This window comes from Ixodes scapularis, unplaced genomic scaffold (assembly GCF_016920785.2).
Source record: "Ixodes scapularis isolate PalLabHiFi unplaced genomic scaffold, ASM1692078v2 PGA_scaffold13__105_contigs__length_92229423, whole genome shotgun sequence".
Classification (NCBI taxonomy): Eukaryota; Metazoa; Arthropoda; class Arachnida; order Ixodida; family Ixodidae; genus Ixodes; species Ixodes scapularis.
In genome coordinates this window covers 19387316-19457619 of record NW_024609839.1, presented here as the reverse complement: position 1 = coordinate 19457619, position 70304 = coordinate 19387316, and the positions used below count along the sequence as shown (strand labels likewise).

At 47.2% G+C, this 70304-nt stretch overlaps 1 long non-coding RNA gene across 1 annotated transcript; it reads left to right on the top strand.

Moving 5' to 3' along the window:
- Window positions 1-19340: 19340 nt before the first annotated feature.
- Window positions 19341-27972, top strand: LOC121835522. Its single transcript, XR_006077628.1, has 3 exons — window positions 19341-19395; window positions 22794-22864; window positions 27853-27972. It is a non-coding gene; the product is annotated as an uncharacterized LOC121835522 (long non-coding RNA).
- Window positions 27973-70304: the final 42332 nt, after the last annotated feature.

The following is a 70304-nucleotide window of genomic DNA, read 5'->3' as shown; positions in this document are numbered from 1 at the left end:
TGCCATTTCCAGCGCACAGGAACCGGAACGCGTAGCCGGTTGCCTACGGGCCGCGTCCCAGCGAGTCGCGGGCTGCGTGCTTGAGACCCCTGTCCTATAGGAATGCAATGTCGTCCTGCGTTGTAGATCGCAGCTGAGATGATGTGGTGAGGGTCTAGGACAAATTGTCGACGGTCAACTCGTCGGCAATTCATTCGTCAAATAGGCCGATTCGTCATAGGGCAATTCGCTGCACGAAAAATCGTTGCAGATGTTAACTGGATGCATCTTTTTAAAAGCCAAAATATACTTTTTTCCCTGACATTTTAAAGCAAATACTGCACCATAGAAATCCCTAAAATTGCAGCAAGGTAATTTGCCCCCATGTGCCCTTCCTTGTCGAAGAAAATAACTTGCCACTTTCACGGTGCCATGCGTAGATTTTTTTAGGAGGGAGGGAGGGGGGGGGCTGGCTGAGGAGGCTGGGATCTTTATCACCAGGGGAGGGAGGGCTGAAGCCCCATAAGCCTCCTCCTGTCCACACCACTGCAGTGGGGGACGACCACTATGTCGCACACGTAACACTAAGGCGCGTGTTAAAGGGATACTGAACAGAGATTTCGAGCTAACTAAACAAGGCCAGGCGGATAGGTGGGAAGTTGCAAAACCAAAAAATACCACACATACGGCGATATATCTAACGGATCGCCGTATTTTTTTGGGAAAGAAGTGCGTGATTGAACCCGGCCGACGAGACAAGGCACGTCACGATTCCCATTCTCTCTCCTCGCTACGTCCCGCCAAGCTGGTGAACCGAAGCGAGGAGGAAAGAAGCGAGGCCGCTTCTCCTCATTCTCAAATTCTCCCGGAGGACAGTTACGTCAAAGAACTCGCTTGATCGCGCCCTTCTTTTTGCAAAAGTATGGCCATCCGTTGGAGACATCGATGTTCGAGGGATGTTTTGGAGTTCTTAGCATCTGGTTCAACACTTCTGCAGCCTTACTTTGGGAAATCCAAATTTCGGTTCAGTATCCCTTTAACCTACCTGGTCCATCCATTCAAGCCGCTTCGCGGTGACAATCTGCGACGACTTGTTACAAAACGTAAGAAATAAAATTAACATAAGGATGATCCCGAGATGACACATTTTTCAACTTGTCTCAAGGTCCTTTCCTGTCTTTGCACTCTTGCGATCTTTTTTTTTTTTTTAGTTTTGTGGTTTAACGCGAGCGCTGCGCTTAGTCCAGATATAGAGTAACTGTATAGGCATTGCAGAGCTAGAGTATAGCATTCCTTTTCCTTTTGCCGCCAACTCGGTATTGGCAGACTTGGTAGCAAAAACCGGGCACATCTCCCCCCCCCCCCCCCCCCCCGCGAATCAAAATCCTGGCTATGTGCCTAGCTGAGAACATGGAGGCGGTGAGTCTTGTCTTCTTGGCAGCAGAAAAAAGTGGGCACAATCCTGGGTGTCCCTCCGTAAGTTTCTCTCGAGAAGAAACGAAAACCTTTCTTGCCATTGTAAATGAGCTGAATATTGGAGACTCCAGCGAAATCAACGCTGCGTAGCGGCAACACCGAGAAGCTCAGGAGAGGAGGTCGTTTCCACTCTGTCGTCTGTTATCGCTGCTTGGTTCACGTAGGCAGCATAGAAACAAACATTGCTTCCAGTAATTATTGTTATGCTTCCACCGTGTCATTCCTACGCACTCACCAGAAGGTTTCTACCGTCGAAAAATCGCTTTGCTTTCACATGTAACACCGATCTTACGCTGCAGTGAAAGAATTTATGTTGGTCAGCGTGCTGAACGACGAAAGCAACCTCCTTTCGCCCACCATACTGCCTGACCGGCGTGCCCCTATAGTTCGCTGGAGTCGCAAATAGCTGAGCCGCTCGGCGAGGGCGGCACCCACTCTGGCCTTGCGCATCGGAGGGAGCCCCTAGAGTTAGTTGTAAGCAGGAATGGCGTCGCGAGCTCAAAGTGCTGGTACTGCAGAAAAAGTAGTTCCTACCTCAGTGCTGCTCCTGCGTGCACTGGAACCTCTCGTCCTTGTGGTCCAACCATGATCGAAGTAGCTGTAGTGTCTTGAAAGCTGTTGGAAACGATCTTGCTCGCCATGTCGTGTGCAGTATTGTTCCCTCGGTTCTAGAGTGGCAAGGCCCAGAACTATCAGCGCTTTCTTGCATCCTGTAACTTCTTGCAGAGCATCAAAAACAGTGGTTAAGATCTTTATGCTATCAGAAAGGCCACCGCATGCGGAACACCAGACAGAAAATGTGATTACAATGTTCGGCTTGAGTTGGAAATGCTGGTTTAACTTTGAGATGTGACACAACATGGTGCCATCTTAGCATAGGACTTGAGCATTAAAGGGGCCTTGCAATGACTTTTTTACTGGTTTTTAATTTGCACCGAACTTAAGCGCACTAAACATAGTAACTTAATGAAACTTTTTTTCCCCCTCGAATTTCGCTTTATCTTAAAAGTTACAGGCAAATTAATATTACAAAAACAAGCAAAAAATAACTTCCTTCGTGACGTCTTTGGCCACTTCAGTGGCCGTGAACTAGAGGAGGGGTAGTGAGTGCAGCGAGCGCTCATGGCTGCCGCACTCTGCGTCGACAGCTCGAGAGGGTGCCAGAAAAGCATGTTCTGGATAGGCTGTAGGAGCAGGCAGCCAGCGCGGCTCGGATTGCATTTGCTGCACGATTAAACACTAATTCGGCATGACACTTCATTGGCCACAAACGACAGCAAACATGGGGTAAAGATCAGTTCAGAACAGGAGCCACTTCGCGCTGCCATACCGCGAAACGGCCAAACTGCAGGCCAAACCTGTGCCGAACGCTCGGAACCGGTCAAATCCCCGAGTCCGTAAATGACCGCAGTGCCACCGCATACATCCGGGACCTTTCTACGCTCGCCACTCGTTGGAGCCTGATCCTACTATTCGTTTCTAGTATGCGCCGCCTTTTTTACCGCTTGGTGGCGGGTATGTCGACGGGTCATTTCTGGTTTCCGGACTTTATAAACTGCATTTGTTTCTTTTCTGATCTAAAATACTGAACAAAAACTACTTGCATAAATAATTGAGACAGTTATTGCCACTTATATTTTGTATTTCGACTAAAAGAAGCTTTTAGCGGCTCTCACCAGTAGTAAGGCCAGGACCAAAGACGTCACATTTCGTGGACTTTCGGTACCGCGGGGCGCCCCCGTAGGTGGAGGAGGTTTCCGCGTCGTCCTGTTAAAATATGACGCACTGATATTTAGTTACTCTCTCCGTACCCGCTGGCTTGCCCGAACCAGAAGAGAAGTGGAAACCGCAAAAAAGGTTGATGCTTAAATATGATTGCAGGGCCCCTTTAAGGTGAATGCTGGCGTATCGGCTTAATCCTGAGAATAATTAAAGTCTACGCACTCAAGTCGGATTTATGTAAACGTGGCAAACTTGGACGACATAAACGGTTATTGAAGGTAACAATACTGGGCAGGAGACTAAGAAAGAAGGGGAAATGAGAGAGCGTGGGGACATCAGAATGCCGAGCTTTCGTTTGAATGATTAGTGGGTAGATCTAAATTTAGCTGCCTTTGTCTTCATTGCACTTGTCGAACGAGCTAGAATGCGTCTGGCGTTATGCTCTTGCATCAGAATGAGTTCGACACATGCAGTGCAGACCAAGGGCTTTAGGTCTACCCACTAATCAATCCGACCAGAGCTCAGCGTTCTGACGTCCTCGCGCACTCGTCTCTTCCTCTCTCTCAGTCGCTTGGCGCATTCGACATACTGAAAGCCGAGACAGGTAAAGGACAAACACAACGTCGCTATCCAGCAAACCGGCCCAGGTCACAAGCATACTAGTAGCCCTTCCCTTGGCAAATAGCACGCGCTCGCCGGGCGGATTCTTGTGCCGCTGGTAAATCTGGAGCCGGTAGAGCGCTCGGCGAGCGGCCGTGTTTTCAGACCACGCTATTCGTAGCGGGAGCTCGCGCTGCCACTTCGCGGTGCATGCTCTGAAGCGCGCGCCCGTAGCAGTACAGAGCCTCTGAAAACGATCTACTAAAAGTCTAGCTCCAACCGATCCGTGGGAAAGGGGCGGAGCGCGTCGAGCGAGCCACAGAAGTTCTCTGCCTTTTTCGGAGCAGTTTATTCGGAAATCACTCGTAACATTTCAGCTTCAATATTTCTGTTGGCGATGTTGTGGCACTCACGAAACTGATTGTGCCAGTGCCACTTCGCAATAGAAAGTTGCGTGGACATCTGAGGGATGCGGTACTGTTACAAGCCCAGTCACGAGCATCAGAAGTAGGCGATCCGATACAACGCGGTGCCGTCGCACAACCACGAAGACGAGTCCAAGTGCGAAACAAGCGCTCGCGATTTGCCAGGGAAAGGGGCTAAAGGTTAGAGCATAGCTTAGCAAGCTTACGGCAAAAGTAACACTTCGTTCTGAACAAAGAAAAGAGTTGTGCTCACCGGCCGTTTGAAGTTTTCGTAGCCTCTCGCTGCCAGCCAACGGTCTATGACTAGACGCGGCGTCTCCGAGATACCGTTTGACACTCTTGAACAAGGTACTAGTAAGAAACGCCCATTATTAAGGTTCTTAAAAGTAAAAAATAAGCGACGAACGCCGGCACAAGACGACGACACCCGACGACTCGCCTCTGAGAGCAAAGTTATGGACGCCCATTCAAAACAAGATATGAGCGGGGAGATTTTGGGCGATAGCTAGCGCCACCTGCCATAGGCACCCTGTTTCGGTTTCGGTTTCAAAACCGAAAAAGATAAAATCGTTTTATCGGATACAAATAGTACTTAAAACCACTAAAATTATCGGAACCTGAATTTGAAAGGTAGATTGAATATAATGCTGCCTATCGCTTTGATACAAAATCTTTTTTTTTTTTTTTGCAAATGAATTTTTGAACATATTTATTTTTGCACGTGATTAGGGATGCCGCCCCTACTGAAAAAAACTATATGAACCCATACGGCAAACCATATGGAATAGTATGGATCTATATGGTTCCATATGGCCAACCGTATGGCATGGTATGGATTCATACGGTTCCATATGGCTGAACCATACCGAGCCATACCATACACATATGGTTCCGTATAGTTGGATATGGCTGAACCATACGAAGCCATACCATACACATATGGTTCCTTATAGTTGGATATGGCTGAACCATACGGAGCCATACCATACACATATGGTTCCGTATAGTTGGATATGACTGAACCATACCGAGCCATACCATACACATGTGGTTCCGTATGGTTGTATAGTCTAGCCCATAACAACTATATTCATTCATATGGTCGCACCAGTACCATATACTCAACCGTTTACGTTCATATGACTGCAAACAATTCCACCTTATTGTCACGCGCGTCGCCGACCAAGCGCTCGTGGCCGATTGTTTATCATCTTTAAAGGGCCCATGAAACGAATTTTGGGTTGGAATGAATGAGTTTAAATTGAGACTTTACTAATCGCATATCGTTTTGTTGGCCAAAAGAAAGAGGCTAGAAAGTCAAAAGCCAGCTTTTCGGTACGAACATTTGAAAATATAGCGGACTATTTTGTACCTTCTTGCCTTCGAAAGCTCTCCGCCTTTTCACTATGATACATCCGCGGTTCCAAAAGCGCGTCACCGGCGCCAAACTGATGTCAGCAGAGCCCAGCTCACGCATTGGACACGAGAACTGCGTCACTCGGACGTATGCGCTCGTCAACAATCAATTCGTTGACGAATATTTGGATTCGCGTTCGTGGCCAATGAGTGCCCTGACGGAACTTATCGTCACTGGGGAATGACAAGTTCTATGGTGTGCACAAAAAGCACGGTGGAAGCTAGGAGTCATCGCACCGGTGCCGAAGGAATGTCACGACCACGTGATTTCACAATTTGCATTTGAGTTGAGGATTAAAGCTAAGGAGGAAGAAGTAGGAAAATCGTTTCATGACCCCTTTAAATCCTACGCAAGGGGCTCGAGGTTTGATGCCCGGGAGCGGGCGCGCCTTCTTGTTGTTTCTGTAAATTTTGAGTTCTGGTAAATTCGAGAACCCTGTTGCTTATTTGTTGTTTGAATGTTCTATGGGCCGAACCTCCTACGCTGATTTTTTCAGGAGCCCACTTGTGTACATAAGGAGCTCCGTGTTGCGAGCCGGGGTCAGTCTCGCCCCAGCATTTGATTGGAAGTGGATATTCTGCTGGTAGCTGGCACACCAGGGAAAAGAAATGCCGGCCGTTGTCCTATATCGGTCTCGTATAAAACAAATTGTGAAAACAGCAATTCGAAGTTGTAAAGTGGCGCAGTGGTAAGGTGTCTGTTTCATAATCAGTAGAACACTGGCGACACTGGTTCAATCCTGTTACAGGTTCGGTGAAAAAAAAAAAAAAAAAGATATCCTATGCAAACAAATTTTTAATTTTGATAGGACCGCTAACCGGACGATAGGTCTACGCCCTGGTGACGGACTCACAGTGAGGGAAGAAGGAACACAGACTCCTTTCTTTCCAACCACAGGATGGTTTACTGAAAATCCGATAGACATAAAACAAAACAAACAAAACTCCCGACAGCGAGGCACAACGGACCGCCCCACAGAGAAAGCGCTCAGGCGCGACTTATCATGGAAACACGGCGCTCGTTCAAAGAACATTTTCTGCAAACTCAAAGGAAGAAAAAAAAAACAATTAAAAGGGGGATAAACTATACAAAGTAATATGGGGGTGAGTGGCGCGAACCTGAGTCCGGTGAGTGAGTGATATGGGGGTGACGCGGCCTCTTGCGATGTCGACCGAACTCGGGAGGTCGATGTGCGCTTGGGTGCTGTCGGCGTGGCTCCTCGGCGCAGGCACTCACCCACGAACGCACACACACTTGGGCGCCCAAAGCAGCGCTTGGACCAGGGAGCCCAAACACCTCCCGCGCTCAGCCTTCCGTCGCTACCGCAGTCCCGCCCAAACTTCGCGTTGCGTTCACCCCCCGGCCAAGTCTTCGCGCACACTCCCTTGACTCGGCTCGGAATCAAGCCGAGGTCCTCACTTTCCCAAATTCTAGCTACAGACCCCACTTTCCCTCGCCCCCCCCCCCCCCCCAAAAAAAAAAATGTTTTTCTGCAGTTGTAACAACAAAATACATAAAAAAAAAAAAAAAAAAAAAACACGTCACACTGGCAAGCCCCGCAGTGAGCCTACCCCAGCTAACCATAAAGAGCACCCCCACTCCGACATCTGGAAGCTATTCCCAACATTCCGGGAAGCGAGTCGCCCATCGCTACCAACTCTCCGTTTCACCTTCAGACCGAGCGCAGTGGACGCCACGAGCCATCCCAGCCGATCCAGCGCCGGGAGAAAGTCGCGTGACCTGCCGGTGGGGCGGGGCGACACAGGGAGCTCAAGGTCGCATGACACTCCCTCAACGCCACATTGGCTGGGATGGCTCCTAGCGTTCCCTGTGCTCGGGCGGAAGGTGAAACGGAGCAACCTCGCGAGAAATGTCTTCGGGACGAGGGAGGGGCCCGGGGGCCATAAAACAGAAAGCGGGCGAGGCGAACGAGGCCCGAACCACCCTGCCGCTCAACGCGCGGGGCAAAGGAGCGTCCGGCGATCGGATGCGCTTCCTCGCGAGAACTCCAAAAAATAAATAAATAATAATAATAATAATAATAATAATAATAATAATAATAGTCGAATTCTGTGACAAATCCCTATAACGCAGGGGTCTCCAAACTTTTTGGCCAAGGGGCCGGATTGGGAACCTCTCGCAGTCTCGAGGGATAAATCATTAAAACAATATTAATAAGCCCTGATGAGCACTTAAATAGAGGAACTCAAGTTAGAGTAAAAACGAGAAGCAATCAAGGGTGGATTAATACATATACTTTATTTCGAAATTCAGCATATAGGTAATTGTGACATACGATAAGTGTGACCCAGATAACCCACCAGGCACAAATCAAAGCGCATATGAACTCTGGAATATTCGCACAGATAAAAAAACTAACGAGAACGGTAAAACTGTGATGACAATATGCAATAGTTATCACACATGACTCATATCACAATATACACGAGAACGCAAAGGAATTTTAACGTAGTTACAGATATGAAGCAGGAGACTAAGCACGGTGACCCTGATGATGACAACATACGACTATATGCCACAAAATACTAAGCAGTATTTGAGCCGGAATGCATCAGAATTTCGACACATTTACTCGGACATGAGGTGCAGGACTAATGTGAGCGGTGTAGCTGATCCTTCGGCTTTATTATTTCACTGAACTGCGGCTTCAAGCTTGATGAGCCAATAATTAGGAGGGACTTCAAGTGTTTAACAGACAAGTTAGCTCTGTATTTAGATTTTACGTACTTCATCCTTGAAAATGTCTGCTCACAAAGGTATGTAGTGCAAAAAAGCAGTTTATTTCAGGTTTGGAAATTGCTCAGAGCCCAAGGATTTGTAAAACTGTATAAAATTTCCTACCTTGTAGTTTTCCTTCAGAATGTAGTTTGACTGTAAGTCAAACTACCATTCTGAATAAACTACAAACTGTAAGTCAAACTACAAACTAACTCTCCTATCGAAGTCAGAAAACCGTTCGAAAAATTGCCTCTGAAGGCATCTGAGGATTTCCATTGCGAAGAATGAGGGGAATTCCACATCAGTCTCTGTACGGAGCTTTGCACAGGGAAGTGATCCCAGGTCTGGTTTCACACTTGTCTTTCGAAGAGCTGTAATTTCACCCTGAATCCTTTAATATCCATGGATACGTCATGAATAAGACGTGTCTCGCATTGCAATTTCACATTCAGCTTATTCACGTGCTCCGTCAGGTCTACACAGAACGACAATTCCCAAAGCCACTTACTGTTCGAAAGCAGCGGTTCGGGCCGCTTAATTCTTGTCTGCGAGAAATTTCCTTATTTCTTCTCTAAGGTTGAAAAAACGCGAAAGCAGTTTACCGCAACTCAGCCATCGCACGCCAAACGTCTACAAACTCCGATTCACCATCTTTTAGGAATTCACGAAACTGGCTATGATTAAGCCCATGCGACCTTATGTAATTCACGGCTGAAACCACAGCTTTTAAAACACACGACATGTCCACATATCTCCCACAGAGTGCCTGCTGAAGAATCGTACAGCCCCCCTTACCCCCCCCCAACGCACCGCTTGCGCGGCTGGAGCCGCGTTCGAGATTCTTCTATCCTCCGTCCTCCCCTAAGCTGACAGTGCACTGAAAGCTGCATACCCGCTAAACCAGTCAACTCCCGGTCTTTTGCCACGTGATATCACACCCTTTCTGCATATTATTCACGAGTGGAGAGCGAGATCTGGCGAAAAGAGACATGCAGTTGATTGGTCCGGCGAACACGCAGGTTCCACCGCACTGTCAGTTTTCGTGTGAACCGAGCATTCAAAATGCCTTTTTCGCTTCGGCGTCGAGCGAGAAATACGATGAGGTGTTCTCTCTTTCCGGTATGTTCGGTGCTCGTCGCGCCGTAGCGTCTTTACGCGCACTTCTGCCCGCACTGGTAGCAGCGGGCCTATACTGGTAGCGGGCCGTGGGCCGGAGCTCAATATATAAGCACCATGGCCAGCCGCGGGCCGGTCAGAAAGCCTCCGCGGGCCGGATTTGGCCAGCGGGCCAGGGTTTGGAGTCCCCTGCAACGCTTAATTTTCTTTCTTTTTTTTTTTGCTGAGACATTTGGCGATATTTACAGCATTTGTTTTCTACAATTAACAATGAAAAAAAACAAAACAAAAAAAAAAAAAAACGAATATTGTCTACGAAACTTTGCTGACCTAAACGGTAAGTGGAGGACAGTGGGGTAAGTGGAGGACGGGAGGCACTCACTTGATCGAATGACGTTTTAGCGAACGCCCACTAATGAGCAGCCGCAGACTGTCGCTGCGAAGCGGCGCGAACGCAGGCGGGGGGTTAACACGATCTCCAGTGATACACGCGCCGTCCGAAATTGCTGGCATTTTTTCCCCGGGCTGTTGTGCCAGCTGCCGCAAAATAGCCCCACCCGCGTTTGATCCTGCGGTTCTTCCGTCATCGCCGCCTGCGACGCTAGTCTTTTTCTATTTTGTTTTGGGCACAAGTTTGCCCCATTAATCGTTTAGTTTGCTTCAATTTTCATCGCCTCATCAATCGTCATTCGTGAAATTCTGGTGGAGGTGCGGGCTAACGCAGCCCATGAAGCGTACCCCTCCGAGGCTTCACAGCCAAAGCCCACTCAAGAGTACCATCCGCACAAACTACCAAGACCCAAGGAAGCCGCTGCACCCAAGGCCTAACCCCGGAATTCTGACTTTTGCCACTCAAGAACACGCAACCAACGAGGCCGACGATGGACAACCAGTTGTTGCAGACCCCGGTTGCCCCGCCGTCGTATACGTGCCTATCGCACCCCGGACTCCAACGCCTTTCTTCGGTGAGGTCCAAGAGGACATCAAGGATTGGCTGCAACACTATGAAAGCGTAGCCCGCCACAACGAATGGACGACTGAGCAGTGCCTCCACAACCTCTACCTCTCGCTTGAAGGCACTGCGAGGCACTGGTTTGATAACCACGAAGCCTCTTGCACTACATGGAAGTCCTGCCCACCGAATTGAAGCAAACGTTCATCAACCACCACCATCGACAGTGAACGGAGGACTTTCTCCAAATAGAAGGGTGCAGGGCCTCAACGATACCATGACCAGCTTTCTTGAAGATGTCATGGGCCTCAGTACCCGAGCCGATCCAGAGGCAGCTGAGGGAAAGAAACTTTGCGTCCTTAAGGATGGCGTGAAGGGTGAAATTTTCAAAGTCCTCGTTCGCAATCCCGACAGCCGTCGACGGTCTTGTGACTGCAGCCAGCAACATCGAGCGCGCGCTGTCGTCTTGTGCAAGCCATTACCATCGACTTGCTGGCGTGACTGCTTCTCCAATCGTAACATCTTTCCGACTGGACCTAACCTGTGCCGGTGCCGACAGACTTCGGGAAATTGTCTGCGACATCGTCCGGGAAGACCGCTGCTGATCGCCCGTCCTCTCTCTCACTCACCGAAGTCGTGCGAAAGGAGGTTCACCAAGCCTTCCAGCCTTAGGCTCCTGTCACCGTATCAGCACCGGAGGAGATCACTGATCAATTAGTTACGCCGCAGTGGTCCGCCGAACACCACCACCTCCGCGTCCGTACGAGGCAGCCCCCCGACAAGCTCCCTCACCACGCAGTATATCCGACACCAGGAAGATTGGGCGCACGTCCGCCGAGAACAAGCTTTGTCAAGAAAGACTGACCTGTGGCGAACAGCCGACCGACGCCCGCTCTGCTACATCTGCAAGGAAGCCAACCACATCTACCGTGGATGCTCCTACTGCCGACTTGGGCTGCGTGGGTTCGACCTGGACGACCACGCCCGAGGTACGGCGAACACCCTCACAACATCGAAGAGTACCTCCGATGTTAGCCATTCTCACCTCTCTCTGTTGTGAATCCACCGCCTCTCTGTTGTGAATCCCGCTCACCATCACCAAGACGTTCAGCGTGTCCAGTGCCACGACCCCGACGACAGAGCCTGTATCCCAGGGACTCCAGAACCGGGGGGGGGGGGGCAGGGGGGGTCCAGATTCCCCCCAAGATTTCTCAGGATGGGGCTGAGGCCCCCCCTCCGACTTCAAAGAAACGCAAAGCTGTTTATTCATCTATTGTAATTACTCCAGTCAGCGAGGCGGCAGAAGAGGCCGGATCAACGCCAAATAACCTTCTTCCGCTTTGCCCAACAAGGTGGACTGTCAGAATGAAGTCAATGAAAAGGTTCGCTGAAAACCTAGTTCAGGAGACACTGAACGAGCTGCTACAAACAGAATATTCGATTGCAGACAACAGCAGGGCCATTTTGAATGGTTATGGGAGGCTTCTGAAAATGTTTGAAACACTGCTAGGAATAAACATTTCCATAGCTATGTTCGGTCCATGCGAAGAGCCTGCGAGGGTACTGCAACGTTCAACGTTTTGCGCCGCAGGTATCAGAGGCAATGTCCCATCTGCGGTCTGATGTCGCGTTTGAAGAGTTGTGGGACTGCGCAAGCTCAACTGCAATGCGGCTAGTTTGAAGGACCTGCGCAGCGCAAAGCCAACAAAACCGCCAAAAAGGCTCAAAATGAGCAACAAACCTTCTTTACCAGTTGTACTCGATTGCAAGGCAGCGTTACGGAAGGAGTACTTGGAGGATATATGGACTGCATTCCGAGTGAAACTCAACGGGGGTTTGAATATAGCCTGGTATGAAGCAGGCTAGTAAAACTAGAGAGCATTTTAACGCTGATGGGGGAAGACAGTTCACTACAGATGACCTGAAAAAGGCCCTAGGAGCTGCATGCATGTGATTTTGACCTGGCCCGACTCTGCGCAGTTTTTACTTTTGCCGACTCTTTTAAGCAACCTTGATTCCCTCACAATTGACTTCATATTGAGGACACTACAGGCAAAATCCGACGAAATTCGTGACCTCCTGGACCAAGTCGTAAAATATATGAAACTTCTTCATTCTGAGCCTGCATCTGTCGCTTCGGGGGAGCGCTCGTTTAGTGCCTTATGCCGCATTAAAATGCATCTATGCAGCCGCATGATTCAGGGGAGGCTAACATGCCTCCTCATTTTGCGCATTCAAAAAGGAAGAGTGTCGAGCTCAACCTGGACGACATCATCAAAAAATTTGTCTCCAGGACCGCCGAGCGATTGGCGACCTTTAGTCTTCTTCGAGACGATCAACGCACGTGGCTTTGGGGCCTACATGTGGATCTGTTTCCTTCAGCACGCTTTTGTGCACATTTTCAAAATATGCATTAAGATGTCATTGTATATATGTAATTATCTTGGTTTACTTGTTCATTTCATAGTGTGGATGTCTTTTTGAATGAGCATTTCAAGAATAATAAACGTGATTCTCTGCAAACTCAGTTTTGCAATGCTGTGTATCCCCGCAGGAATTTTAAAATTGTCTGAAGCACTGTGCGTAAGTGTTTTTGCCATATTAGTGAATTTTGGTGGATCGTACGTAAAAGCTTTGAGGGTCAGAATGTGCATGCGCAAAAAAGCAGTACAGTTGAACCTCAATTTAACGAAACCCGATTTAACGAGCAAATTCGGATTCCCCGCGCAGCCTATCCCGAAGAATGTCTTTCTCGACTTTACGAAGTTCCCGATTTAACGAAATAATTAGGGGGTCCCGGCGACTTCGCTAAATCGAGGTTCAACTGTATTGCATTCTACGCGTGTGCATTTCTGACCCACAACTGTGTTGCGTACGAGCCATTAAAACTCCCTACTGTTCTTATAGAGCAGGAAGGAAAAGTGATTGCACATGCTAAGTAAGGAACTTCATGCAAATAATATTTCATATTTTATTAAACAGTAAGTAAAAATAAAATTACAGAAATTTGGCTGCAGCCCTTGTCTCCTATAATAAAATATGCAAAAACAAAATGCTTGACTTCAGCCCCCCCACTCAAAATCTACTTCCGGAGCCAGGAAAACTAGCTGCGGCAACGCCTGGAGGTGGTGTTGCCGAAGACGATTGAAGTCAAGAGCCTCCAAGAACGCAGGAGCACATCCACTCTTCCGAAGCCACGTATCGCAATGACGCTCCTGCAACAGTGCGCAACAACTTAAACGTTACTGAGGGCCACGACGCATCAGCACTTGTGGACACTGGAGCAGACTACACAGTTTTGAGTGGGAGACTCTCTCACCGCCTTCATGCTGTGGGATGGGTTACAGATACGAACCGCTCGAGGACACATCACGCCTGTCAAAAGATGCACTGCTTGCGTCAAAATTCACGGCGAGACGTGTCTTGTAAAATTCGTCGTTCTACAAGACTGTGCCAGAGACGTCATTCTCGGCATGGACTTCGTGTGAATACGGCGCCGTCATCGACCTTGGAGAGAACAGATTGACGTTGCGGACACCTGTTCCGCCTTCAGAAAAACCCCAAACAGCGTCAGCCACCGTCCGAGTATCTGCCGACCACGTGAACCTGCCGCCACAATCATGTTGTTGTACCCGTCGTAGCAGATTCAGCTACCTGCGGAGAAGTTGTTCTGGAAGGCAACATTCAATTGCTCCTGGGAAAACGAATAGGCATCACAGGAGAAATAACTGAACTTCAGGATGGGCGCACTGCGGTCCTCATGACGAACTTCCGACAAGAAAAGCAACACCCCTTGAAAGATATCACTGTGGGCCATGTCGAGGAACTCCGGAACTAAGCCGAAATCACCGCAAGAACTGAAGAGTCCTCGTCACCTCAGCAAGACAGTATGTCTCCCGCACAGGTCGACATTGACCCGAGCTTCCAGACCCGAAACGACGGCGCTTGATTAACCTCCTCGCCGAATACCGGGATTGCTTTGCGACGTCATCGAAGGTGAGCAAAGCCACCACCGTTGAGAAGCACTGCATCATTACCGAGGATGACGTGCTCCCTGTGCATCGGTCACAATACCAAGTCTCCATAAAAGAAAAGGGGGTCATTCAGGAGAAAGTACATGAAAATGCAGAACAACGATATAATCCAGCCTTCAAGCAATCCGTGGGCCTCATCAGTAGTAGTGGTTAAGACGGAACGCTTTGGTTTTGCGGGGACTATCGGCAGCTGAACACAGTGACGAAGAGATATCTATCTACTTCCTTGCATCGACCAAATGCTAGACCGGCTGTGTCACTCTCGGTATTTTTCATCGATGGACTTGAAGAGCAGCTACTAGCAGATCGAAGTTGACAAACAGGACCGAGAGAAGATAGCCTTCGTCACGCCGGATGAACTGTAGGAGTTCAAGGTGATGCCCTTCGGACTATGCACGGCGCCAGCAACTTTCCAGCGTGTCATGGACACCGTACTGGCGAGACTGAAGTGGCAGACCTGTCTTGTCGACCTCGACGACGTCATAGCATTTTCAAGTTACTTCGACGTGCACTTGCGACGACTCCGAGCTGTTCTCCAAGTCATGCAGTCCGCCGGACTCGCACTCAAGCCGTCAGACTGTTCTTTCGCCTCTGACGAGTTGATGTTCCTAGGCCACATGGTTAGTAACATTGGCGTCTGCCCAGGCCCCAAGAAAACTCGTGCAGCCGCGGGATTTCCAGCGCAGACAGACAGAAAGGCCATGCAAAGATTCTTTGGACTTTGTGCCTACTTTCGACGTTTGTTTGGGATTTCGCAAGGATTTCTGCACCGCTCACAAACCTTACGAAAGATGCCGAGATGTTTGAATGGGCCGAGGAGCAACAGCAGGCATTTGCAGGCTGAAGCAAATACTCTAGACTTCTCCTGTTCTTAGATCCTTTGAATAGGACGCAGAAACCAAGATTCACACAGAAGCTAGTAGTGCAGGACTCGGGGCGGTACTGGGTTAAGTGCAAGGAGGCACTGAGCGAGTCATCGCCTATGCAAGTCGGACACTGTCCAAGGCGGAGAGAAATTACTCAATTGAAGAAGAATGTCTTGCGGTCTGGGAAAATCGGCATAGAAGGTTCGGTGCGTAGAGCATTCTAACCTCGAATAAGCAACAGGGTTCTCGAATTTACTAGAACTCAACATTTACAGATATAACGAAAAGGCGCGTCCACTCCCAGGCATTGAACCTTGAGCCCTTTGCATAGGAGCCAAAGACGATAACCATTCGGCCATGAGCGCGTTTGGTCGGTGACACTCGTGGCATTATAACCGGTATGAACTCTATCTACCCATAGGACTCTACATATTAAAACCATAGAGAACCATAAGACCCATATAGTACATTGGCTACAGTAGCAGCATCTTGGTAGTTTACTGGGGGCACGTTTTTCATTCATCTAAAACATCAATATCACACCAATATGCCATGTCGTGGGCAAGGTTTAGACTGGGGAACCAGCAGAGCGTTTTTGACAAAAGCAGTCAGTTACGAATGAGAGAAATTGCAGCAATGTCGCCGCTTAAATCACTTTTACCGGCGAATCTCCCTGTACTTTTAGGTTTAAAAATATTTTTGAATATTGTCACATTAGGGATGGAGGATACATAAGGAACCGAGCAGACATAATATGTACAAGCCCCCACCACGGAGGGAACCCCTAGCGGCAAACAGGTCGGTTCAATCGGGAAGCTTCTGCAGTCGCTGTGTTGGTTGTACATTGCAGCGGCAGCTGTAGTAGTGGATTAGCGGTGTAGTTTCTGAGATGGCTATTCCGCACTAAAAAAGCCAGAACAGTTGCTGCGTGGTTAGATGAAACACTAGATACAAAAATTAGCACGGCCCAAAGTTTTATGGCTTTCCCAGCTTCTCTTCGAATCTGTACGCGGCAAAGCGCCGCGCGACCTGGAGCTGGGTGCGACTTGAGCATAAATGCAACGATTCTCGAAAATGTATTTTGAAAGAAACCTATAATAAACTATTCTATTCTATTCTAAGAAGCGTTTCTCACCTTGCAGTTCACGTCTTGCTATAAGCTGCTGACGAATAATACAATAAAATTTTTCTAGCGACAATGGAACAAGGACACCTACAGCAAACCAAAATATGCAGCAAACACTTCACCAGGAAGGAGGAGCAGAACAAGGTCACCCACCCAAGCTACGACCCATCGATATTTTCATCGGCCTACAACCAAACGTTTTGGCTAAGGATTGGGAATCTGTTGCTGTCTGGAGGGCCGGAAAATATATATGTAAATATAAATGAGAAATAAGCTTAATCAAAAATCCTAAATCAGCGCCTATATACAAAATTGAGTTAGTAAAAAAAGAAGAAGTCTAAGGTGGATGAAAATATGCACTTTATTTTGAAATTCAATATTTAGCTAATTATTATATTACACAATTACTGGAAGCCAGAAAACTCACAATGCATAAATCAATGTGCATAGGAACTTCGGCATGTTCACGGACGGCAGGAGGCTAATAAGAATGACAGAAGGGATGCTGAAAATATGCAATAAGTGTTATTCACTAGCGGTCATAGCTGAGCTCGCTAATGCTGAGCATGCACTATTGGCAAGCTTCCAACATGCCTACAGGCCTTGCACTGACGTCGCATCATCATTCACTAGCGGTCATAGCTGAGCTCGCTAATGCTGAGCATGCACTATTGGCAAGCTTCCAACATGCCTACAGGCCTTGCACTGACGTCGCATCATCCATTTCGCACCACCACGGAAGACTGAGAGCAGAAAGCTGCTCTTGTACGAATTTTGAGTGACAGGTTAGTCTTCAAAAAGAGAATAGGACCGTCTGGGCGAGTCTGGAACACACAAAGGAGAGCCCTGCTGAGAAGATAATTTCTCCCTCCCCTGCCGTGCATGCATTACGAGCAGTCACCTCAAATATGGCATCCAGTGTATACCACATATAGATACGACACAGGACACAAGCACAATATACAATATAAAGAAATTTTAACATACGTAGTTGCCCTTTGGTGAACACTTTCAACTGATCTTACAAGATAAACCTCATTGGAGTTTTGTATGAAGCTGCAGTACTCTAGGTGTTGCAGGACCAAGGCTGTGAAAGGCACCTAAGTGTGTTATGGCCTGTTCTACTAGGCATGCGAAGTACAAAATTCAGCGTTCCACACGTTTTGGACAAAATTGTTGACATGCTGTGAGAAGAAATGTAGCTGAATGTTTATTGCAGGCCTTCTCAATGGTGTTCTGCAAACCCTCGTGGTTTCTGGGGTCACCTGATAAGCGGCACCAACATCCAGTTGTCCGTAACAGCAGTGGAGTCGATTGCAGAGAGGCATTATTATGAGTAATAAATATGTTGAGAACAATTGGACTGGGCACACTGTCTCACGGAACTGTCCAGCACTTGGGCCACTGGAAATGGTTCCATGGTATGTACTGCACTCTGAGCGACTCAACTTCAAGACTTCTAGTATGCACACATTTAATTCGCGTTAATGAGCACCAGTGGAGCACCGTAGGACTCAGCTTTCACGAAAGGCGGGGCAGAACTCGCAGCATAACAGCACCTTGCCATGCTTGTGGGAGGTTCATACTCCAGGTTACGGCGTCGCCAAAAGGGTAATCGGAAAGGTACCAGGACCAGCACAGCTCTACACTTCTTAGAACGATCCTTTCTGTAAGCAGTGTTCTCCACTGTATCAATCGACAAGGTGACCGCCATAAACCGAATCGTGCATCCACGTTTTACGTACCGCTAGAACCGTCGTGGGATGAGTCTCGAGAGTGAGTAAAGGTGCACCAGCTTATTCGGGACCAAGTGCCCATTTTGAGAATTACACTGAGAGTTGAAGCAACACAGAAGGCTCGCGTCTCGCAGCGTCACCTGTAGAATGACCGTTCGGAGCGTCGGGACACTGAAGGTAACACCATTCACATCGAAGAGCTCACCACTGAAGAAGGCCTACCGAGTTTTTAAGAGCCACTAATCGTAGTAATCGCATTCCAAAGACGCCGGGTTGTCGTAGATTGCCTTTCACCAGCTAGGTCATGTAGGGCTGAGGCCAAGGCTGGGGGATCCGACGCCGGAAACGTGCAGGAGCCAAGCAGACGACGTGAGGCTCGCGGAGTCCGAGCCACGATCCGAGAAGCCCTAGTTGCAGCCTTGCCTCCGAGAAGACTGGATATTCTTTCCGGCGGGCACACAATACTTAGACAGCACGCCTGCGGCTGATGCGGATCGCAAGAGGTGGATAACAGGACGATCAGTGAACAGCCAATAGGTCCAGCACGGCACAGAGCACGAACAGAGACGATTGTCGCCGCCATGTTAAAATAAAACGAGGCTGAGCCAGGCCAAGCTTTAGTTTAGTACACGCATACTTTATTACAAATAAATATATAAATGTTGAAACAGTTTTTATTTATGTTTAAAATTTGTAATGTAAGTCGATTAAAACAGGAACATTTACGTTGCGTCAAATGAGTTTCGTCGTAACACCTGTCGTCAAACCAGCGAACGTCGCCGCATCGCCATCGCCATCGTCACCAAAATCAAAAACAAACCAAGCTGCAAACTCTCGGGCCACCGTATTTCGGGCGGTTTCAGGCCTTTAGGCTTACGGAAAAACATCGAAGAACGTTCTGGAAGAAACAAAGTGTCCCAGGTGCCGGCGTGCCCATAGAGCCAGCTGTGGGTTTCAGTCTACTTGGTGAGTACTTTTCCAGCCCTTTCTTTTCGGAGCGTGTATGGCGTGTTCTTGTGTGTGCAGGCAGCGTGAAAGCGGACGTGTGCGGTTCCTTGTCGCACACATTCTTTGCGCATTGGATGACCCTCAAGCTTTTTCCAAGGAAGTACCGGAACCGACCTGTCACTGAGCGAGCAGTCAAATGGCGGGAACGGACCCAGAGGCAAGGTCCCACGGGGGCGTGGGGCGCCGAGCGAGGCGCTTGGTGAGTGATCGGGGAGCTTTATCTCTTAGATCGGTGTTCAAGGCTTGAGTCCTGCAAATCGGGTGGTGGCTTGGTACCACCTAGCTAGGCGGTGTGTTTTGCGGAACCCATGACTGCTGAAGGTACCAGTTTGCGTCCTAGCGCTCGTATTTGCACCCCGTTTGTTTCCTCTGTGGGAGGTCGGATCCAAGTTCGATTTTCGTCCTGGGAAACTACTCGAAATATTGCGTGACCTGCGCCTTTGGAAGTACCGTCTGTATTGGTGACGTTGCTTGCGAAGAGTATAAGGAGTTATTTTTCGACTGTGGCACTGACTTTTTATACAAAGTGCTGTATATGTAGCGCTCATTTACTAACCCTCTGGCAATACTTTATTGTGAAGGTCGGGAGAAAAAAAACGCGCATTGAGTAGTGCCAAACAACAGAAAAAAAAGGTGTTCCAAACAACTTGAGGAGACCATGAGCTGATTTTCAAGCTACTGCCTCCTCAGCTTTCCTCCTCAGTTCATAAGCAAAGTAAGAAATCATGTGGTCTTATTTCACTGGAACCCAAAGTTTTCGCAGCAGTCTGAGAGTCAGCGAGAACAAAGCCTTTGATAAAATTCACGCTTTACATTTTTGCAAGCACCAACAGCCAAAAAGTATAAATTACGTGTAAGCGATTGAGCGAGCGAAGCGACAAGCAATGGCAACCATTTTGCTATCACTCAGTCAGTCTCGCGACAAGGTAATCGCTTGAAAGCGATGGGAGCAAGCAGTCAAGTAATTGAGCGACTTTTTCTAGAAATTCAGAAACCGAGCTACAGTGACAAGTCTCAGTTGCTCGTCTCGTTGCTTGCTAAACCGCTTACATGCGTTTCAGCCTTTATTGTGCGAATGCGAGAGAGACGTGCCACGAGTGAGTGCTGTGTTGCCAATCATTTCATTTAATTTATTTTCACCTTAAAGGGCAACTCCGCTCGATTTCGGAAATTTTGAGATAATGGGTGATATAAACGTAAAAAGTACTTCAAAAGAACCCTAGACCGTTTGTCTAATTAAAAGCAAAATATATTTCGTGCGATCTTGTTATTTACCATACTCGCAAACCGAAACTGAAACTTCGGCACAGCCGGGCAACATTGTACCCTCAACGTCAGTTGCATACGCAGCCACGTGGAATACAAGGGGTCACGTGATCTACCAGCTAGGGAAAGGGCGAGGAGTGAGGAGGGAGGACGCGGCGGCGAACAGGCAACGCAAGCAGCGACGAAGCAGGCTATGTAGGCGGCAACCCAGGCGGTTAGCAAATAGTATTTGCGGTTAGTCTGTTGGCACCGGTTGGCACGTATGTCAGCGAAACTCATCCCGTACAACTCTCTCTCCCTCGTTTTGTTTCTCTTGTTCTCGTTCATTTCTTTTTTCTTCATCTGTCTCGCCTCTTTGCTTCCTCAAACGTGGAGCGCGTCCGTAGCGCCGCCTGGTAAGCTCTCCCTGGAAAACAAAATACCAAGAAAAAAACTGCGTATGCAACAGACGTCAGTCAAAACGGAAATACAACGTTGGCTGCGCCGCACGTCGCCCGCTAAATTAGCGGATTTTGGTGACTTCGCGCGTCTCAGTTTTTGTCGGCCGGTTTAGTGATCTTTTAGGCGGTATTACGTTATAATATTTGACATTCGGTCTCTCTAGATGATACTAAAGAGGGTCGCAGTGTTTTTTAACAACCGAGAATGAAGCGGAGTTTCCCTTTAAGGGCATGGTCAGGATTCGTGCAGTGTGCAACTCGTGCACTGGCACTTACATGCCATTGTTATACAAATAAAGACAAACAAGAAAAGGAAGCTCATTAATCATACACAGTGGCAATAAAATACTTTTAACAAGAAAAATGGATCCGTAAGCTTGCTAGAAATACTTCTGGGATTACGATGGTGGATGGTAGGCTGTTCCAGTCGCAGATGGCTTGAGAAAGGAAAGACTGATTGAATGCGTTTGTGGAACTGGAAATACAAGATGATGTTCATTCCGGAGGTGATAACAAAGAGTTCTTGAGGTCGGGGCAATGATAGTCGACTTTATGAAGGAGGCAGAGGCGAGATAGCTTTATGCCGAGCTGCAAAGAATTCACTTCTAAGTACCTCTCCTTTCAGGGCTCTATTGCCATTTGCTTACAAGTGCTGCATGGGCCTCGTGCACTGGCACTTACACGCCAGTTCCAAAACTAACACAAACACGTCAGGGGGTTTTAGGCGGGTTAGCCATCCTACAAAATGGTGCTGCTCAGTTAATTTATATGAAGTTCAAAATGAACAGCACTCTTCATTGATGGCTGATTCATACGACGAACTGATCCACACAAAGGAGCACACTCACAAACGACAGGCAGGACGTACCAAACATGTTCGCGGCCCCACACTGCTGAGAAACTCTAACATTGTGCGATCACACTGTGACACAGTTGTCACAAATCGAAATCAACATTTTCTACTTTAAGGAAAGAACTCTGCGCCACTGTTACGTGCAGAGGGAGACTTAACACAATGATAGGCTTAGTGCGAAGCACCATTAGCTTTACTAAACAAAGTCATGATAAAAACAAGCGTAGTCCTACTCGAGGAGACTTTGGCGTAGAAGCGACGAAGTCCTGGGCTCGCCACGGGGCATTTGGAGACGCCTTCACTCACTCCGTGCTTGCGCCTTCAATACACCACAGCCACAAGAAAGTAGGGGTGCCGCAAACTTTTGGCAAACCGGATTTTTAGGTCGAGCATTTGGGGTTCGACTGTGTCAAACCGGTTCGACAAACCTTCGAAACTTTTAACCAGATTTGACTTGTTCGACTTTGTGGACAGCGTGGCAAGACCATGATACAAGCATGCCTAGGTCTACAAAAATTGTGTTTCACTCAAAAGGTTATTTTAATTTTATAAACAGTTGCAAATAAAAGAAACTAACTCTAACTACTGAACAAGTTAATAACTTACTTTTTTGTACTGTATTAACTGGAATAACCAATAGGTGCTGCCCTTAATTCATCCCTTAGCCATCACCATCCAATCCGAAGCCAACTGGCCAGCATGTCGCGCGTGCGAACAGCAGTCGAACATTTTTCTAACTTTTCGCAAGAAGTTGGAAAAAGTCGAACCTGGTCAAACTCGAACGTCGGCTGGTTTGTGACACCCCTACAAGAAAGGTCTTGCTGGCTGAACGGTTCATTGGAGATGCAAAGCGCTTCCGTCGTTCTAGACACGATTTGACAGAAGCTTTTTGACGCAGATGAATACCAGAATCTGCACCGTGTCAGCCCGGCAAAGTTCCTCATACCAACTTTTTTGATATGAGAAATGGAATGAAAGAATGTTTTGTGGCAATAGTTAGGGTCATTTTGCTTTAAAAGTCTTACTTCCAATTTTCAGAAAGGCACAAGCATTGGAGACCAGCTGCCTCCACAATCATGCCCCCCCTGCTTTCCCGGTAGTTGCTGTTGGTGAGTAACCTGAGCCTTTGTCTTTTCTACCTTTCTAATAGAAATGAATGGTTCTTCCACACGTGCTAAAGTGAGAAGTATGCTACTGCTATGTTTTTCAGTTTTGTAACCCTTTATTTCCTCAGACCAAAAATTTTTCTTCAGCTTGGTTCAGATGCCCAATACATTCATGGAATATTGTGTCCAGAAATTTCAATTGTGCATTGTGTGTATGTTTGGGGGGGGGGGGGGGGGAGCTTACTTCGCTGGTCCATTTGGTAGACAGGACATTGTGAGAAAGAGAAGTGTAGATAAAATACAAGTGCAAGTACTTGTATTTTAGACATGAAAAAATTAGAATATGAAACAATATGACGTCCTGTCTTCCTCTTTCTTGTTACTTTCTGTAACCTAGTCTTGTGACTTAGAATCATATACTACTACATAAGATTCAATGACATGGAAGGTACTGCAGCTCCTTAAACCCTTAAAAAACACATGCAAAGGAAAAAAAACATTTTTTTTTAAAACAGCCTTGATGGAAAAAGATTGCTTTAGAACAAATTTACAACGAAAAAATACAATTTTTAGAGCTATATTTATGGCGCAAAACGAATTTGTAGTTGGCGCCCGTGAGAGCCGTCGCTGGTCACGTGTTAGACCTGTGCACCGCCGCGCTGTGTCGCCGAAGCCGCGGAGACCCGCTGCCGCCGCATGCTAAGCACTGTGCGCTGCCGCTCCAATGCATTTCTCTACGGCGGCGCCGCCGTCGTCGTGCAAGTTTGTGTGCTCTGGGGTGCCGCCGCCGTCATCTTACCGGTGCACAGGTTTATTACGTCTGCTTGCGCTTTTTCAGGAGCTTCCTTTGGGCTCTAAAAGTAACTTATTAATCTTTGTTTTTTGTTGCACTTCAATTGAAGATGAATAAGTAACTTTTCGAGACCATACGAAGCATCCGAAAGAGTGCAAGTACCGTAGAATACTGTGCATCCGCCCACACCACACTAAGCGCCCATTCCCAAATTTGTAGGATCTTAGAAAATACACAAAGTACATTTTTTCCATTTTTTCACGATTATCTCCAAAGTTTGAGTGGGCGCTTGCTCGGTATTTTACGGTACCATGTGACAAATAGCGGCCAATCACGTGATAAATAAGGGCCACTTCTCCGCGGTGCCCGCGGGCGCCAACTACAAATTCGTTTAGCGCCGTAAATATAGCTCTAAAAATTTTTCTTTTTCGTTGTAAATTTGTTTTATGACTTCCTTTTCCTAATCCGGCTGTTTAAAAAAAAAGTTTGCTTTCTTTGCATGTGTCCTTTAACTGTTTTAAGCAAGCCTAGCTCTTCCACCTAGAGCCGTTCCCTAGGGGTTTAGGAGGAATGTAGCACGTCCACGCATCCTACCTTGCCCCTTGGCTGTTTTGGACGTCCCAGGCCCGCTCCGAGCTTATTTTGCGGTGCAGCTGAGAGATGGCAGCACGCATATTTTTATTGTACACGTTTTTAAGGATGGCGACCGATTGTGGAGGCACGTGCGGCCCAAGCCGCACAAACTTTAAAAAAAGAAAAAAAAAAAAAAAATTTAGGATGAAAAACTGTAAAACAAAAACCGGTTAAGTGGTTAAGGTGAATATTGTGCGACATCATTATGCAGTTTCCTTGTTTCTTCGAGAATATCTAATTGGATACGAAACACATTTTCATGACGTGCAGGCAACGTCAACAAAAATGTTAAGTGATTGCAGACTCCGCAGTCCATCTGTGGCTGATTTACACGACGTGCTAATCCGCGGATGGGTTTATCACGTGACAAGACGTCCATGGAACGTTAGTCCCCCAAGCGCATCCACACTAAGGAGACGAGCAGGCGACAGCGAGGACATACTATACCTATTCGCAGCCTTGCAATTTTGCAAAACGCCTACATCGCAGTGTGGCACTGTTTTCCAAGAGCAGAAGTGATGTTTGCGACTAGGATCACGGTGCTATGATGAAGAGGAATCGTTGTGTGCCGCTGTTACATACCAAGTGGGCTAAAACATAGTTGCAGGCTTAGAGCGAAGTGTCACTTACTTTACTAACGACATGACACAAGTATGATCCTGCTTCAGGAGGCTTCAGCATCATAGCGATAAAGTCCTGGGGTCGCGGAGAGGCATTCGGAAATACCTTTACACACTGCTCGCTTGTGCACCACTCTTCAGCACAAGCCATAAGAAAGGTCTTGCTGGATGGAAAACTGGGTGGATCTGCAGGACAGATTGCAGCATGCTAGGCGAGTTTTGACAAGCTTCTTGACACCAACCCGGAGGAGTACCAGGACCTGTGGCGTGTCAGCCGGGCAAAGTTCTTGCAGCTTCTTTCACGCGTGGAGATTTAAGAGTGGCGCGACAAAGCAATGATCCACTCTCTTTGTTTGACTGATTTGAAAACAAAAATATTCGTGAGCTGTTGCTACTCCACCATAAAAACGCTTTTCGAGTTACTCACTTGCCAAAAATCTGCGATTAAGGAGGCACTCTGCCCTTTCAGTATGGGTGTCCGCGGACGAGGGACAAATCTCAGGAATAGCCTACATGATGGCAACTTGACAAATGGTGCACGGATGAAAATTGCAATTCGATGTATCATGTGAATTTGCCATTATTTGGCAATTATCCTAATATGATCAGTTGATCCTAATTAAGAAAGAACAATTGTTTTCTGAAACAATGTAATGAAAGGAGGTTTTTATAAATAATGCCTGCTCATAATGGAAAAGGCTTGGTGGATCAGAGACTTTCCATAGATCAGATATTACGAATTGCAGGCGTATGCTTAATTGAGAGAAGAGTAAAAGTACAGGCAAGGGTGGTGAATTGCATACATAACTAAACCTGAGACGCCGGAAGAAGGACGCGAAAAAGAGAACATCAAACACAACACGTCTCAACCACAGCTGCATTTTTTTTTTTTACTTCTTAGTCGGTGGGTTGACTTTGGCAAGTGTGGGAACGTTGAGGGCAGTTCTTTTTTCCCCCTTGCTGACAATCTGGGGGTGTGACTTAGTGTGAGGGTTCTTGGCATTGACTGCGGTGTACCCCTATAAAATGGTGTGGTTTTAGTATGAACCTGCAGCTGTGTTCGAGACATTATGTGTGTCGTCCTCTTTTTTGTGTCCTCCTTTTTCCTTCTTCCGGTGTCTCATATTTAGTTATATATGCTTAATCCATGCTCAAAGTGAAGACATGAGCTTGTGCTGGCATTGCCAACCTTGTGTGCATGGTCTATGAAAAGTGCTTAATGACTGTGGTTAAGAGAGAGGAGTTTCTGCTTTCAAGAACAGCATGGGGTGAATGGAAAAGTGTTCTCACAAACAATGAATTCTCCGGGTTACCCACTCAGTCTAACGGAAGGATGTAGGATAAGCATTTTGAATTCTTTAGGATTTGCCAAGGGATAAAAAAAAATGCACAGAAAAGTAGGGGGAGGAGAATGGCACAAACATTTTGGGGCTTGTGTTCTTACATTTGAATTTTTTGTGCAGGAAGCATTAAGGCCCGTTCACACTCTTGCAACCGAGTATGACCGTGAGAGACGAGACCAGTTTTCAAGCCACTTGCAATCTCTTAGAACCAGCTGCGTTCTGGCGCATCCCGTCCTAAGAACTCGCAAAAGGCTTAAAAACCGGTCTGGTCTCTCTCGGTCTTACTCGGTCACAAGAGTGTGAACGGCACTTTACTGAAACAGCACTTCAGTCCTGGGGGCAATAAGTCATTGCTAGTCAATACCTGATTCCACTGATGCATATCAGGCAAACACCTCTTAAAGGGGCACTGACACCCCAAAGGTCGTATTTATTTTTATTGTCTAAAACGATGCAAGTTGCAGTCATAGACACGCAAAAAAAAAAACGCATCGCAAAAAAAAAATTTTTGCGCGCGCGCGCGCCTTTTTATTTTTGGCGTTTGATTTTCCCGCCTCTTGCCTCCTCGCTTCTTTTGATCGGTGACGTCAAAAATCAGGAGATTTAGAAGCTTTGTAGGCGACATCTCTATAACATTTAATTACGGCAATCCTAAAACATGTTTTTTAACGCAATTGCGAACGCACTACGGCCCTTCTTTTTGAAATACCAAAAATCGGGAGTTTGTTGTGGTGCCGTCTCCTGGATTTGTATCCTCAAACGGAAAACAGGCGACACCGCTCAAAACCGGTCCGTCGCAACGCCGCCGCTCGCTCCTTTCCTCCTCGCTTTGGGTCGCCATGGCAACAGCAGGGAGTGGTGAAAGAAAGTCGACTCTCAGGTCTCCGCAATTTTTGACGTCAAGGCACCGGCGCCGATCGCGCGGGAACTTCGAATTCGGCATTTGGAAATTGTTTTTTTACTTCACAAATACTGAATTCCCAAATTTCAAATTTTGAGGGTAATGTCCCGGCATCGTTTTCAATAATTTGGGTAATAAAAAAAAAAATAATGATTTTGATGTGTCAGTGCCCCTTTAAAGGGCCCCTGGAAAAAAAAAGTTTTTTTGAACAGTTTGATAAGGACACTCGTGCCAAAAAATAAATTTTATGCGAAAATAATTAATTTTTTAGAGCAATATTGACGGCAAGAAATTTATTTTAAATTCTGCGCGCAAAGTCCATGACGTCCCGGAATGGTCATTCGCTCTCGCCACCTCAACACAAAGGCGAAGCTGATCTCCCTCTCCTCTACTCGCTCGAAGTGCCCAGAGGAAACAGGTGGAAAGGAGGTGACTACCGACTAAATTGCGTCTCGCGCCGTCAATATTGCTCTGACCAATTTTTTTTTCACATAAAATTAATTATTTGACACGTGTGTCCCAACAAGTCTGTTTAAAAACAACATTTGTTTTTCTTTTCTGGGGCCCTTTACTGAAACAACTTTGCTCTCATTGTTCTAATTTAACACTATTGTGGGAAATGACTTTCAGGAAGCATGAACTGCAAAATTCGCACGTGAAAAGGATTGGTAATTTTTAACAAGATGTTTTGTCTCTTCCAGTTGTACCAAAAAGTGCATAAGGGGTGGACATTACTTAACCATCATTTCAATCCTGGGGACATGGAGTCATTGCTAACCAGGACCGGTCACTGCTAGCCAAAACAAGACTTCATAGGTGCATATCAGGTTAGTACTTTTTTCTGGTATTTATTTTTTTATTTTAACGAGAAAACCTTGAAATGTAGAACAGTAATTCTTTCAGAATATACATAGTTTCTAATTTCCAGAGAATTGAGCTCATCTTTCTGAAGTTCCAAATCAAAAGCACAGGCTGTAACCTATTTTTGCCAAACATCTTGCAGTTTTGTTGGTTTGCTTTTCATAATGAACGATTCAACTCTGTTGGTGCAAGGGCATCGATAGATTTCTGGAACCATTAAACACAGATGGAGCACCTTATCTGGCGTGTGGCTTGTTAAAGGGATACTGAACCGAAATTTGAATTTCGCGAAATAAGGCTCTAGAAGCGTTGAACAGGACTCTACGAACTCCAAAACATTACTCGTACATCGATATCTCAAACAGATCGCTGCACTTTTGGAAAAGAAGGGCACGATCAAGCGAGGTCTTTGACATCACTGTTCTCCGGGAGAATTTGAGAATGAGGGGAAGCGGCCTCGCTTCTCTCCTCCTCGCTTCGGTTCACCAGCTTGACACGGGACGTAGCGAGGAGGAGAGGGAATAAGAATCGTGACGTGCCTTGTCTCGTCGGCCTCCTCGGCCGGGCACTTCTTTTCTAAAAATATGGCGATCCGTTAGAGATATCGCTGTATGAGTGATGTTCTTGGGTTTTGCACCGTCCCGCCTATCTGTCCAGCCTTGTTTTGTGAGTTCAAATTTTCTGTTCAGTATCCCTTTAACCTCGAGGTGTATGTCCTATGCCTTCTTCCAGGTGCTGGGCATGTTGAGTTTGCGATCCTTTACCCTTACTCCGAGTGCAGCAACTATACTCTGTGTTTCACAATAACTTGACGAGCTGTGGAGGCTGCGGCCTTCCCGACCCAATAAGAGCGTCGAAGCAAGGCACGTGACAGCAACCCCATGGTTGAGGTCGCTGTCGAATCGCTTGGTTGAGATTGCTGTCGAATCGTTTTTACGAATCGCCTACAATTGCTGAAAAAGTAGGTCCCGTAAACAATTCCGGTAAAGTGTAAACACATTGGAATCTATATGGAGATCCCACTGCATCGCAAAAATTAGAACCCGCGAATTATTTCAAAACTTCAGCTTCGACCTTAATTGCGAAATATGGAGCCCGCGAAAAATAAGTCTGCAGTAAGCACAAATAAAGTTATTTCCTTATGAATTCCAGGATTTGAGTGTTTCTGGCTTACATTTGTCTAGTCTAAACTAAAATTTTGTGCTTAATGGACTGCAGGGATGATTTACTTAACTAAAAGTTCCTGTTCATGCATAGAATAATTTATTAATTATACTATACTAAGATTATGTGGCTACACTTCCATTAAAGGTGTAGGGAAACGAAATTTCAGCGCTCATTTTCTAGCTTTAATGTGTTGCATGTTGCACCCTAACCTCAAAATCACCAGTGTTCCGTTGAAAAGCACAAGAAAACTAATTTTAAGGGGGAACACTACTCCGGAAGGCTAACTTTTGAACCGATTGTCTTATTTGCATGAAATTTGCAGGGTGTACTCAGGGCACTGGACAAAGATGCCGTGGAAATGTTCAACCCTATAAATTTATCCCACGATGAGTTACATAAAAGTTCATAATAAAAAAAGTGTATCTGCTGAGGAAAGCTATTGTTTAGAAAGGGTAATGAAAATGGCCAGTTTTTTTTGCTGGAACATACAGCAGAATACTTGCTTCAGACAACTATGAAAAGAAATTTCAAAAATTATAAAATTTATTCACAAAAAAAAAAATATGGAAAAAAATATTTTTTTTGGTGTACATTTGATTAAAAGAAATATAAACTTTTCATAACAAAAGAGCAGAAAAATGCAGAAAGTAAGTTCACAGTCGTGTTCTCCAGAAAATTTCGATATAGAAAAACCAAAATATATCTGCACGCATAATTTGATAATGAAATGATAGCTTCCCTGAACTGATATTTGACACTGAAAAGTGAACCTGAGATAAATGCACTTGAAGTTTCATGATAACGCTTTAAAAATTAATTTTTGCGTCTTAAATGTCAGAAATTCTTTCCACCATTGTAGGTGATGTCTTCTTGAAACGTCTTCTGATATACTGACATTGCTTTCAGCTATTTTCCCTTGTGGATGACGAGTGCTACGCAGTGCAGCACACCTCACCAACATATAAAGAATAATTTTTTGTGACACTGTTTGTTAGCGCACATTGACAAGGCTTTGTGAGAGTGTTTTTTGTCATCCATACATGCCAAAACTTTGAAAGTTCTAAATATGCATTTTTAAAAAAAAAAGGTGCAATTCAAGGTAGTGTCCCCCCTTAAAGCTAAATAAACGACTTTCAATGTGCACCTGGTGGATGCATTCTGTTATGATCGGCCACCCAGAGAGCAGGTTCGGCTTCCTGGCAGCGCCATCGACCTCCCATCGACTGACCAGAGTCTCGGGCTCGGCATTCTGGCGCCGCCGAACATGCTGACCGACGCGGCGTGGGTGGGGTGCAGCTTCCGAGCGACGCCGAGCGGGCCACCCGGCACAGCGGGAGCTGACCCCCCTGACACCCCGCTGAGAAACAGAGGCCCGCTTCCTCTGCCTTCGGACCGGGTGCTAACGAACGATGGAGACAAGTGGAGACGTTTGGGTCTCGGCGTATGATCGGGACAGCTGCCTGTTCCTGCGTTCTTCTGGGAAACGGGACGAGAGGGATGCTTGGACCGGGGTGTGACCACGTGGGAGGTCTGCGTCCCGGGAGACTGCAGAGACGTCCCGTGGTGACGAAAGTTGTATGCTATGTAAGTTGACGAAAGTTGTATGTTATGTATTTTCCGTCATGCGGTGATGTATTGCCTGGATAAATGTTTGTGATTGTTTTCAAAATGTGAAAGTTGCAGAAGGTAGATGATTTTAAATATTAGGTCAGTCATAAAATTTAAGTCAATAGACCCTTTTCCAACGTCAGTGCGAACGCCTGTCCGCCATTGCTTGCTCTCATACTCTGAGCATATACTGAAAGCGAGCCCTGCGTCAGCGTTCAGCGAGAACTCAGATCCAGTCACGCACTTCGTGAGCAAGCAGTACTGACAGCCATTGTTGCTTGATAGACTTTTGAAAAGGGTTTACTGACTAGATTGATATTGTACAAATTATTTTACGAGAACATGTAATGTGACTGTCGGTTTTGTTTACATTACTTTCAGATGCCCCGACGGAGGTGCGTCAGCCTGTGACCAACTGGGAAAGCAGATGCAGCTCGCCTCAAAGAATTGCCTCATTAGCATGCACGAGCTACTTCAAAGCCTGAGACTGGAGGACAAATAAACGAGCCTGCGGGTGGAATGCATGTTCACAATTTCTCGAAGTTCGAGCATTTCTCTGTGCATGCACTTTCTGCTATCTGGCATAGGCTTTAAAAGGAAAGTGTTTCCCTGCTGAACTTCATGTTTCACTGATGAGTGAACCATGTGGTTAACACGATCGATATACACCAATACGCGGCTCTGACGTAACGTTGCTACGGTGGCGCTGCTACTGTTAGGGCGCATGTGCAGACGCTTTACGTCACGTGAATGTCGCTCTTGCGCACACGCAGTGCTTGCACCTCGTGTAGAAACTGAATTTGTTCACACCTCGTGAAAGCTTGTTGGTAAATAGTGCGTTGGCCTATAGATCATATCAACGATTTAAACTGCATGAACAATATCATCCATAACAACCATAGGCCATACAAACCATATGGACCATACAAACCGTACCAACCCGTATCAACCATATGACCCGTACCAACCGTATGAACCATATGACCCGTACCAACCGTATGAACCATATGACCCATACGAACCATATGACCCGTACCAACCATATGACCCGTACCAACCGTATGACCCGTACCAACCGTATGACCCGTATCCCATAACGCTATATGAAGACCCGTATGGAAAATTCATATGGTTTTTTTCAGTAGGGGCGAACCACCCTAGGGTCGATTTCGAAAGGTTTCGATATTTTCGACCCGAACTGATGCTCGAATTCGAAAGGCTTCTATATTTTCGACTATACGGAGGTTTGAAATCGAAAAATTCGCAGCTTTCCTAAATCGCGGGGTTTCGAAATCGAAAAGTTCGAAGCTTTCACGGTTTCTAAAAGTTGGGGTCGATTATTTCGAATTTTTGTTTACTTGAGGTTGGATAAATTTAAAGATTTCGAACTTCCCTAATTTGAAATTCGAGAGATTTGAACGTTTCGAATTGCTTTAGATCTAAAATTAGAGCGTTTCGAATTTTTAAAGACAAAGGTCGATAAATTCCAAGATTTCGATTTTCTTTTTACATAAAGTTCGAAAAGGTCGAAGGTTTCGATTCTCTTTCAAAACAAAATTAAAAAAAAAAAACTTTTAAGGTTTTAAATTTTTTTGATGTCCAAGTGCGCAAAGTTCGAAGTCGGGTTTTCATGTTCCGCCACCAGTTTCAGTTTCAAATAACGTTTTCACGCCACACTGGTTTTCACAAAATCAGGTTTAGAAAAGTTCGGGTGTGATATTTAGACTGCGCGAAGTTGGTCAGGCAATTAAATGAGACGACGAGTGTCCGGGATGTGCTGGAATATTTGCCAGTGCAGAGTGACCTGTGACAATAGATCAGTAATTGTGACCGCCAGCCCGGGGTGGTCATTAACGTGCATCACGAAGTAGTGATTCTACGAACGCACTGTTTAACGATACTCATCCAGTTCAAAACGGCCGGGGGCAGGCAGGTGGTTGAGGCTCAGAGAAACCTTGAAGTGATCTGGCAAACTGCCCCCCTACCCCCTTGCAGGCTGGTAGTAATCCGATCAAACGCCGCCCGAGTGACGCTGGCCATAGCCTCCAGAGGAGACTATGCGCTGGCATATAGTAAGTTTAGTTTGTACATGATGCAAAATCCTGAGACTGGGAATGAAATTTTGAAGAAAAAGTGTAACAAGGCAGAAAGAAAGGGACAGGACAACGCCTCAAACTCAGCTCTGGGAATGAAATTTTAAAGAAAAATTGTAAGAAGACAGAAAAAAAGGGGACAGGACAACGTCTCAAACTCAGCTCAGGAAAACGTCTCAAACTCAACTCAGCTAAGTTTGAGACGTGGTCCTGTTCCTTTTTTTCTTTCTTTTTACACTATTTCTTGCGAATTTCATTCCCAGTCTCGGGGTATTTTGTATCATGATCAACATACACCAGCTTGCCTGCATCTTGACATTTTTTTTTTTTTGTAATTGCTTTGGAGGTTTATTTTCCGGGGCGGAAGAAACGCCGAGCAAGAAGCACAGAAGTTGATGCAACTTGAGGTCGAGGAGCGTTCTACAATACCAGTGGCGTCGGAAGCGAAAAAACGGAGGGGGGCGGCTCCAGTCTCTCCCTCCCCCCCCCCTCCCCCTCCCAGATATTTCGGACTGTTAAAGAAAACAATACAGGGAAAGAGGGCATGGTCTAGCTTCTTTTAATCTGAAATTATTTATGCATATGTATAGCTACTGTCGCTCTTCACTGCATAAAAGATCGCGTAGATGGTCATTGTTAGAAACTCGTTGTCAGAAGGCACTACTCGTCACATGCTCGGTGGCTCGGAAGTTCAAAGCTATGTCTTTTCGCCCTAAATAACTGTGCCATTGGTAAAAAATAATCAATAAATACACATAACAATAAATGCAAAAATAAAAAGCTGGAGAGAAAAAAGAACTATCAAGAACCAGCCGGAAGTGTTGTATTCTTGCATATTCAGAGGCCCAGAACTATGAAACAAGTTTCTCCCACCAAAATGTGTACAGGCCAAAAGAAACACGTCCCAAAAACGTAAATTGAGAAAAAAATGTGTTTTTTTTATGACGTGCTGAACTTGAACAATTTTAGAAATCTTCCCCCATGAGTTAATTTGTTCCTCAACGGGGGGAAAAAAGAAATACATCATTTTGTATTATGTAGATGGTAATGGTATGTACTGTCTCTGGTGTTAATTTAACTGCGATACCTAAAGAATATAGGCGAAAAAAATTACCAAGTTTAGGGCATAATTGCCCGTAGGTATATGTTTTGATATTTCTTCGAAACTCGTCTTGAACAACAATAATCATATCTTAAGACGACACTTACCTCGGCTATACATAGATCATTCTTTAAAAAAGTTTAACATCTCTACCATAAATAGCTTCGGCTATAGCGCGCTTCAAATACGGCACGAACGACAATTGTCAAAAACCCGTCGTCCTTCCTCGCTCCTTCGGGAATCTATTTCTTTAAAACCAAGCATGCCAGATGATTGAAATAAACGGCATTGTCTTTCGCAAGGAATGTGGCAACGCATGTAAAATTGCGAAAAAATAAATTGCGAATGTACCTCACTGCTTGAATCTAAATAAAACCGCCCGCCGGTTTTTTGAAGTTCGACGAACTTCGAACTTTTACCCTAAAAGCTCGAAGTTCGTCAAACCTTTGACGTTTCAGGAATCGAAAGTTCGACAATTTTTGAATTCTGTAGATTAATAAGTTCGAAAGTTCGTAAATTTTCGAATTTCTTAGCGTAGGAAAGTGCAAGAAGGTCGAAAGGTCGAAAATCATCGATTTTTTAGTCTATCAAGTTCGAAAGTTCGACAAGCATCGAATTTTGCCGGGTAATAAGTTCGAAATCTCGGAAAGCGTCGAACTTCTTAGTTTAATAAGTTCTAAAATTCGACTTCCGTCGAATTTCTCAATATGGAAACTTCGAAAATTCGAAATCTTTTGAACCACTTGAATCGATCATCGAAACTTAGGTCGAAAAAAGTTCGCGGCATACCTACACGGGATTAAATATAAAGATGGACGACTTTAATTCACAGTATGATTGATTTTGTTTATGTGCCTAAATCTTGTCACTTTACCTGTTGATATTTCACGCACATTTTACGCCATATCGAAATAAAAGGGCACGGCGAGATTGGTGCGTTTTCCACCCATCGGAGATAACACGCCAGCTCGTTGTCCTTTTCGAGCATTGCACGGCGCTCCGGTACGCGAACAGTTAGAAAGCAGTCCGCCAGTGCCGTTGCCAGGAAATGTTTTCAGGGGATGCTTTCCTTTGCCCAGACCATTCAAAAGTAGAAAAAAAAAATCAAGAAAGAGGAAAAGAAATCCCGGAAACACAATTTTAGTTGCTATTTTTCTGTTTCTCAGAAGACAAGAATTCAACCTTTTTTATTTCGTCCCTCCGATCTTTAAAGAGGGGAACTTTACTGTGGAACAACGAAAACACGCAATCATAAAATATAATAATGCGCTTTGAACAAAAAAGTCTAGACAGGCTCACAAAATATTCCGGTGCGTTCCCTTCTCTGTGGAACACTGGGGTATCCAATGACTGAAAACTACGTAAGAGTGCCAAAAATAGCGAAGTTTAAAATACGATTACACATAAAAACTCCAATGCGCACTGACCGGGGCAACGAGCAAGTGAAACGTCACGCTCATTGTTCCTGCGCACATTTTTCAGAAATGATCGTGTTGTGGTCATGTTTCTGGTTTTTTTCGTTCTTCGTTGTGGTTTTCCGAGAAAGTGGCAGAGAAAAGTACCAGTTTCTATCGTTTTGTGGGGTCTAAACATTTAGTGGAAGCTGCGGTCGGTCGATCGAAAGAAGCGAGAGGACCCTTTCGGAGCTGTCTTGGATGTTCCCGTGAATGTTCAAATGTGCAACCCCTATACTCCGTTCACCCCTAGCTGAGACTAGAAGCTCCGCCTTCAGCGCGAGCTTTCTGCCCTTGCTGGCACAAGTCTGAACGCGCAGGCGCGCGCAAACAAAGCACAGCGGAAGCCAGCGAGCTCGCGCTGAAGGCGGAGCTTCTGGTCCGAGCTAAGAACGGAGTAGCAAGCGCTCCGGGGACGTTGATGCTCTCAGGTATGGCTCCCGTCTTCGGAGTCTCGAGACCGAACGTTCCGCCTCAGCGGCGCTAACGGGCATGGTGGCCAGGATTTGCAGCAGGCGATTGACATTACAATACAAGACCTGGGGACCAAGGCAAATTGTCTCTACCGGTGACACGCGCTAAGCGGTGCGGTCCCTTCACATCTGTGTCCAAACCAGAACTTCCTCAGACAGTTTGTTTAATGAAACGAATGCTCCGCACAGGCTGGTGATTGGCCAAACCCGAGGATTGCGACATTGATACCGACGTCGTTGGCCATGACATTGCTCTCGCCTAGGGTGGACGATGCTGCCTGACGTGAATGTGCCGACTCTGTTGGAGACGTTGATGGCACGCTTGAAGTTGTAGGTCAATAATCATTATTTAAAAAAGCGTCAAGCGACAGCTTTGGCTATTGAATTAATTTTTGAGAGTCTATATACGTAAAGGAACTTTCACGACTCACGTGTTGAACGCAAGATTAAAGAAGTAACCTCGGTACGCTTTGACTGCAGTGATTAAAGAAGTAACCTCGGTACGCTTTGAAACCAAAAGAATTATGAGCATTCCAAAGTGCTTCTACGGTGCATATGCTGCCGCATTTCTCTCCCGTTTTTTTCTTTTTTACATTTTGGTATGCCCCCAAAACAAATAAAAGACGGGACGAAAAGAAAAAAAGAAAGCTAAGCTGTTTGTCATTTTGTCGTCCTGTTTGTAGGGTTGTAGGGTTTGCAAAGTCAAAGTATTGCTATTTTGAAATTTTGTTTCGCTGCCCTGATACTGGCGTGGAGTCCTTGAGGCTCAAAGAGTAGGGGAACTTTATTCAAGCCGCCTGCATTTTCCGAGGCGAGGCCAGCGTCCTTCGAGGTCAGGATTTCGCGGCTTATGTGACGTCAGGAGCGGAGTCATCCGCACCTGCGAGCCCGAAGAAAGGCTTAGGTTGCTAATAACACTGTCGAGTTTGGCGAGAGCTCTTCGGAAAGCCGGAGCCGGACTTCTATTTTTCACGCTCACGCAGTCCACGGACAGTGTTGTCATCTTCGTTTTGCTTTGGAATGTTCCGGCCCCTCGCCGTAGTGGGTTGTCGAACAGAAAGAGAAGCACATAGGACTTTTAATGCCTTCACAAAAAAAAAAAAAAAAAAAAAAAGCTGACAATGAAAAAAGTGGAAGCCGTTTACAAATCCCTGTAACGCCGAATTGGAGCGCAGCTCTTGAGGAGGAGGAGTGAAGGGTACTCAGGGGAGGGTAGACCCCTCCCCCTTCTCCTCCTCCTCCCCTCATTCTTTAATATGCTCCGGGGGGGGGTGTCACGTGACTTCGGGGAGGGGGTCACGTGACCTCGGGGAGGCGTGACCTGGGGGTGACCTCAAGGCCACGTGACCCCAAAGGTGACCCCCACGTGACCTTGGGGGTCACGTGACCTGGAGGGGTCACGTGACCTCGGGGGTCACGTGACCTCAGAGGGGTCACGTGACCTCAGAGGGGTCACGTGACCTGGGGGTCACGTGGGGTCACGTGACCTTGAGATGACCTTGGAAGGGGTCACGTGACCTTGGGGGTCACGTGACCTCGGGGGTCACGTGACGGGGAGGCGACCACGTGACCTCGGGGGTCACGTGACCTCAGAGGGGTCACGTGACCTTCAAAGGGTCACGTGGGGTCATGTTGGGGTCACGTGACCTTGAGATGACCTTGGAAGGGGTCACGTGACCTCGAGGGGTCACGTGACCTTCAGGGGGTCACGTGGGGTCACGTGACCTTGAGATGACCTTGGGAGGGGTCACGTGACCTTGGGGGGTCACGTGACCTTGGGATGACCTTGGTTACGCCGACGGCGACGGGGACGGCGACGCCGACGCCGACGCCGACGGCGACGCCGCTCAAGCCGGGAACGGGCCCCTAAGAGCTGCGCTCTAAAAGGGAAAGGGGGAAAGAGGAAAACCATGCAATTTCGAAGGTGCTTCGACCCTTGAACACGACCTGGCTACGCCAATGTCTGGTTTATCAGCGCGGCCAGCCAGCGCATTCCGACGAGCTGCCACCTTGAGCATGCGTGTCTTCGCGGCAACCGCGTCGTATTTACACGTACCGTATGTCGGATTCCCAGTCGGTACCTTTTCGTTCCCGTGGTTTGGACCCAGTTCAAAACAACGATTCGGGGTAGTGGTTAGCAGATCGAAAACAAACAAATGTTGGGGGATAACGAATGCAGACCAGCATTTATTTTCTCCAAAATCTCACACAAATGTGATAAAACACAAATCACACTGTCGGGTTTGTCGAAACTAGCTGCTTGGCGGATTTTCCGGAGTGGTGTCAAGCGACTCTGGTGATTCCGCCGGAATGCTTCGATGAAATCGATATTCCAGAGCGACCTCTTTCTGACAGATGGCCAGTCTGTTCGCCGAGTCAAGAAACTGACACCGAAGAAAGCGGACGAAGCCTAATTACACAACGTACGCGTTTGAAATTGTAGCGCATTTCACAGAACCTTTGCAAGCAATGCAAAAATTTTGTCCCACTTTCATCGCGGACCGCTGCTATCGTTTACCTAGCCGAGACACTCCAGATGAAAATTTCTGGCCGGCTTGGTTAAAATGTTTCATTGGGTCCACCGTTCCCGTACATTCGATGGCGCTTGTTTCGACCGGGAACGGCTGCCATTACGTACGACTAGTACATGATAAAATATAGCACACACACATGAGGTCATCCTTAATTCTAATTAACTCTACCTTTGGCGCGTCATGGAGATTCCCGCTTGTGCCGGCACCCCACCACCACCACCACCGGCCGTTAGGCCTATGGGCCGGAGCTCGCTAGACAGATAGGCCTAATGGCGGTAGCACATCCTCGGAGCAGTTCACGTCCACAATCGCCCAGTAAGCGCACGGACGATAAATATGCACACCAGCACGGGAAAACGTGGACAGAAGACGACACGCGGCAAGAACGGCAGGTTCAGTTCGCAGAAATGAGCGCCTCGAGCACCACACTGGCCTCAGCTGCCCCGAATTCCGTTCCCGTACATTCGATGGCGCTTGTTTCGACCGGGAACGGTTGCCTTAACGTACGACTAGCACATGATAAAATATAGAACACACATGAGGTCATCGTTAATTCTAATTAACTCTACCTTTGACGCGTCATGGAGCTTTCCGCTTTCGCCGGCACACCACCACCACCACCGGCTGTTAGGCCTATGGGCCCGGGCTCGTTGGACAGATAGGCCTAACGGCAGTAGCACATCCTCGGAGCAGTCCACGTCCACGCGCACAATCGCCCAGTCGAGCGCACGAACGTTAGAAATGCACACCAGTACGGAAAAACGTGTACAGCAGACGACACGCGGCAAGAACGGCAGATTCAGATCGCAGAAGTGAGCGCCTCGAGCACCACACTGGCCCCAGCTGCCCCGAATTCCCGAATGGGGCGCTCGCGCGTGGGCTTCTGGGTAGTCACCGCCGTCGGGCAGCGCTCTCCGGGCTTGTTGATGACGCGAATAAAGCATTCTTGGCGGCGGCGTGCAACGTTCGTGCTCGTCGCTACGAGTGCACAAAAATCGAGAAAGCTGCCACGCGCCACCGACCTGTGCGCACCCGAACTCGTGTGGACCAAGAAAACGCAACCTACGTATCCATCCGTGGATCGCGCCCTGTTTATTTACTTTTTTTCTGCGATGGCTTGGAATCGGGAAGAAATCTGGCCCCGCCAGGTACCGACGCAGGTATTTCCAGAGAGGGGAGGTTAGCGTATCAGATGTCTTTTGAAACCCCCCCCCCCCCACCCTTTCCCTTTGTTTTCCCGCCCTAAATTTTTACACATGCACAAATCAAGAGGAAGTCAGAACATCTAAACAAACCGCCCGCCCCCCCCCCCCCCCCCCCCCCGCCCCCTCTTAATCCGCCACTGGGCCCCGCCAACGGCTCGCTTATCCTTTTGAGATCGCGTGAAAGCTTTCTCGAGAGGCCGTTGGCTGTGTTTTTCGTGAAAACCCAGGGAGATGCAGACGCACATTTTTCGGTCCTGTTCAGACGGCGCATTCATTTCACGAAACTCGTTTCGCGAGTCAAGATGCGCCAGAAAAATGCATCGTGTGAAAGGGCCTTTAAACAACACACAATGGTTGCACTATACTTGAGTCTGCCCGAAAAGAGCTGGATTGCCTTCTGCTTCCCCATACTACCCTCAACTTTTGAGTATTCGCCAGATTGAGCGAAAAGTTTGTATTTTGTGATTGGTTTTTCACTAGTGTAATATTTGTTGTTCGAGAGCGTCAGGATTTTGGACAAAAACCAGCCCCAAAACGTCATGGACCCATTATAACGTACTCTTCCACGACGAGAAACCCGTTGGTGCCAGAGCCGGGACTGAGCGGAACGGGGGAAACGCCGGCTGCGTCAATGGCGGCCGATCTCCCGCAGACGGGTGGACGGATGGGAGTATTTTCACCTCCCATTTTGTCTTGCGGAGGGTTGTCATACAAGAACTCCAGTTTAAAATGGGAGTAAAATCAGGTGTTGTCGCTTTTATACCTCGTCTCTTAGCGACCAGAGTAAAGTGGTGGTTTCTAGTTTTTATACTCCCATGTGCGGGAGTGAATGCTTTAGGCTTGGGAGTTTAATCGGTATCTTATTCTTTAAAACCCCCATCCGGGCTACTTTTCGTTTACAGTGTATACACTAGCGCGAACAAGCGATCGTCGTTTTTTTATGCTTATCTCATAGAATCAAAACGCTGTTTTCAAAAATATTTATGTCTTTAGAAGTGCTCATCTGGGCCACAGACCTAAGCGGTATACTTTGGTGCCTACTAAAACCATTTCCAAGTAAAATTCGAAAAAAGAGCCAACGTCCTGTTCGCGGTATCAGTGTCGCGCAGTGTACATAGTCCGTTCCGCGCTTGCACGTTTTGGGAACCATCTTGAAACAAACGTTTTAAGGGGTTAACTAGGAATATATTAAACTTAAGCTTGCCTGAAAGGGTTGTATACTTTAAGAACGCGTTGACATGTAAAGCTACTTCAGAACATATTCTTAAACGGAAAAGGCGCACAGACCAGGCTTAGAGCGATGGAGACTTTTTTGCGAAGAGGTTGCGATGTGCAGGGCCTTATAAAAGTAGGTTGAAACGGGACACGTTCAAACGCAAAGGGTGTTTCGGAAACTGGTTCAAATTAGAACGGCGTTTAGGGAATGGGTCGAAACAGGACAAATTCAAACGAGAAGGGCGTTTAGGGAACTGGTCGAAACGGGACGGGTTCATATGGGAAGGGTTTTAAAGAATGGGTCGAAACAGGACGGGTTCAGATGGGGAGCTCGTTTCGGGAGCGGGTCGAAACCGGGTTCAAACGGAAATGGGTTGTTTCGGGCTACAGCCATCGGGCCGGGTCGGGCGGGGCCTTGAAATTAACAATTCTGTCGGGCTCGGGCCGGGCCCGGGCCGTGTCTCTTTCGGGCCGGGCCGGGCCGGGCCTAGAAATTTAAAATTCTGTCGGGCTCGGGCCGGGCCCGGGCCGTGTCTCTACCGGGCCGGGTCGGGCCGGGCCTAGAAATTCCGGCCCGTGCAGTGCTCTAGTCCTTTTCGCCCTCTTTCTTTCCCTTTTTCTCTTGTACTGTAGCACGGCGAGGCGAGGTGAAAGGTCCCTTTTTGCGCCGGCTTCTACGTTTTCTTTTCCATCGATCCCAATTTAAGGCAGGTCTGAGTGTGATAAGCCGTTCTTTTTTTTTAAGATGGAATGTTTTCTGAAGATGTAAGTCATCCTTACATATTCAAGTCACCACATCTCGCGCATGTGTTTAGAGCTCCTTGATCAACCAAGAATATCTATGAAACGTTCCTTCAATGGGTGTGGCGATGCATCGCAGCTCCCAAGTATGCGTTTTTTTTGCCAACGGTCTAAACCAAACAACTTCGACAGCTCAAATTCGGTGACTGCGAGGGCGCAGCCTTGCAGCTTTGCAAAGCCTACACCCGAAAAACTAGGCTGGGCTAGCGCCAAAAAAAAAAAAGAATATTCGGGCAGATTACGCGATAGAAGCTGAAGATACCTGTAGGTCATGAGGTCCCTGCGGCCACACCCATCACCCGTCGCTCAGAATGGGGATTATCTCGGCTTATCCTCTCCGAAGAAGCCGGCGTAAAAGGGGACCTTCTTCAGCCTATTGCGCCGCCATCTGCCCCATTCCAGCAAATCGGTACGGATTTACTCTGACCTTTCCCACCGTCGACGAAAGGAAACCGATGGATCATCGTCGCGACCGATTATCTCACGCGGTACGCCGAGACAAAATTGTATTTTTATTTATTTATTTATTCTCTGCAGCGCCGGAGCATTACAGCAGAGGAGTGGGTTACATGATTCACATATATCATTATAAATTGGAAAAACAGCACACATCAGCAATTTCTAACAACATCAATAAACATGATTCACACCAGCACACAATAGCAATATTACGAAAAAACCAATGATATACTTAACACAGAAACTTACATTGCAATAATAAGGCTAATAAAAGAGTCACTGTTAGCTGATACAATATCAGACGGCAGTTCATTCCATTCTGATATAGTTCTCGGAAAAAAAGAAAACATCATATAGTTAGTTCGACATTTTATTTCGCGTATTTTTTTACGTGGTCCCTCCTACTCGATATATAGTGGGGCATTTCTAGATAATTAGACTTGTCTATTCCAGGTAAATCATTGTTGATAGCGTAAATAAGTCTATTTTTCTTACGTCTTTTTTCTAAAGGCTCGATACCCATACAAACTTTCATTTCTGTCACACTCTCTGCTCGAGAATACTTATTCAGAATAAACCTCACAGCGCGATTTTGAATGGCTTCTATCTTATCTATGAGATATTTTTGGTGCGGGTCCCATACGGCACTCGCATATTCTAGATGTGGTCTAACTAGTGAGCGATACGCTGTCTCTTTCAAGATTTGTGGAGCAGAGTGAAGATTGCGGATGACTAAGCTAAGAACCCTGCCAGCCTTTTCCATGATCATATCTATGTGTTGATTGAACGAAAAGTTTTCTGAAAGAATGACACCAAGATATTTAATTTCAGACACTTTCCGCAACGAGTCTCGACCAATAGCATAAGCCGAATCAATACTATGTTTCTTTTTACTAGAAGCGGCATGAAAACATTTGCTTGTGTTTAACCCCAGTTCCCAGGTCCCGCGCCATAAACTAACCCGGTTCAAATCCTCTTGCAAAGAAGAGACATCGTTAACGTTCCTTATTGTTCTGTAAATTACACAATCGTCCGCGAATAATCTGATATTAGAAGAGATGGAAGACGCTAAATCATTAATGTAGATTAAAAATAAAAGTGGTCCCAGCACTGACCCTTGAGGTACCCCCGAAGTTACATCTACGTATTCTGATCTTCTACCCCCCAGGACGACGCACTGTTTCCTCCCACTCAGGTAGTCTTTAATCGACCGGAGCACATTACGGTCGATATTTAAAGCACTCATTTTGTGTAATAACAATTGATGCGAAACAGAATCGAACGCTTTGCGGAAATCCACAAAAATGGCATCCGTTTGCAGTCTGTTTTCAGCCGCACTAACTAAATCATGATAGAGCTCAATTAATTGGGTACTGCAGGAGACACCTCTACGAAAACCGTGTTGGTTAGGGCAAAACAAGTTATTATCTTTTAGGTGCTTAATTATACTACTATAGACAATATGTTCAAATATCTTACATGATATACAGCTCAAGGAAATCGGCCTGTAATTGTCAATTGATTTTGGACCATTTTTATGAATTGGTACAACATACGTTTGTTTCCATTCTTTAGGGAGCAATCCGCTTTCAAGAGATTTACAAAAAATTACATAAAAGTATTGTGAAACTATACACGAGCAGGCTCTTAATACCTTGGGGGACATCTCGTCTGGACCGACGGCCTTGTCTTCTTTTAAAGAGTTTAAGCAATTTCTTATTCCCTCTAGCGTGATTACGGCGGGAGGCATAGCATTTTCCACTCTATCTGTAAGAATCGGCAAATGTTCGTAGTCACCGTTTTTGAGAAATATTGACTGAAAATAATCATTGAAACAATTAGCTTTAGTTGTATTATCTGTTATGACTCTACCAGTATTTGTAATACTCGGAATGCCTGTTCTTTCTTTTCGTGTTTTTCTAAGGTAACTCCAAAAGGCTTTCGAATTTATGTTTATAGACTTTGCCAATCCAGAGAAATAATCCTCCTTGGCCGTACTTATGGTGCTCCTATAAACTATATCCAGCTCTTTTAGACGGTACTCAAGATTGGCAGTAGGATGTTATTTATACTTGGAATACATACGTGAGCGTTTTCTAACTACTTTTTTTACTTTATAATTCATCCAAGGTTTGTCGGGTTTTGGTTTGTCCTTTACATATTTACAAGGAATGTGCTTATCGACAAGCTTTGACAGCAGATTTCTGAAGTCAGTCCACAGCGAGTTGGCATCATAAGTCAATGATTTTGACATAAGCATATTTAGTTCGTCCTCTAGATCCTTTATAATTTCATTGTAATTGGCCTTACCGTAGATGTACACTTTTTTAACATCGTGGCTGGCAGGGAGTAATTGCGGCAGGATAAACTTAGCAGTAACTATGTGATGGTTGCTTATTCCCGGTAGGACACTCACACATCGAACCACATTTGGGTCATTGCATAGTATTAGATCTAGAATATTGGCACCTCTAGTAGCAGTCGAGACATACTGCTTAAGGCCATACGTACGGATTACATCATTAAATGCCGAAGAAACGCCACCGGACGGTGTATTCCCGTCCCATTTTAAATCAGGCAAATTAAAATCCCCAGCCAATATAAAACGATCGTCAGGAAGTGTGGACAAGATAGAATCTAATGACCTGATAGCCTCAACGCTGGCTCCCGGAGGACGATAAAAGGAACCCAACGCCATCGTGCCCATTTCCGGAGTGCTTAATCTGCACCATACGGATTCTACGTCGTTACAATGAATATCAATCTCTACACTGTGGAACAATTCTTTGACCATGATAAATACCCCTCCTCCACGAGCATTTCTATCTTTCCTATAAGCCCTTCCATCAGGAACGCCTGTTGAAGTCGCGTAGTTTTTCATCGAGTCCATCGTCCTCCCGCACGGCGCTTCCGAAGTCCTGATCTCAGACCGTGGATCATCATTCATGGCCCAGCTGACGCAAGAAGTCCTCCGTCTCAGTTATGGAGCATTCACACTGGAAGCGGATCCGCGTTCGCGAAGCGGTCGCGGATGCGGTTCGCGAGCGACCCGGCGCATTCACACTGGAAGCGGATCCGCGTTCGCGAAGCGGTCGCGGATGCGGTTCGCGAGCGACCCCATTCAGACACACCGAGAGCCGGTTGGCGGTTTCTCGGTGGTCACGCGTGATCTTTTGAGACTTGCGTTTGGCAACCCTGTTTTACAATCCAAAATCCACTTTAATTCAAGATCCAAAGCCAAAGTCTTGCTATTTTGGCACTCGGAATATTTTCTCGTGGATGTTCGCACGCATCACAAGTTCAGGCAGCGAAAAGAGAAGCCTGGACCCGCCAAACTCTCCTGTGATTCCCTCGACTTCGCCCACAAGCAAAGCCCAGCGCGCCTTGCTGACTAAGAACTGGATGCTCCCAGCCTTTTCTTCGAAGTGAACCCTTCCCGCATGAATAGCTGACCTTGTTTTCGGGATAGAGGGCCAGTTTTTCCCCCTCGTTGTTGTTCGCTCTTATCATTTTCGAAGTTGTGTGCGGTGGGGTGGACCGTGGTGCGGGGGAATCTGTTCGGTACTAGCCGGTCGTGGCTTCGTTCGTGGCGGACTCTCCTTTCGTCACTCGCTCGTCGATCGAGTCTACTGTTTGTTTGACATTAAGCTCAAATAAACGCCGTATGGATTACCTCTGCATTGTCTGGTACGTACACTTTACTCCTTGAGTAGGTTCCCTTTATTTATTTTATTAGTAGTAGACGTTACAGTTCGAGCTAGCGCAGGTACCCTGCCCCCTCCGCGGTAGTGCGTTGGCTACGCAATCAAGCTCACGACGTCTCTATCGGCCTTCGTGGTGGTCATGCACGGTGTCGAAAGCTTTCAATAGTTCACGCGACTATTGTAGCGGGTAGAAAAGCTGACATTTCGGTCGATCAGGGGCGGGTTCCGACGTTCTACAGGCAGAGATTAACAAGGCAGCGAGCTTGGGCTGTGGCCCCCGGAATAATAAACAAACTCTTACCCGAACCAAATCACCTTGCGAAGCCCGTTAAAATTACGAGTCAATTCTTTTCGCGGCGGATTCAAGTGACGGACGTGAACATCAAGTTTCTCCAAAAATTTGTCGAAAGCTAAGACTACAACGCTAGGACTACAGCGCCTTGGACGCCCCACACACTAAAAATTTCAACACTCATGTTCGTGTTAAAATGGTGTTTTTCTGAGCTCACACCCTTCCTACCCCATTTTTACATGATTTTTGAATATTCAAGGGTGTACGGAAAGGCCTACACCCTTCGTACATCCTTTTTACACCCTACGGCTACTGAAATCGTGTTAAGAGGGTGTTGCGGTGGTACACCCATGATTTCCGAATCGTCGAACTCGGAAACCGCTGAATTGCAGAAATACGCGCCGACAGCAGAAGTCAAGAAGCAGCCTGCTCAATTTAGAGGATTTCGTGAAGTTCAAGTAAGCACAATGGGCAGCTGACATCCAAGCCAAGCCAACGCTCAAGTTGTTTTCAAGTCAGATGAATTCCGGCGTTGTGTACAAGCTCCTTGGTTGTTTACGTGCAAGCGACCACGAAAATAGCATCGGTTACTGACGCACTTCTGCTCAGAATGGTGAGACCACATCGGTTCTATTATGATACATTCCGTCTCATCCTGAGATGTACTAAAGCGAAGGCTAGACGTGCGAGACGGTTCGGGCTCACAGCTTTACTGTGAGCCTGTACCGTAAAGGTCGGTTCCGACACTTGCGTTTGAGTGTGTTTGTCTGCGTTGCGTTTAGAACCGAAAACGAGTCACCGGCACATCTGTGCTTCGTATGAAGCGTGGATTCCAATTCAAAGAATCATCTTGGCACGCGATATAAGCAGCAGGGATGTCCTGGTTTCTCGCAGCCGCAACGCGGTCAAACGCAACTGTTTGAACCAGGCTTTACGTGGTTGCCCTGGGCTTGTCCCTCGCGCTTTATTCTTTCGATTTTAAAGGGGCACTGACACCCCAAAGGTCGTATTTATTTTTATTGTCTAAAACGATGCAAGTTGCAGTCATAGACACGCAAAAAAAAACCGCATCGCGAAAAAAAACTTTCCCGCGCGCGCGCGCGCCTTTTTATTTTTGGCGTTTGATTTTCCCGCGTCTCGCCTCCTCGCTTCTTTTGATCGGTGACGTCAAAAATCAGGAAATTTAGAACCTTTGTAGGCGACATCTCTATAACATTTAATTACGGCAATCCTAAAACATGTTTTTTAACGCAATTGCGAACGCACTACGGCCCTTCTTTTTGAAATACCAAAAATCGGGAGTTCGTTGTGGTGCCGTCTCCTGGATTTGTATCCTCCAACGGAAAACAGGCGACACCGCTCAAAACCGGTCCGCCGCAACGCCGGGCGCTCGCTCCTTTCCTCCTCGCTTTGGGTCGCCATGGCAACAGCAGGGAGTGGTGAAAGGAAGTCGACTCTCAGGTCTCCGCGATTTTTGACGTCAAGGCACCGGCGCCGATCGCGCGGGAACTTCGAATTCGGCATTTAGAAATTGTTTTTTTACTTCACGAATACTGAATTCCCAAATCTCAAATTTTGAGGGTAATGTCCCGGCATCGTTTTTAATCGTTTCGGATAATAAAAAAAAAAATATGATTTTGATGTGTCAGTGCCCCTTTAAGTATTCATTTTCAACTCGCTCGCTTTTACCAGTACTAGTAGATACTCAGGCTGCACGAGGGTTCGTGCAGTGCGACCATCTAGCGATGCTATGAGCTTGTGCTCGAGCCTTGGCTTTAATGCATCTTAGTGGGGAAGGCAATCATCGGGGATATATGACACACGATGATGCCAAGTCTGTTCACGGCGGACTCTCGTGCTATTCTGATTGGAGGAGAAGGGGCGTGTAAAAAATTGGCAAATGGAACATGGTTAGCGACAGCGCAAATATATGTTGGAAAAAGTTCAGAACGTTGAAGTGCAGCAGCCTGAAACTTTGGAGTTAAGCAATTAGAGAATCATTTGAAGACATCTTTAGAGGTTCAGCCTTCTCTCCCCCCACACCAATATCGAAGGCTGCTAGGATATTGGTTCACGCTAAGCCCTCTGTCTTTCAGTCAGAGAACTCGAGCCGTTCCACCTGACCTTGCTATTTCATAACAGATATGTTAGAAAATGGAATGCAGATTTTCTTTACACAGCCAAAACATAAAGTGTTATCAAATAATACCTGCCATATTCATATTCTACATTTACAGACCGGGGCTGCCCTGCCTGTGGAGGGTGAAGATGCGAGCAGCCTCGAAGCCCACCAACAGTGGCTGTGTGCTGAGAGCGAAAGCTGGTGCCTGACGAAGGCCAGATTGATCTTCGAAAGGATGCGACTGCCTGCAAATGGCTACATGCGTTGATATTGATGGGCATATAGACTCCACAGAATGCTTATCCCTATCTGATGGATGCTAGGAGGGTATGCATTCCATATTTTTTTTACTGATCTCTACAACAATTGCTAAATTGCGCTTCCCCGCTCCGTGATTGCGGCTGCCGGACGACCATCTTGGGACACGGAAAATTAACTTTTTGGAGCGTTGCAGAGGCTGGCCGGCAGCGTGCTGCAGACATGTTTTTTGCTCGTTTGTTGCATTGGGAGCGTTAAAGGGGCCCTGCAATAACTTTTTGACTGGTTTTTAATTTGGACCGAACCTGAGCGCACTGAACGTAGTAATTTAAAGTAACTTTTCTCAAATTTCGCTTTATTTTAAAAGTTATAGGCAAATTAGACTTACAAAAACAAGCAAAAAATAACATCCTTCATAACGTCGTAGGTCCTGGTTTGAGTGGCCGTGAAGTAGTGAGCTCATCGAGCACTCACGGCTGCCGCACTCAGTGTCGACGGCTCGAGAGGGTGCCACTAAAGAAGGTGTTGACTAGGCTGTATGAAGTGGGCGGCCAGGGCAGCTCACATTGCATTTGCCGCGCGATTAAAGACTAATTCGGCATAACACTTCATTGGCCACAAACAACGGTAAACACGGGGTAAAGATCAGTTCAGAACGGGAGCCACTTCGCGCTGCCATACCGCCAAAGGGTCAAATCGCCAGCCAAGCCCGCGCCGAAAGCCTTGGGAATGCTCGGAACCGGTCGGATCCTCGAGCCGGTATACGACCGCAGCGCCACCGCGTACATCCGGGACCTTTCTAAGCCCATGGTTCGTCGAAGCCTCATCCCACTACGCCTTTCTAGTACAGTAAATCCTCGTTATAACAAAACGGGATATAACAAAGCAATCATAATTCCCCTTGCTTGCTAATAGTGGGAAGAAATGGACATTGGCTATAACAAACTAATGGTTACAACGAAATAATTACGACTTTGTTATAACGAGGTTTTACTGTATGCGCCGTTTTTTTCACTGCTTGGTGGCGGGTTTGTCGACGGGTCTTTTCTTGTTTCCGTACTTTATAAACTGCATTTGTTTCTTTTCTGATCTAAAATACTGAACAAAAACTACTTTCATACATAATTGAAACGGTTCGCGACACTTATATTTTGTATCGACTAAAAAAAAAGCTTTTAGCAGCGCTGATTAGCAGTAAGCCCAGGACCAAAGACGTCACATATTCCGCGCTTTCGGCAACGCGGGTCGCCCTCGTAGGTGGAGGAGGTTTCCGCGTCGTCCGGTTAAAATATGACTCACTGATATTTAGTTATTCTCTCCGTGCCCGCTGGCTTACCCGAACCCAAAGAGACGTGGAAACCGCAGAAGAGGTAGACGCTTAAGTATGATTGCAGCTCCCCTTTAAGTCCACACTCTTTTACTCCTACTCTGACGCTCCGAGTTTCATACTCCAGGCACAGCAACTAAACGGCGCATGGCGTACAGGAGCGCGACACACCGAATCTATTGACAAGCCGCACAAGCTCCTTCCCACCGCACGGTTATGACGAACCTGGCATCCCGTGGATACGGGTGGGAGAAGCCAAAATTATTTCTGTGGTAAATTAATTAAAGCCAATGTAGAGCAGCAGGGTACAAAGTAAAAGAGACGGCGATGTTATGAAGTTTCTACGAACGTTTAAGTATTCTGAGAGGTTTGGAGACTCGCTTCGAGCACGTGCGGGGAAAGGCACCTTGGCTGATCTATTTATTGACCGTGCAAGCTGTTTATATTTGAATTAAAGACAACATTCTTGAACCCGTTTGTCGACGCACGAAACCCTCACACTTGCCAGATATTTTGTGGTTCCGTATTGCAGCGAGACGGAATGCGATGGAAGCTGTTGATGTGCTATGCCGATACCGGAACACTGTCGTTCAATAGATAGCACGTCATTTCGTTTCAGGCAAGACATGAACATGATGTTTCGGCTTTCTATTCGAAGTATCTTGATTCTCTGGGCAAAGCATCCTAGAAAGGGCAGCGCTCTGACTGTCTTCTCATCTCAACAACTTTTCTGTCGCTGTGCTGTCGGTAACCTTCCGTTCAATAGATGAATTCGTTTTCAGGCGAGATGCACGAACAAACCTTTCCCGCAATGCTAACTGATGCTTCGGCTTTCCAATCTAAGTATCTTTATTCGCTGCAGCTGGACTAAGCAGTTTAAAAAGGGCAGCCGTCCCACTGTCTTTTCGGCCGGCAACTTTTCTGTCGCCGAGCTATCAGCACGCTCGTTCGATAGATCACTTTGTTCTCAGGCAAGGCACATGAACAAACCTTTTCCGGAATGCTAATTGCTGTCTTGGCTTTCAAATCAAATTGTTTTTACCTGCTGGATATTAACCACTAATGACTGAAAAGGAGCAGCTGTCCGGCTACGCCTTTTGTTTCAACAATCTCAACAATGGCACAGCCATCTTGCTTGTGGACGTGACATCACGGAGCGCAAAGAAGTCACTTGTGCTCCAAGAAATGCTCGAAGCACGAAGAGCACGCTCGAGTGTCAGTCTCCGGCGGCGCTCCCCTCTGTTTAGTGAAAGGAGTGCCAAACGCTCGCAATGTGTAAACAATAAGAATTTCCTTTGAAATCGCATAAAACTTTTTGCAACAGCGCGGCACCGCAAGAAAAAGCCACAACTTGTCGAACGTCGAGTCTCGCCGGTCTTGCGGCGTGATCAAAGCTTCCTTGGCCTGCCAAACTGCTGCGTCTCTGTGCCTTTTCACGCTTGGATACTTATCAAGAATCGATGCCATGGCAGAGCTTTGAAGGTATGTCGCACATAGGCGTCTTCTCTATCACCCAGCTCTTCCAGCGAGTTGCTATCAATAGGAAACGAAATCGGTGGTTGCTATTATGGATTAACCATGGCTATGTTCCAAATCTACTCAAATAGATCACATGACAGCACAAATAGAGCAATGCTGTGGAAGAAGGTAGGTTTTTGAAGGCAAAAGTATGAAGCGGCGATATCTGAAGTTTTTCAAACGTGGCCCGTCCATATGGTTGTGTGCAATCTGTCGTCGTCGCCATAGCTTCCTACCCCTCCTTTGTCGCCACTGGATCATGCCCGCTTCTGGACTGCAAGTGCCGCACGTTACAAATACAGTCGTAAGAGTAAAGTAAAATGCTGCTCCAGAGGCACATGCATCTTCATGCTCTTTGCACTCACGAAACAAATCCACACGGCGTTAATTCTTGATCGGTATTCAAGCGTGCGAAGACAAAGATGCAGCACTTTGGCATGCCAAGGAAGCTTTTATCATGCCGCCAGAACGGTAAGACTTGCGTTAGACGAGTTGCCCCTTTTTCTTGCGGTGCTGAGCTTTCGTAAAAATTTCCACGTGTTCTCAAACGCGATTCTCACCGTTCGGGGTTTTAACAAACTTCTTCGGTAAATGACAACGAACGAGCAGAAAACATGTCTTCAGCTTACTGCCGCCCAGCCTCCGCAACGCTCCAAAAGGTTGACTGATAATCTTTGTCCCAAGGTGGCCATCCGGTGGCCGCACCTGAGCTGCAACGACCAAGCGGAGACACGCGATCCAGCAAATTGTCGTGGAGATCAATGGTATTGCTTGCACGGCGTACTATTAGTCTTCAGAGCAAACACAAGTGTCGCTGCGGTCGCCACGTCTTGATTGGGTCAGGTGTACCGTGACGTCTGGTGACGGACTCCGCTTCGCGTTCTTGCATCTGGCTGGCTTCCCTGCGCCCGTTTCCTCACGATCGGAGGTTTGTGATCATGCTGACCTACTGTTCAGCGCTGCAATGCAATTTCCAAAAAGAAGCTGGTATCATATTCTACCACCCGAAAACTTCGAGACTAAAAAGAGCATGGACAGTGAGACTAAGGATGGGAAAGGCACCCTCAACATCGGTCGTTGTGAGCTGTAAGCACGTTGAGAAGCGGGGCTTCGTTTACCCAGTGTAAAAGGCGCTGGGTGAGACTTATGCCGACAGAATTTTCAGAGCTTTTCCAACCGTGTTTGTCACGTTTACCCTTATAACTGGGTTATAAGTATGGAAAGCTATCAGTGGAGGCAACTCCCGTCGATGAACCCCCCCCGCCCCCTCCACACGATATAAGGCGGTTGTGCAAGGGGTTGTGGAAGCGGCGGTGTAAGTGTTTCAGACACTGAAATTCTGTTCTTTGCAGATTCATGAGTTAAGCACGAGACACATGCGCGAGAAATCCATCCGATCTGACGTCCGATCCGACAGTACGACTGCCTGATCCGAAAAATTTGGTCGCTTCAGGCGTCAGATTGGCGATCCGACATGTGTCAAACGCGCCAGATAGTTTTGCACAACGGACGGATTGTCGGATGCGTCCAGCCAATGACAGCACAGCTAGCGCGAACGTCATGATGACATACTTGATCTGTCGGGACGAATAAGAAAACGGGACGGGCGACGGGAAGCCGGACGCGTGGATCCCGCTGATCCATTCGAGAAAGATGGCCCCGGCAAAGAATGCACGCGCTAACAAGAACAAGCTCCTAGCTTCGCTCGTGCGAGCTAAACCATCAATCTGGGACCAGAGATCTATGAACGCGGACCTCCGCTGGAGTGCTTGGAAGTTGGATCTCCTGGGCGGAGCCGAACGGATCGTTGTGTCGCTTGCAAGATCGGAAGTGTGTGCGTGTGTCTCAATTCGGAGCGGCGTTCGGACTGTCGGATCGGACGATTCTGCCGTCCATTTGTCTCGCGCTTTAGGAGAACATCAGACCCCGCTTTGCGGGCATACAAATGGCATTTAAGTCAAAGGCCTTTGGGCGGTCTCACTTGTAATTTTCTCCCCATGGCCCAGAATATATTTAACATGTTGCTCGAGCAGAGTGCAGCTTTTTCACTGAGACGTTTTTGTTTAGAAACAAAGTTGAAAAAAAACTCTTAATTTATTCAAATCATCAGCAGCGTTGATTGTGCGGGATGTAAATATATTGCAATGCTCCTTCAAGTGTGGTGGCATTTCTTCCTTTTCATATACCATCTGTGATTCATGCACTGTCTGCCCTGGAAACCATGCTCGGAATGTTGGTTGAAGTTTCGCCTGCAGCTACAGACCATACCTCAACAAGGCCGCATATAATAATTCACATTTCCTACGTAAAATGTGCACAAAAAAAAACAAAATAAACCGAAAGTAATATGCCGACCGCTAACGCCGTCTCGGCCTTTGTAGGGCGAGTGAGGGGGTAAATTTTGTCCTCAGCAGGACGTCACCCCGGCTCGCTGTAAAAGGTCGCCACCCAAACTTCTCGGTGCTAATACTCTCGCCATACAATGCACCTGTTATTTGTTTGGCCCCTGGTCATGAAATCATTCTCAGTTTGCCATTCCATCTCACCGAGAGCCCGATTTTGGTCATTGAGGTCTCAACCGGCTTGCACTGAAGAAGTATTAGCGAGTTCGTTTCACGGCACTCGTGCCCACGCGTGTCCACTCGCAGCGTGGAGCGGGTTCGTTTCAGCCGGCACTCCACAAGTGGTTGCACTCTCCGAGTTCGTTTCATTGCTGACACCCCACGCGTGCATGCACTCGCTGCACTGAGAAAATTGAGATTGCGCCGAAATGCAATCCCGTCGTGCCTCGCTCCGGCTAGGCCGGCAAGGTGCTGGAGCAGGGGACGAAAGTTTGTCTGCTACGATGTGTCACAGAACTGAAAGGAAAAAAAGTAGATTTTCTGATAGAAATTGCGTCCCGCGGGCAACGAAATCAAACGCGAGCTTGAACTGTGAGCGTCTCCTATTTCATGAAGGAAGCAGTTGACAAACTGTGCTTTATTTGGAGGTTTTAAGTCGCTCTGTTTGCATAAAAACGCTGAAATATACCAGTGTGTAAAGAAATGCTCAGAACAAATGCATCAGCGGCCCGCGAGATGTTTATCAACAACGTGTGCGGGTGAAAAATTGAACATTTGTCGACAAAACTGCCCCAGCAGAAACTTTGACTGCCTAATAAGCATCAGAGAAAGCTAAATTTAGTGATTTTACCCGAGGCTTGGGCAACATCATCATGTTTAACATTTACCTACTTCAGCTAACTTGCCCGTCATATTTTGTTCGAGAAAGCTCTCGTTCTCGACGCCCTCACCAAAGCTAATATCTGATCCACCTGTAATAGCGATCGAAATCGAAAAGTTTTGCTGGGTATTCCAGCAGACTAGTTTTAAGGCGTACCCTTTCAGTGGTCCACGCATAATGCCATGCTGAAATGGATCAAGCTTCTGCTCGGACAGCATCATCCATTTTGTTCAGTGTAAACGGTTATGAGAATTGAAAGATCGCAACCAGCTGCTTTGTAGACAGCTGGTTGCGGAAATTTACGGCGTCTGTAACTATCCCTATGACAGCCGTGTTGCTTGGAGTCATCGCAACTATAAACTAAAGGCTGCAGCGACCAACGTTTGTAGATAAACGTTGGTAGCGACTGTACTCTCGCATTCCCACCCATCACTCCGAACAGCAAGGCGCCAGTTTCGGTTTGAGGTCGGTATTCTTTCTACAACATAGGTGGCGGCAGCATCAGTCTTCCGCACTTGGTGCATTTGGCGAATTCGTTTGAGTCCAGTTCTCGGTGCAACACTCTGCGAGTGCGATGCATTCTGGGAGAGAACTCGAACGGTGCCAGTGCGTGTGAAACGAACTCGCTATAAAATACCGCTACCAGACGCATCGTCTGCTAACATGAGGGAATAATAATGAGTTTGTTTGCTACTAGGTAGGTATCATTCTCTGACAGAAACAAAACAACGAACAGACTGGCAAGTCATCTGCGAACAGAGCCAAAAAGGGACAATCGTCTGCTATGAATTGTGTGCTGCGCAGAGTGAGATCAAAAACTAATTGAAATATGGAACATCGGCTATTTTACGGATGAAATTGTCATGTGCTTTGTTTGGCTATGCTGATTTGTTTTCTGGCTGTGTGTAACTTGACACCCACTGGTGCTAAAACAAGACAAGCACCCACCTTACTACGATATCAATCTCACTATCCGAAAGAGTATTCGATTTAATTACTGAGTGCCTTTTCCATTGACAAGAAGGCCCCAGCATTTTTTAAGAATGCCTGTAGGGTTTTGTTGTTGCATCTTTATACTCGCAACTCATTCACTTTGCCAATTTCGTTTTTCTAGCCTGGCTCAGCTGGCAAGCTGAGCAGCGAGTCTGAAACTGTACCAATATTGTTTCCGGTCAGACTGTCCATTATTATTTATTGCTCTTCCCTGCTACTGTGATATGTCTGTGCTGTAGTTATGACAGGGGCTTGAACGGTCGCTCCTACTTTCTACACATGGGTCCTAGCAAACATTTTGTAAGTGATGAGGTGCCCACAATCATGGGCGTCAGCAAAGTGGTGGAAAAGGGGGGGGGGGGGGTTATTCTGAAGGGGTGTAGCTTTCAAACCTTTAACTTTAAAAGAAAACAAGGTTTGCCCCCCTCCCCCTCCTTTTCCTGCAAAACGTACTGCAGATGCCCATGCCCGCAATCTAATCCAACGGTTCTGGAAAGAGGGTTTGTGGAACCACTCCGTAAAGGCATTTTAGGAGTCCGCAAAACTCTGCCGGCAATAATTTTTTTTTAAAATATGATTTGGGGCATTGAGTTGAGCCCAGTCCGGCCATGGCACATTCACAGCTCCGGGAGAAAAAGGAATCTACAGAAGAATACCTCTTTTCACTCTTCCCCCTTTTTATTCTTGGTAAACACGTTTGCAGTCCACCCCCCCCCTTCCCCTTTTTTTACACTGCCTGGCACCTCCCATCACTTCTGCCAGTCCAAAAAGGGTTCGCTTGCCACGATTGGTGGTTTCCTTCTTTTCTCTATAGCATCCTTTCTGCTAAAGTGGAAAGAATGTAGACGGAGCTTCTTCCCCTCACCGTACCGTCTTAACCTGCAACATACTATACTCTCGGGAACAAGATAATAGCCTTGTATCTTTTCTGCCGCCACAAATGCTGTGCTTAGCATGTTTTTGGCAGAGGCTTTTGCTGCCACCACATGCCACGCTATGAAGTGGAGTGCCACGGTGTGTGCGTGCCACCTGTCGCATAAAGCAGTGCACTTTCAAGCTGCGTGGATGCAATGACGGCAGAAAAAACACCAACAGAGCGGACAATACAGAGCATGTTATTAACAGCACTGGTTAATTCCCAATAAATCACAATCTGAATCATTACTGTAAAACCATTTATTTTTGCAAATCGGTCACAGAGGACATAATCGCGGCCACTAAATTTTGCGAATTATAGACGCCTGCATTCAAACTCTTAAAGAGATTATAAAAGCAATTTCGAAAGTTTATTTGACGTCTGAAATGGGCGTTGGGCTCATCTCAGACACTGTTGACCAAGTTCCAGCCCGAACAGAAGTTTGTGTGAAGCACCAATCAATTAAACAGTTGTGGTAATATTCGCGCGGGGACGATGCCTGAGACCCCCCCCAAGACGGCGGCAGAAAGGTGAACTAAAGTGCGCCGTCAAAGCGTGACGACAACGGGCTCCTCGTCAGGCGATTGCTTCAAATGGTTGAAACGAATGATGCGCTCTTGGCTTAGAATTCGGTAGTGAGATGTCATACAAAAAAGTAATTTGAATGTTGGATAATGTTTTAAGTTGTAGTTCGGAATTAATAGGTTTCATAGCGTGTATAGGAATAGGTTCCATAGCATGTGTAGCATGCAGGATGACAAGGAAGAAGACTTGTGGAAATAAATGACAGCTGTATGCTGTGCTGGTTTTGAGATGGTGGTGTGTATGTTCCTTTTTGTTTCCTTGTCTCAAGGAAACAAAATTTTGACAGCAAATTTTGAACCCTGCTAGTGCACACCTTTCTGATCCAAAACTGACTTCGAGACCCAGTAGGTTTCAAAGCCGGTTTCAAATAAGAAAACCAACGCAAAAGTCAACTTCGAAACCTGGGAGGTTTTGAAGTGATTTTTGGCATTAGTTCCCAAAAAGATATGTCATCAGTTTGGTGGCCGGGAGCTAAAAGCATTTCATGCTTAAAATCATACTCATCAGTGCGGCCTTTATTATTCTCCGACTGAATCAATTCTGCTTTTATATGCAGGAGGGAACCATTTGGCTTTTCGAAGGCTTTACTGTGGTCATGGCGGCCTACTGGCTTTTTGGCTTCGCCCATGGCCAGAAGACGTATAATACGAGCTGCCTTCTTGAGAGGCTTTGTCTTATTCTAATCTACTCACAGCTACGGCCAGTTGCAATCAAGGTGATTAATACAATCAAGAAAACACCTGTAGCCTGATTGCTGATCACGTAGTGCAATCGCCAAAGTCTGTGAAACTCCTGCCAGGATTGTTCCGATTTTCGAAATCATTAAAGGCTTTGTTTGTTTTTCTTGAGATGGCAGCTGCAAGTTGTGTGGCTCACATACCTAAGTATGCTTCAATTCATGACCAGCTTTATTCGTTTATATTCATCACATTTCTCTAGTCCTCCGTGTTGTTTCCTAGTCATCAAACTAGGTATTAGGCACCTGTATGGAGTAGTTACATTTTGTTTTTACGTTTTTATCAAAACGGTTTGTGTCACCCTCTCTGGAATTCATCACCCTTATTACGAAATGTCAAATTAATCTCACGTTGAGATACTTTTTAGAAGTGGAGATGACCGGCATTAAATGTTGTGTTTCTTTATTACTCCTGTTCATACTTTGTATATTACTTTAGTCAAAAGACACCACCAGTGTTCAATATGCCCCGTCCGAGCACAAGCTTTTCAGCCTGGATAAGGTGAGCGTGAGTGAGCACGTACTAAGCAGTACCGAAGGTAATGAGCGTGCACTGCTGCATTTTCAAAGTTTCATAAATGCTCTTTTTTAGAAAAAAATAAAAGCCAGGCATTGTTGTGGTATATTCATAACATTGTGGCTTTCTTGAAGAATGCGGGCATTCTGAAGGTGTTGCCGAAGGCTCGCCAGGGTGACAGCGCGGTCGAAGGCGACAAGGGCGAGCTAGTACACGCTCTATCGCAAGCTCTTGTTCTGCGAAAGCGCTTCTCAAAGTCGCTCTTGCATGCCTGTAGCCTTTGCTGCCCTACAGTGGTAATGGTAGGCAACTCCGGCTGACACAAGAAATCATCCCGTCGCTGCCACACTCCGTTTCCCTTTAAAGGGCTGGTGAACCGAAATTTGGATTTCAGAAAACGATGCAGAAGCCGTAGGCGGGACGCTACAATCCCTAAAACACTACTCGTAGTCACAAGGCGATATCTCGAATGGACGGCCGTATTTTCGGAGAAAGAGGTTGAGATTGAACGAGGCCGATGAGGCGCGTGACGTCAAGATATCTCGTTTTCTCCTCTCTCTGCTTCGCCCCCTCAAGGCGGCGAGGCGGAGAAGACGCGAGGTCGTTCCCTCTCCTTCTCGGAGAAACAAGACAAACAAATCTGTCAAATGCGTCTCCTATATTTAAAAATAAGGTCATTCATTCGAAATATCGCTGTATACGTGATGTTTTGGTGTTTGTAGCATCTTGTTACACGCTTTTGCCGCCGTGTTTTAAGGAATCCAGATTTCGGTTCAACATCCCTTTAAGTGAAACTGAAATGCCAAGAATGAGCACGTTGTCCTGAACGACAGTTGCACTGCACAAGCGCGCATGCTTAGCAACATTCAAAGCATGGAGCTTGCTCTTAAAGCCTCTGCATCAGGCTTCCTGTTGCAGCTCGTGGTACCGAAGCAAGCTTTTGGGCAGACACTTTTTTATAAGCAGAAACTTCACCTGGCATCGCAGAGCTCCGACCGGTACTCGGAGTACTTAGTTGCGGTACTTTAGATAAAACAGAAGGGCAACAGGTGAAGTAGAAACTTCACCTGCACCGCAGTGCTCCGACCAGTACTCGAAGTATTTAGTTGCGGTATTTTAGATAAAACAGAAGGGCATTGAGCAGTGCAAACTATGATTATTGTCAGGTAAGAAGTATTCAGTTGCAGTAATTGTTTTGCTTTACATACAAAAAGGCTGGAGTATGCTTAAATGCTGGGCTAGCAACCAATTGCTACCAGGGGCCCTATGCTACACGACGGGACCAGGCGGAATCAAGGGACCGGGAGCCATCCAGCGACCTGGATGCAAAGATGGGTTCAGCTTCCACGGGATTGGTGCCACCTGGATCTTGTCCCAAAGGGCCAGCAGCAGCTGGATAGCGTCGCATTGCGATGCGGGGATGGGGATGCCGAGCGAGCTCGGGGCATGCCGCCCACTCAGTGTGAGGGCCAGGTGCTCCCACTGACTGGCTAGGTGCATGTTGATGAGTTCCTGGAAGGTGTTGTTTACACTTAGCCGCCGGAGCTTGGCGTTCGACGCGTATAGCGGCACCCCCAGTGCCAGCTAGTACCCCTTGCGAATAATCACATCCATCTTGCCCTTACCTCTCGACAGCAGGTTGAGATACGGATTTGCGCAGGCGATGTGGCTCACGACGAGTGGTTGGGTCAGCCGGATCAGTTCCGACCCCTCGAGCCCGTGTCTGTGACTCGTTATCCTTCTCACCATGCGCATGACTTGCGTGGTTGTCTTGACGAGTCGGTCGACCGTGTACTTGGCTCCGCCGTCCCGCTGGAGGTGAAGGCCCCAGGATCCGAACCCGCTTCACCACCGGCACGGGGGTACCATCCTTTAACGTGAGGCGGATGTCCGCCTTCTTCTTCTTCGGGAATTGGCTTGCCCACGTGGAGGAGCAACAGCTCCTCCACGTGGTAGTTCTGCACCGTCTCAATGACTTCTTCGTGGAAGTCTTGCCTCCCGCTGTCCGATCCCGACGTAGCCCAAATCGTCGGGTCGTCCACATAGAGTGGCATAGGGTGTATGCTTCATCCGGGGAATCCGTTCCAGTAGAGGAGGCGGCTTGCACATCGCCAGATAACAAGGTGGGTGACAGGACCGAGCCTTGCCGATTGCCCTTGCTCGGTATCGGGATGGTGCTTGTGCGGATGGACTTGATTCCGATGGTGGCCATCCAGTTGCTCAGGAAGTCCCGCACATAATCATACATCCAGGGCCCGCACCCAGTTTAGGCCAAGTTCTTGAACACCAGCGTGTGACTGACGTTGTCAAAGGCGCCCTTCATATCCAGGGCCAGGACCGCCCGCGTTGTCGTACAGGAGATTCTGTCAAGGATATCCTCCTTGATCTGAAGCAGGACATCCTGCGTGGAGGTGTGACCAGAACCCGAAAATGGTGTTCATGGTGGCATTGAGTTCAATACAGGATGGTCCCCTCAAATATTGCTGTAAACAGCTCATCAGGGCATGGGCATTTAAAAAAACTGAAATGGAGTGTCCAGGTCTGTGACGCTCGGCGGTATACCTGATAACCTATATTTCTTTTGGATCCTATTCAAGGAAGTATATTTTCCACTTCGGGGCACTTTTCTTGTTTCTGGCACTTACTACTGCAGGAACTGTTTCACCCTCACTTTCTTCTTTGCTTTCACAGCACTCATTTGATGTTAATGTGGAAGGGAATTGGCCGGATTCCACTCTTCGTTCCTACGTAAAATGTGCTGGCGTCCAATACCTGCCACAAAAAGGGTACTTAAGATTCCAAAAATAACTAAGAGTCTGTAAACATATGATGCCAGCGTTTCTTCTTTTTTTTTTATTTCCAATGAGCAACATTATATTATGCCAAAACTCTCCCTAAACGCACACTGCATTTCACAGCGCGCTAAACTCTGCCGGAAAAATCGGCGCCTGCACGCAAAGAGGCGTCGCTTCCTCAGCAGTGTATTTTACCTTGTGAAATTTTAAGGCGCTCCTTTCTTTTGCAGCTAGAACATCCTTAAAAATACTAAAAATGCGTTCGCAACGGACGACCGAGTCTTCCGCTGGCAAACGCTGTCGTTTGCATACGATACGCCTTGAAATTTTCACCCCATGGTCGATCAGGCGCCGATTTTTCCGGTTGCTTTCCCATACCTTGAGCCACCCAGAAACACCGCGCGCCCCCGTAGATAAAAAAAAAAAAAGAATGGAACGGCATTGAGTGTTTTGTTTACTTACCGACTTTGTGCGTGGACCGCGCCACGTTGCGCTGCCTGTTGCACCCGCGTTTTGGAACTAATTCAGTTGACAGTTCCCTCCGAAGATGAAGCCACTGAAGCCACGGAGGTAATAGGACTGGTAGGCTGCTCCCTTTCGAGCGGGCGGAAGAAGACTACGAAGAATTCGGCAGCGAACGGGCGGAAACTCGATTACGTACAGCTTCAGTAGTCGACGCTTTGTTTTCTCGATTGCGTTCGCGGCGTTCACCGTGGACTCGCGCACTCGGCCGTAGCCGAACGGCCGAACCAGCTGGACGGCTGCCGGCGAGCGTACCGACAGCGTCGCCATAGCAACCACGCCGCGAGTGTGGTTGCCAGACAGAATTCACACGATTTTTTTTTTCTCGTCACTCACGTTGAGTTACTAGAAGTTAGGCGCGTATTATTATAATACATTATGCTGTAAGAAGTTATTAAGGGATATGTGTACCTACCTAAGACAAATGCAGAGAAAATATTATTGAAAAATAAAATTGGCGTAATCTTTTCATATCTTCATTAAGACCAGCGTGGTCACCGGGCTAACCGATGCGCGAAATAGGAGGGCATATATACCGCTCGGGGCACTTGTTAGTTTGCATAAGTAGGATGTATGTACTATTTGTTGTGTATTGTGCAATTGATCAGCGCTTGCATACCCGTGTGTATGTGCAGTGTTGTGTGTATGTGGTATGTACACGTCGTAAGTGAATGTAACCGCGCGGTGGGCAGCAAAAAATCTTCTGTTTTCTTTTTTCAAATGTTCATCACTTTTTTTTTCGTCGCTAGATGGGGGTTGTCGCCGCCCAATTTGAAAAGAGTGGCGGTTGGTGATCTATAACTATTAGAGGGCTGGATGCCATTAGTCCATCCGTCCTGTTGATCGCTCCGAGTTCGGTTCCGCTGGTAGCTGTGTCGTCGTGTTATGCTGCCTGATTGCAACAAAAGGAGGTTAGGCGGCTTCCCCAGCGCGTGTTCTAGGTGCTGAATGCCGCTGTTCACGCACAAACGTTCATGAGTGGATAACGCACGTAACAGAGGTGAGCACAGGCAATACTTAATCGAGAGCCACACGGAGGTGCGATACCTCCTAGCCGCTGTCGACAGAGGGTGTCGGAGCGATTCGTTGTCAACTTGTCGTCCACGGCAGGTGGGCGTTTTGTTCAATAAAGCCAGCCTGTCAGTGTTTTGTAAAGCTATCCCTTCTTTATGAGCGCTTCTGATGCGATGAAAATGCGACTTATCAAAGCTGTGTGTTGGGCTAGTTGGTATTGGTCTTGGGTTGCCAAAGGCATGGTAGCGCTTTTTTGGACGAGGACAAAAGAAAGAAAGACAAGACAGACACGAGCGCTGACTGCAACTATTTAATCAACATGGAAATGAGGCATATATACACGCTTCGATCCTATCAATCAACCAACCCCAGGCCTAGCCGCCACCTGCATGAACTGCACTTCCTTATCGAAATTTTCAAATCGAAATCGATTTGACGAACCCTTTCCGGAAAGCCTCGCTGGGTTGTGTGATTAAGCACAGAAATCCGTTTGTCGTTTGTGTTGAGGGTGTGGTATATCAGATTCCCTTAACATGCGGTAAGAAGTATGTTGGTCAGACTGGGAGATGCCTGAACGATAGGCTCCGAGAACATAGTCTGAACGTAAAAAACTATCGGGATGGCCATCTTTCAGTGCACTGCCATGACTGCGGATGCAAACCTTTGTTTGACTCATGTTCCGTACTTGCTAAACATAAAAATAGAACTGTTAGGGAGATTATTGAAGCAGACGAAATAAAAAGGGCAGGGCTGGGGTGTGTCAGCGTTGCATCTATCGACCTTTTCGATAAGGAAGTGCAGTTCATGCAGGTGGCGGCTGGGCCTGGGGTTGGTTGATTGATAGGATCGAAGCGTGTATTTATGCCTCATTTCCATGTTGATTAAATAGTTGCAGTCAGCGCTCGTGTCTGTCTTGTCTTTCTTTCTTTTGTCCTCGTCCAAAAAAGCGCTACCATGCCTTTGGCAACCCAAGATGAAAATGCGACCGGCATCGAGCAGGCCGAGCGAGACTTCGGCGACAGTCTCGGCTGTTCAGTCTCCAGCGGTTTCGGCCTTACTCGTATTATTTGCGGTGTTGGCGCTTGGACATAGAGATGTTTGGAAAGTTTTTTGCGCCTACAGATGACACCAAACGAGCGTGCGAGCCGTATGCTCCTGCTCCGGCGAGAAGCCGCGTACGGCTCGCCAGGCTCGTATCGCCTGTCGCATACTGGCCGCCATATTGTTTTTAGGGTGTTAGCAGTTAACACGATTTTCACCACCTCCGGCGGCTAACACCCTTACACGAATAAAGGCGTTAGCCAGAGGACGAGCCATTTACACGAATAAGGGTGTAAAAATTTTAAGTGTGCACCAGCGACAGGTGCCATCGTGTTTTGAAAGTCACTGACGTCACGTCAGCGTCGCGTTGTGATTGGTTGCCGCTTTGCGGTTCGTGAAAGCGGTTGGGAGAAATCGGTCCCGAAGCGGTTGGCAAAAACGCACTCCAACCGCTCGATCCTAGCCGCTTTGCGGTTGAGAACGCGCGGATCCGCTTCGCGAACGCGGATGCGCTTCCAGTGTGAACGCGCCATCAGACACACCGAGAGCCGGTTGGCGGTTTCTCGGCGATCACGCGTGATCTCTTGAGACTTCTGTTTGGCAACCCTGTTTTACAATCCAAAATCGACTTTAATTCAAAATCCAAAGCCAAACTTTTGCTATTATGGCACTCGGAATATTTTTCTCCGTGTTGTTCGCACGCATCACGAGTTCAGGCAGCGAAAAAAGAAGCACAGACCCGCCAAACTCGCCTGTAATTCCCTCGACTTCGCCCACAAGCAAAGTCCAGCTAGGTGCGCCTTGCTGACTCAGAACAGGATGCCCCCGACCTTTTCTTCGAAGTGGACCCTTCCCGCGTGAATAGCTGACCTTGTTTTCGGGATAGAGGGCCAGTTTTCCCCCCTCATTGTTGTTCGTTCTTATCATTTTCGAAGTTGTGAGCGGGGTGGACCGTGGTGCGGGGGAATGTGTTCGGTGCTAGCCGGTCGTGGCTTCGTTGGTGGCGGACTCTCCTCTCGTCTCTCGCAGGTCGATCGAGTCTACTGTTTGTTTGACATTAAGCTCAAATAAATGCCATTACCTCTGCATTGTCTGGTACGTACAATTCATTCTTTGAGTAGGTTCTCTTTATTTATTTATTTATTTATTTTAGTAGTAAACGTTACAGGTCGAGCTGGAGCAGGTACTCTGCCGCCTCCGCGGTAGTGCGTTGGCTACGCAATCAAGCTTACGACGTCTCTATCGGCCTTCGTGGTGGTCATGCACGGTGTTGAAAGCTTTCAATAGTTCACGCGACTATCCTAGTGGGTAGAAAAGCTGACATTTCGGTCGTTCAGGGGCGGGTTCCGACGTTCTACAGGCAGAGATTAAAAAGGCAACGAGCTTGGGCTGTCGCACCCCGAATAATCAACAAACTCTTACCCGAACCAAACCACTGGTGCGAAGTCCGTTAAAATTACTGAGTAAATTCTTTTCGCGGCGGATTCAAGTGACGGGCGTGAACATCAAGTTTCTCCGTTGATTTGTCGAAAGCTAAGACTACATCGCTAGGACTACAGCGCCTTGGACGCCTCACCAGCGACAATTGCCATCTTGTTTCGAAAGTCACTCACGTCACGTCAGCGTCGCGTTGTGATTGGTTGCCGCTTTGCGGTTCGTAAAAGCGGTTGGGAGAAATCGGTCCCGAAGCGGTTGGCAAAAACGCGCTCCAACCGCTCGATCCTAGCCGCTTTGCGGTTGAGAACGCGCGGATCCGCTTCGCGAACGCGGATCCGCTTCCAGTGTGAACGCGCCATTACACCAGCCATCGTCGCACCACGGCGTACCACCCGCAGACCAACGGGCTAACGGAGAGACTCAACAAGACCATCGCCGACATGATCTCCATGTACGTCGACGTGGAGCACAAGACATGGGACGAGGTGTCGCCGTACGTCACATTTGCCTACAACACGGCCGTACAAGAGACCACTGGAGGGCCACCCTTTCAACTGGTGCATGGGCGAAAGGTTACCCCACGAACCGGCTGTCGACACAAGCGACGACGCCCAGGTTGCCCAAAGGGCAGAAGAAGTCCGTCAGCTCGCCAGACTCCGGATTAAGGCTCAACAACGTGTCGACACTGGCTGCTATAACCTTAGTCGTCGGGACGTCCACTTCCAGCCTGGAGAGAGGGTGTGGGTGTGGACACCGATTCGCCGCCGCGGTTTCAGCGAGAAACTCCTGAAACGTTACCTTGGACCCTACAAAGTGCTTCGTCGACTCGGGGATCTGGCCTACAAGGTGATGCCCGACGGAACACGGACTTCGTCACGCCGCCCTCCACGACCGGAAGTCGTTTACGTCGTGTGACTGAAGCCGCACTACGCTCGATAGGACTGTGGACCTTATGTGTTCCAAATGACTCTTTAGTTTACCGTTCTTTTTATTTGCTTTGTTTAGTTTTTGCGTTGCATCGCGACGATGCACTTTTTAAAGGGGGGACTAACGCCGCGCGCGCAGCTGGCCAAGTAGGCAGCGTTCGCGTGGCCTAACGGTTATCGCCCTTCCCTTCCACGCAGAAGGCCAGGGTTCGATTCCTGGCCGCGGCTACACATTTTTGTTGACACTGTAATGTGATGTTCTGGTGAGTTCGAGAACCGTTTTGCTGATTCGAGGTTAGAATGTTCTACGCGCCGAACCTTCTACGCCGAACGATCCAGAAACCCACGAGGGTACATAAGGGATTCCGGAAGGCGAGCGGAACAGTCTCGCCCCAGCGTTCGACCCTGCTGTTACGCCAACTTCGACGCCCGCGACGCTCTGTTATTATCGTTTGTACCCTTCTATTTTTTTCACAAGTACGTTCGCCACATTAAACATTTATTTCTTCCTGGTTATATATTGTTTTTTGGTCACCACCCGTGACAATATCCCCTCTGTGTTCCCCTTCCCTACAAGCTCCTTCATACCACCAATGCACCTGTGAACAGAACCCAGAACCGCCTCCCCCTACTGAAAAAAAACCATTTGAAATTCAAACGGGTGGCAAACTGGTAAATCAAACGGGTGCAAACTTGTCGACCCGTTTGGGTCAAACGTGAATATGGGATACGGGTATCCGTTTGAAACGGTACCCGCTCGAAACGGTACCCATTTGATACAGGCGCCCGTTTGATACAGGCGGCCGTTTGATACGGGTGCCCGTTCGACCTTGCACGTGACCACACGTTTGAACGTGCCATTCGAATCGGTAAATTATGCGCTAGCACTAAATGGGAATCGTTTGGTAGGTTGGTTATCTTAAACTTATTTAAGACGTTCCGAAACTCATAAACCTATTTATAACATGGAGGAAACACGTAGAACAAATGTGCTCACGTAGGTGCTTGCAAATGGACAGGAAAACAGACACAAATGATTGTTTTCAATTCTCCTCAAAGTTTATTATGTCGTCTGTAGACAAGTACAAACAAGCAAGCGATCTGTGAAATGTAAGAGGCACTCTAAGCTTTTATACAACTGAGAAGATAGCAAACCAAACAAGAACCGAGGTAATTCTAGACTATGAAGGTAGACTTTTAGGAAATTATTCGCCCGGCTGCCGCGAGAATAGCGGCTGCATAATTATATAGATAATCTGGAAGAGTGCGAGTAGAAGAACGGTCAATCGTTGCCAAGAAGTAGGTTTCAGTGCACTTACCATAAATATAGCTGACTTGAAAGATGTAATCCGTGATATTGGTCGACACGGTCAAAGCAGGACAACCACACAAACACAAACGAGAGGGAACGGCTCCTTGGAAGTTTCAACACGATGTGGCGCACAAGCTGTCATTTGCCGAACCCAACCAAACCGCAAGAATTCCTGACTTCTTTGAAGAATCGCTTGTTGCCGATATAGGCGTAGGACTTTTCGAACACTGAGAGCTTTGGTGCACATCAAATACGTTGTCGGGAGACATCCTAATAAGACCGCAGGGTTAGGCGACAGATCGAAGCAGGTGGACGCGCGAAGTTCGAGCTTGAAATGACAACAAGCAGACAAAAAAAAAAAAGAAAAAAAAAAGCCGCTGTCAGGCGCACCCTTCCGGATCTCGATGCTTATATCAGCGTGTAGCTCGCGCGCGGCTGAGGGTCACGTGACGGGCGACAAGGGAAGAGGGAGGGGGCGAGGACCACAGGGACAGCCCCTCTCCCTCTCCACAGGCATTCCAGTGAGGTGTGCTTTTGAACATCGAAAAAGAAACACCCGTGCGCGCGCGCGCGCGAATTTTAGCACGCTCGAACCTTGGAAATGGCGGCGGGGCGGCGAGAAGCTCGGCTTGCGCCCGAGCGAAGAAAGTACCCAGCGCAAGCTCGTAGTTTGACTGGTTTGACTGCTACAACGGCGGGCGTGCTCTCGCAATGCTCGATGTTCTTGCAGCCGCGTGTACGCGTGCTACCTTCGCTGCGTCTTGAAATAAAGGGAAACGGAGTCTAGACGTACATACTTTCACGCGGTCGCGTCTTCTGCGAGAAATTCGAGCTGAATAAGTAAATTGAGGCAACAAAGATGGACAAAGTTTTAAAGTTCTGTCAAAAATATCGGCTCACCAGCGTCGCGCGTTTACGCACAACGGCAACAAAAAAGGTGTTAGTTTTAGTTGCAGTATAAGCGAACATCAGCGCAATTGAAACATAAATATAATTACTTGCATCACGCGGACGATCTGATATCGATGAACCGGCGCTCCCAGCCTTCCAGAAACAATGGCTGCCACGGCTGAAACGCTAGGCGTGCCCACGCCGCCGATCTGTACGTTCAATATCAAACGGGCTCCGGAGAGCCGTTTGATTAAACCGGTACAGTTTGCAACATGGTCACCGGTTTGAGCAAACGTGTGACAACTTTGCCCAAACGAGTCGCCCATTTGCCCAGACGAGCGACCCATTTGCCCAGACGAGCGACCCGTTTGCCAAAGGAGTGACCTGTTTGTCCAAATAGGTGACCCTTATGGCTCATACGGGGGACCCCTTTGAGCCATACGGGCGACCCCTTTGACAAACTGGTGAACGGTATGGTTAAACTGTTACCGGTATGGACCCGTTTATTTTCATATAGGCGCCAAATGGTTTTTTTCAGTAGGGCCCTCATCGCGACAAAATTGGACTCGCCCCCTCCTGCTTCCCTTTCCCTACAAACCCCTTCGAACTTTCGCGTTAAAAAATCCTCTCCCTAGATATTTTATAAAACTAACCCACCATGCCCTGTGGGCTCCCGGTCTGAAGAAGGCAGTGCCACTGCCGAATCGTCGAAGGACGTCAGGCCCTTTCTTATTTTTATTCATTTTTTTTAATTTTTAATCCTTTATTTTATTTTTCATTTAACAATTTATTCTTGAAAGTTCTTGTGTTTCAACTTTAACTTTTACTCTGTCCTTTAAAGTTTCTTTCCCGCGTAATTAGCGTTCTTGTGCCTAGTCTTCATTATTCCCGTAAACTAATACAACTTTTTTTCGGCACTTCGCCCTTTTTTCTTGCGTGACGTTTTTCGCCATTAAATTAGAATTTTATTTTTATCATCCTACGGCTGCTGTGTCTGCGCACATTACTTTTGCCTATACACGAACTCATCTCTGTGACGTCACGAAGCGGTGGTGGCGCGTCGGTCGCACTTCCGGTCTGGGGCTGTGAGCAGAAGTCCCCATGCCAGACGTGTATTCCTGCGTTGTTTTGAAAGGAACCAGACAAAAACCTGCCTTCTCGTCAAAACGCCGGGACTGGGCCAAACCAAAAGAGTCGAGAAAGGTTTGAAGGTCAGTTTTCAAGTGCTCGGTTCGTCCGAGAATCTGGATATGTGCCGTGAAAAGGGAAAAGCAGACGCCGTCGGACAACGATTGCTTGGGCGGGAAGCACTTGGGGCTAAATTCACGGATACTTGTAGTCATCAGATATATTTGTTTTGTTCCAACATGAACGCCAGAAAACCGTAAAGTTGTGCGGACCACCTGCGGACTACGTTCAGTGTGTCTTCAAGTTCAAACGGCCGCCTGATCGTTCGAACTGTCGTCTGCTCTTTCAAATGTTTCTGCTTGTCGTCTGCTCTCTTCGACTACACCGGCCCGTAGACCAAATGCTGGCCCGGTACTTGCGATAAGAAGTGCAGGCCTCCAAAGACTTAAGTTTCAAGGTTGGTAAGTAGGCTCGATGTAAACAGTAGATACAAGGAGATGTTGATCATCCTTACCAGTGACCATCGCTGACTTGCTAGGCCTAATTGGCTTGGTCCGATTCTGCTTGCGATTGTCAGTATCGACGTCAACCATCTCTACGGGCTACGCTTTTGCAGCCCGCGAGCGGCGTCGCAACTGAAAATTGCGAGCGAAATCTCATCATGCAAACCAGGTTTTAGGGCACATACTGCGGCGTCCGCGCGGAATGGATCGCCAGATGTCACATTATTCACGCGAAGTTTTGCAATGTAACGAGAGTCGGTAATTTCGCTGACGCCGCTCAACTAATCAGACATCGTCAGGAAGACGTAGAATCAACATTTCTTACGCGAAAAAGAGCAGGGGGACAACCCCGACGTGGACAACATCGCATCTCAATGGTTAGTTTATGAGCGACGGCGAGCTTCTTGCCCACACCCCCATCG